Genomic DNA, 71,465 nt, shown 5'->3' with positions numbered 1-71,465 from the left:
CCCCCCGGCCTCCGCGCACACCCGCGCACACCCGCGCATACCCGCGCACCCGCGCCGACACGCACAGCCGCGCCCGCACCTCCCCGGCAGCGCCGCGCCGAAAGTCTCCTTTCCTCCGGCTTCTGCCCTCCGTCTCTGGTTTGGTGGGTTTGTTTTTTTTTTTTCCTCTCCTTCTTCTCTTCTCCTCCTCCTCCTCCTCCTCCCGCCCCGCCACCACTTCGCGCCTTTTTTATTTTTTCTTGCTTGCTTTCCCCGGGTCCTTCCGCGAGCTCTTTGGAAACGCGCCGCAAAAAGCTGCCGAACAAAATAAACGCTGCCCGGTGCCCCTTTTTCTCCCCTCTCTCCACATCAAAACAGAGAGTGAGAAGGAGTGTGGGGGGGGAAGCTCTCAGGTGAATTATGGATGAGAGAGAGGAGAAGAGAGAGGTCACGAAGAAAGAAAACCATTTGACGTCGCCGTGATCGCCGCTGCTGGGTCCCTCTCCCCTTCGAGCCGGAGATCCAGGATGCGCCGAGCGGTGGAGCGCAGAGGTGGTAGCTTACCCCAAAGCTGCCAGATCCCGTGTCTGATATCACTGCCAGGGTGCTGCAGCCTCCACTTCTCTCTCTCTCTCTCTCCCCCCTCCTCTCTGCCACAACCCCCACTAAAGGGCGATGGCAGAACAAACCTGCCCAGCTCTCACCTGGCTGGGCAGCCACGATGCTTCATCGCTGGAGACCCTCCTCTCGGAATTGCCCCCTACGCAGGCACGCACGCTTGGCTTCCCAGGCAACTTTGTAAGCAGCTGCGAAGCCGAAGGGAAAGCGACAAAACATTGCAACGTCCCCTGTTTTGAAAAGGAGGAGGGGGAAAGAACTGCAGCCCGGTTGAAAGGCAGCATCTAAACCCGGGGGAGTCTCCCAAGGCACAGACCTCCTGGGCAGGTATTTGCAGCTCGCATTTGGGCATGACCCCCCGACCCCGCACACGCTGCCGTTGATTCCCCGTTACGCAGCCAGGAGGGAAGCAGCCCTCCTCAAAGCCAGTCGCTCAGACGCTTAGATCACTGATAGGACTTTACTGACTGCTCTTTGAGGATTAATGTTGCCCGGTACCACCTCACGGTGCTGCCAAACGGCAGCTTCTGGTAATGTTTTGATGAGACACCTCCGTCTAGTATTAGTTTCTTTTTTTGATGTGTGTTGAAAGGATTGGAAGACTGAGCAGGTACCTTAGCTTAGTACTCCCACGTATTTCAAGATTATTAACACCGTGACCGGTTTGGTGATGCTGATGGCTTCTAGAGAAGGTCTTTCCTGCATCACCTGATCCCATTTGAAAGAGGCTCATGCTGAAACCTAAACCCTCTTCAGGGACTGGCAGAAGTGACACAGCGCTCCCGGAAGCTCAATTGGCTAAACAGATTTCCATCCGAACCAACAACAAAGTGCCAATAGTTTGTAAGAAACTGAGCATATGATTTTTAGATAGATACCTTTCAATACAACAAATTTTTTTGTGCCCGTAACAGTTTTTGCAACAGCTATGTCCCATGTCAACCATTAACCACCAGCAGCCTTCATTCACTTCTTGCCCGGAGGCATCTCTATCTGCATGTAGCTTTTCTACCTTCCAAACCCAGCTGGGAAAGGTGCTGATCTGGTTTGGGGCTCTGAATGCCAGCACAACTTGCTGCCTCCCATTCTGTAGAGGAAGAGGCTTGGGATACAGACAGCTCACACAGCACCTCGGCTCCATGCGCTAACAAATGCTGACCATAAATCTGGACGCTAACAGACAAAAGAAATTAAAGAAGCGACAGGAAACTAAGAGGAGGAATAAAAAGCACCAAAAGCCACTCTCTACTGAACACCAAGGCTTTCTGCAAGCAAATGTGAGCTGGACTGTTTTTCAGTTGATGCGGAGAACTGAGGGTGAAGCGTTAAGTCTGCAGAACTCGGCAAAGTCTTTGAGAAGCCATAAAGCAGCCAAAAGTCCTCTTAGCTAGCAACAAATACAACACTCTCTAAAATTCAGAAAGCCAGACTCAAACTTTAAGGAATCCCATTGGTCAGACAAGAGGTAAAAAGAAATTTTACTGTTTTCTAGGAATGCATCCTCTTATTCAGTGACACCAACAAAGATGGATAGAAGAGTCAAGCTGAGAAGTACCACTTGCTGTAAACAAGGAAACTAAACAAGAAATAAAGCAAATACTTGCAGCACAACTTTGCCCCTTTTCTAGAAATTGGATCTGCAGATTAAAAGATTTATGCCAATGCATAGGAACACCTGTCTGGAGGACTCTTACAAAACAAAGCTGTATGAAAACAGGAAAAGATTTTGTGCCACAATATTTTGTAAATAAATACAAAAGTATAAATAATTCTACACTGTTTCAACATCTCGTGCTTAAAAACTCTTTTGTATCTCGTGCTGCTCAGTAGCCTTTTAACACTGCACAAATAGCAGCAAATATAACATGTACGTAAATTTAGATTGAGATTTGAAACCACTGACAATTTTGAAAGATCAATCATTTGTCAGAGATTGAAAACTTTACAATAATTTCAAACAAGCTGCTTTAATTTCATTTTGTTGTGGACAATGACATCAACTGTCTCTATACTGGGGAAAAAAATTGAAAAAACCAAGCAAATAGCCAAAACTCAGGGGAAGAAACTGTAAAAAAGGAAAAATAACATCAAAAACCCAACTGATCGGAAAGACCAGGTAGAAGCTGAATCAGATTTTTCAAAAGTTGACTTTCCTATTTCCTTGCCTGCAGGTGCAGGCACCTGCTAAGTCTGGCCTGGCAGCACCATCTTCCCATTCCACTTCTCTCACTTGAATGGCTAAGAAACTGTTTTGCACAGAGCAGATGCAGAAGTGCAGACAAAGTCAAGACGAGAAGCACTTCTCACCCCTGTGCTTTTCTCCCAGAGCTGTGCATACATTTCTGTGCATGCAGGTTATTTTAGCTGCGTGAACAAATTAGTAAGTAAGTACACAGCTAACCAATTACAGCCATTTGTGAACACAGCTACTTAATCTCAGAGCTCAGCTGCGATAAAGTTAAATGCAAGTTAGGAACAAATTTACGCACACATTTTGCATGCAGTTATAGACCTTCTTTTGAGATCACGGTCTGCAAAAGCTAAGTGCTCCTTATCTCATACAATCTATTCTGGAAAAATCAGAAAATATAACAAAAATTCTCTTAAAACTACCTGTCCGCACTATCTGCACAGATAATCTAAGACATACATTAATGATTAACATCATACTTCTCATCACCTACAAAAGGAGACTAAAGTGGACTCTCTCCTGCAGCATGGATTACATTTTCAGAAATGTCAACAATTTCCAAAAATGTTTTGGCAGATGGCATTAAATTTTTACATCAGTGGTATCGTAATCTGAAGGAAGTCCAATTAAAAGAGGCTGCTAATAAAGATAACATGAAGAAGGGAGCAGATTCTGCCCCTGTATTTTGCCCGCATTTATGCTGGGCACATGCTCATAGGTGGTTCTGGTCTGAAACTCGTATTGTATTTGAAAGGCCTTTTGAATTGTGGTGTTGGAGAGAGGAAAACCTCACACACTAGGGCTCCTATTCCTGTCTTGGTGCCTTTGACTTAGGACATTTTTTTCTTATTTACAAAAGGGTATGGCCAAACCCTTTTCATCATCTCATCATTTTCTTTTCCACATCTAAAACGTATTCTGGAGTACTACTGGCTCTGATGTGTTTCTGGCTTGATTACAGCTCAGTAAAATTAGCAGCTTTTCTGGAGTGGAAGGAAGGGGACTGAGCAGAGGCTGTACAGCGGCGCTGGCCCTTGTCTGCAGCAGCTGGTACACAGCGGAGGACGGCGGAGCTCCCTCCCTTGTGGAAACCAGCAGCAGCTCAATCAGAAATTTTACTCCACGCTTGGAACTGGAAGGCACAATGTTTCAGTAAAGTATTCTTTTCCCCAAAGGGTAACCGGGATTGAGATTTCAGATGACATTTATTAACAATATGAATTCAAGAGATTAATAAGACTATTAAAACTTTTCCCGAGCAATAAGCCATTTGCAGGATGAAGAGAAGGCAGCAGAATAACGGGATGAGCAAAATTCGACACAGCGATCGCGGTTTAACAGCCAAGTCCTACAAGCACAGAGGAAATCCTAATAAATTTCCTCTGCTCTGGGAAAAGGAAAGCAAAATAGACACTATCAGGGAACGTGTATTTGGGGGGGAAATTGCTGAACAGAAAATACAAACTGAATTCTTCCTGGAAGTAAAATTAGTATAACCTACAATAAAGTTAGCATTCTCAGACATCCAAAAGTAAAGCATCAAACTCAATGGTGGTGTAAATAAAGTCTCTTTTCACCGCTCAGACATGGCACCAAATCACAATTCAGAGAGTGATGGTGGCAGTTAAAACAAATTCCTGGAGGTGACGGATCAAGCCCTTAAATGGAGACCTGAGCCTGCTATCAATAATTTCCAAGTTGATAACTGGGCTGTCGCAGGAAGGAGTCAGGACCTGGTCTGGGCCAGAGGGAGCCCACACAGGGACCAGCGCGGAGCCGCTGGCACGGCCATGAACTTTGTTCACATGATGCTGCCAGAGAGATTAGATCTATAAACAATATACATAATCCAGCCTCAAATCCACGCCCAAGCGAACAGACTGAAAAGGCCCCATCACCAAAATACCTGAACCGTATCATGAAATACCTCCTCCTTTTTTTCCCACCCACGCAGCAGGAAGAGAGCTTAAAGGTTATTAGTAAGAGTGCTTGTTTGGGTGGTTGGGCTGGGTTTTAATTGCTGAACAAAATGAGGGAAGTTTGCTGCGGATGTTGTGGGAAAGTCGAGTTGAAAAGCGAAGTTTGCATTTAATTCATAAGCAGCAAGGTTAATGATTGTTCTTATTTTATCTGACAAAGAATTTCTTAGTATTGATCCAGTTCCCTCTCACAGGGATTTTTTGTTCCTTCCTTTGAAAGAAAAATGAGTAAAATAAATAGCAACAATGCTCAAGAATGGAAATTCAGTTAGATTAAGCTCACGGTTTCTTTCCCTTTCTGGACACATACTGTGGAAACCTAAAACTGTCACCAGTTGGAAGTATTTTGCCCTTTCACAGGGAACTTTCTGCACCGAGGCAGGCATGCTAGGCATCTTTCTGACAAAGGGAAGAGCCACAGGGAGAATAAGGAGAAACACCATGTTTACATTTACATTTTCTTTTACCTCTGAGCTTGTAAACCTGCATTAAATACAATTTCTGTATCAATATTGCATGATATCTTTCAAATCTCTTTGGAAAAAAATATCTTGATTTGTATAATTAGTCATTTGCCTTACAAAAGGGAGCAATAATCTGCCTCAGACTTCCTCCCCTGCTTCTGAGCTTCTTGCTTGTGTCTAGAGGCCTTATGAATTCTACCAACCCCTCGGTAACGGGAGCCCTCCTTCCTCTCCTCTTCTTTTTTCTTTATCCTAATTATATTTCCCTTCTGTCAAGCTGAGCTTTCTGTTTGCTGAATGTGTAACGCGGTTTTGTAGTGAGCTGGTTGAGCACCCATCAGCCTCCTCCTAGGATTAAACCCCCGGCGCCGGTGCTGCTCTACTTGGCTTTTTGCTGAACTCATCCTAATGAGGACGCGCGAGGTGAACCGGCGCGGGAGCGGCGGGACGAGAGGGGGGCAGAAAGGCTGGATTCAGAGGCAGAATACTGATGACGATTCAAACCTGTGTTTATGGAGCTCAGTGGTCAGACTTTTTACTGTCTTTTGACATTCTTTCAGGCTAAATATTGTATTTCCTGAGTTGGCTGTCGTCTCCATCTGGCTGTTGGCTCCCGTACAGACTAACTTGTCTTTTAGACAGCTGGCCCTGTGGCTCTCAGCTAGTTACACAGTTTGTTGGCTGAATCCAAAACGAATTCACCTGGCTAATGAGCTTAATGGTTGTTAAGAAGATGCCATAAATATTTTATAAAGTAAATTTCACTTCATGTATTTAGGCATAAAATGTAAAGAGATCCTATAGGAATATAATAAAATCTTCAGCCATATATATATATATGCACATGGTTGGAATGACTAAAATGAACAAAGGGTTTGGTATTTAATTTGGACAGATGCAGAATCAAGCCTAGATTTTCCCTGCTTTATTTTAACCTAAGACAACCTTGCTTGGCTTTTTAAGTAGGCTTTTTCTGTATGTTTGCCTATTTTAATGTACCTTTCTTCATTCCATTCCATCTTCAAATATTTTTTTCAAACTTTCTGAAGTAGCAGAACAGAGAAACCAGTCAAACACAATTGTCTGTTGGGCCTCTTTAATTTCCCTGACACTCTGCTACAATAAATTTGTGTTTTGATGGCCATCTTAGGAAATGGAATTTTAAAATTCTGTGTGAATTTTAGAGGTGATTAAGAAAATGAAGTCAGCAGGATGTCTGCTTGTGTGTAAAGGTAAAACTGTTCAGATATGCTGACAGCGTTGGCATTTGAGGTGTTTATTCAGCATTTCTTACGCAGCGAAACCTTCTTTTTGGCCAATACTGCAAACCTGAGCACACTTCAGGCCCAAGCAAAAAGTGCAAATCAGGGTTTGAAATGCTCACGGCCAGATCCTGCGACTCCTTACAGCAGCGTGTTTCTGCAGTTACTCTTTGATGGAAGTCTGGAAATATTCCACAGTTACACTGTTTCACTGAGTCCAATAGACTTAGTCTGGATTTACATCAGTGTGAAACTGAGAGCAAAATTTGACCCTGTAGGTTCTTTTTACTCCTTCCTAGATCCTAGCTAGGAGTCAATTGTTTGCAGCGTGAATAGGCCAGTAAATTTCATCATTAATCTTGGCTGGGCTATCCACAAATAGTTTAATGTTTCTTGTGTTTATATTTATTCAAAATATTTTCAGTAAATCTCTTTCTAATTTACATGTTTAACCCTCTTGTAAGAACAGGCCTTTGGTGGACTATGACCATAAAATCAACTTACATACATTAACTGCCTTTATAGGAGGTACTTGCAGCTATGTAACTTGTTATGAAGTAAAATCTAATTCTTGTTTTACTATTGCATTTCAGTTCATGCCTAGAAAAAGAAAAACAACCGGTTTTCCTGTGTTTTCAACTAATTTACCTGATACATTTGTGCAATTTTATGAAATAAATAGTTTTGCGAAGCGCTGCACTGACCTATGCAATGGTCTTAGATTCTTCAATTGCATTTTAATGAGGCAAGAAGTGTGATTTTTGCCCAAATGGAATAAAATCAGATGATACGGTCAGAAAACCAGAAAAACAGCCTTGCAGGAAAATCTTTCCCTTTTAGCAGGAGGGAAGGGGGAGGAACAGGGTTTGTTACTTGCTCCGAGCTTCAAAGCCTGTTTCACTGAGCAAGGCGGTTACAGTGAACTCAGGATGGAGTTTGCAAAGGCTTCGGCAATCTGCTGGCAGTCAATTTAGCTTAAAGAGGTGAATAAATTTTGTGGATATAGTTTGCTAATTTGGTCTCAAGGAAACCACAGAAAAATTAGATCCTGAAGTGGTATAATTTAGTGCATCTCCTTTGAGATCAGTTGAGGTACACAGATTATCTCCCCTCAGGAGAATTTGTCCCAGATAAATTTCTCACTGAGTGGTTTTCATAGCAAGGGCCAATGAAAAACTAAAAATAACATTGCTGAGGGAATAATTTGCATTAAAAGAAGTGTCTAAGATAGTGAGTTAAGAGACTGTCCATTGGCTGTATTGCTTGTTTGATATTTAAAAGGAGTGCACTGACTGGAAGACTTGTGGTGATATTCAGGAAGGAAGCCACAGGGAATGGCTTCGCATTAGGATTTTTAGTGTCATCTATTGAGATGTGCCAACAGAAGAACAAAACTGATTTTTTATGTATTGTAGGCTTCATTTTTTAAGTTACCAACTTTCACTGCATCCATTTGCTGCTCAGATTGTTTTCCCAAAAGCGCACATCTTTTAAAATCAATGTGTAATTTTCTCAACTTAATATTTTGGTTAATAGATCATTTGGACAGCAAATATTATAATCTCAATGTATATTTTCTTCTACAAATTGTGGGGCTAACTTAGGGAATGCATGTAATTTATATAAGTTATATCTGCAAAATATTTAACATCAAGTGCCTATTCAGTTCTAATATTTGCAGTTCACAACTGGTAGTGAGTTAGAAAATGAGCAAATGAGTCCTTCAATCAGAGAAAGGAAAAAATACTGTGTAACTTACCCAACTATTCAGGCAGTCTTTTACTGTACCTGTGTCTCTTGGTTGCCTGCTTAAGGATTCGGGACCAAATTTCACTTTCTCTTGTATTTGTACCATTACCTAAAGTGGTCTGGAAGTAAAGCTTAATAGACAATTTTAGAAGAAAGGATGCTTGGCTTTGTTTTTTTAATTTCTCTCCGACGTCATTAGTTGGTGTAATAATTTTCAGCTATAAGTTAGCAACATATTTAGAGAGAAACATAAAGTATGAGTAGCCTAACTTTTGTAGCAGGTGGGAATTGATTAATCCGGTTAAATACTGTGATGACTTCTAATCAAAGCAAAACAATGCAAGACTTTCTTGCAGGGTTTACTTGCCTGCAGCAAGCCTAAATAATGCTTCTCCTGCATCTCTCTAAATGGAATGCTAAGAGAAAAGCATTTTTCTCCTTGGTCAGGCATTTAAAACATAGTTTAAATGATTTCACATTTGAGCTTTCTGTTTGTGTGTCCCTATAAATGTTTAAAACCGTTGTTGTCACAGAAATTTTCTGGCAAGAAAAACAGTGGGGATTACAATGTTTTGCTTTGTTCTTTTTGTTTGTTTTGGTTTTTGCAAGAGACAGCCATACATAGGCAGTGTTGATACTAGACTCCTCCAAATACAGCTGTTGAAGTATCATATATGGATAAGGACAAAAAATCCCCAAACCCTGAAGTTTTAATGAAATATTAAGATCGTGTTAGATACATCCTTATTTTCCAGCACTCTCAAGCCTCTGTGAAGCTTGACACCACATTTCCAGTGCTCCTCTGTGCTGTGCATACATCACTGCTGCAGTACAGAAGCATTAAACTAATTTTTCCATCTTCCATCCTTCCATCTTTTCTTAATCTGAAAATTGTGCCAGCAGCATGAAGGGTAAAACACTTTCTCTATGTGTCCTGCAAGACCTGTCCATTAATCTAAAAGGTAAATTCTCACAATTGCTCATGAATAGCACTTTTCCCTATCATTTGTAAGTGTATATGATACTTTACAAACCATGCCCACAAAAAAGTATCCTGGAAACCACACATTTACCATCGAGGGCCAAACAAGACAATACCATTGAAGATGATCAGCCAGTGCATGGAAACACACAGCACTGCAAGAGCTGAGTTAGAAGTCCTCCTTCAGTTCCCCTCTAAACTTTCTAAGGAAAGCAAATTCATCCCAGAGGACCCCAACATTGTGTAATTAACCATATGTAATCTAGAACTCCTTATAGATGAACTGCAGCCACCTCTGGGATGGAAAAAGATCAAGTCTTTTAAAAGCATTTTTCCATTAAGTTTGAATAATTTCCTGGACGTGTCACTGAGTAATTTTTAGTCAGATCTTTCTGATTCTGTCCAAGCAAAGCTGTCAAGAACAATAAATATCTATTATCTATCTTTGTGGTAGTGAATGCTTTAAAAAGATGCAGGGACAAAAACAATACATATATTTCACAGCTAAGGAATCAAGTCCACTGAACCCACCAATTTCTCTTCCTTGGCTGGTAGGTGTCTTTCCCAAGTGATAATCTGTTGTCATTTTTTTAACCCACTTTCATAAGGAAATGAGGCTCCTGAGCTCACATTCTGTCTTTCTTTTGGTCCTCAGCTGAAAACTTCCAGAAATGTTAAACTCACCAACAAATTGTGAAATCTCCATCTTCTCCATCATCAGAGATATTCAAAACCACACTGGACGTGGTCTTGGGCACCCTGCTCTGGACTAAATGGCCTCCAGAGGTGCCTTCCAGCCTCCACCATTCTATGATTCTGCTAAAACTCTTTTTTTTTTTTTTTTCTCTCCAATGAAGCTATCAAAATATGTAAAAGAAATACTAGGCAAAACAGAAGGAAAGTTAAACAAACATCCAAACAGTAAGTACTTCTGAAGAGCTGATAGTATTCAGTAATCACTCTGAGGTCAAAGTACTTGACAAGGGTAGCCTTCTCTGAGACTTCCATTCCAAAAGTCATTTCTTAACGTGCAGTGTCCTGCTTCCCAGCGTTATGCCAATCCAAATCTATGGGATTTTCAGCTTGAAACATTGGCTCTCTTTCAGCAAGTAACAAAATTTCACTGACTGCATTGCACTGAGCTTTCTCTATGGCTGCTCAAAGTTTTTCTGCGGGATGAGTTCATCAAGATGAATGCTAATAAGCAGTTATCTGAGTCTCAAAAGATTCAGATAAAAAAGCTTTAACACAGAAGCTATTTTTTGCATGTATTCCAGCCCTTTGAGGAGGGTGTCAGAACAGCCTTCCTGCTTGCAGAAAGGGAGAGACAAATTGATAGCAAGGATTTACACACCTAAAACACAGGCTTTGCATAACTTTTGTGCATTTGGACCCCAGAACTGGATCCAAAAACCAAGTGTAGTCACCACGTTCATAGAAGTCAGGCTCTAGGGGTTCTAGCTCCTCAGTCTATAGCCCACAGCCTTGTCTTGAAGAGAGGTAGATGGGAGCCCTGGCTTCTGTACCAGTGGTGATTCTTTATCTTAACCAACGGAGCTTCAACATAAAAATATACAAACATTTCTTGAAATAGTGACTGGCACTTAGGTTTCCTCCTTCCAACTGACTGTCCCAATCTCGAGACAGTCATATTCTATGTGCAGCTCAATAACACTTGACAGTTTTTTGCACAGCTGCCAGGGGAAGAGGTGGGAGCGATTGAAATGAATCACAACTGTTTTCTAAATTTCATTCCCTGAAATGTCTATTTTGCACAGCACACCCGCACGGATATGGTACAACCAGTGCCTCTAAATGAGAAGTTGCGAGAGCCGGAGGAGCGCCCGTCAGCTCAGCACACTGCAGGCTGGCTCCGCAGGGCTGTTTCATCAAATGCAGCCAGAGCTGTACTTTAGCTTGGAGAGCAGAGTCATCACAGCCGGGTTGTCCTTTCGCAGGACAAGTTCAGTAAATCCGTAATCAAAAGGATTTTGGTTTTAATTTTCCTAATCAGCTTAATTCCTGACAACAAAGTGAGACATCAGATTGTTTTAAATGGCAGGATTCCAAATAACAAACTTCAATTTAAGCATTAATGACAGCAACTTGGGATATTATCTGGGAATTATTTACTGGCTGAGAAAAGCGTCTGTTTTGAAATTGAGTTCAGCAAATTTCTATTTATAATTACATCATTTCAGGCCAAGTGCTACAGAGCTTGTTCAGGAAAATTTCTAGGAGCTGCAAGAAGAGTTTTGGTACAAATATGCTCATCAGTACTTGATCTTTATGGACAACAACCTTTGGGGTTATTTTATTTTTTTAGTTTAATGCTCGTGAGCAAATGACATCACCATAGATAAATCACCCATTATTTATCCTTGTGCAAGCAAAAGAGTGTCAGTTATTTATGTTTCAAAACACATTGTAGCATTTTTAAATTGCATCCAGACACTTAAAGTCTGCATCTGAAACCTTTTGTTTCAAATGCCTTATTTGTAAAATGAGCTTAAAGCTATATTTACCTACTTTGTAGTTTTCTGTTGTTTAATTACTGCTGACTGTCCTTGACTAAAATATTCTACAAATATGGGCAAAATCCATCCCTGGGTAAACACACAGCAAGCGTAAGGCTTAAGCACATTTAGCAACCCCTGCAATCATTTCAATGTATATCCAAGAAAGCGCAGTCTGCTTCTTGGACCTATCACGTCAGCTGCAGTAATATGCTGTGACGTGAAATACTCAAGTGAAAGCTAAATAAAACCTTATTTGCACAAAGGATTCATACCTGCATGAGTCTGAGTTAGTGTTTTCATTAAAAGACTCTCCCTTTCTTTGTTACTCTGGGAATAAAGTAGACGGTTCAACTTCAGGTACATTCTACTTGGGTAGTGAGCAGCAACAGTGAAAAAATGAATATTTGCATTTAGTTTGGTGAGAAAACTTAATAGTTGAACATTTTGGCAGTCTGCAAATGTCTTTCAAATCAGGGAATAAAATCTTGGTGCTATGAATGTCGACAGCAAAACTTCTGCGAGCAATGCAGGGAAGGATCTCACCAAAAGCTTTTTGAGTCCCTGTTTGAGTCAGAGCACCTCAGCACTTCGTCAAAGCAGCCCCTCAGTTTGAAGTTTTTAATATATTCTTCTTTAAGGCGAGCAGCTTGAAATTTGTTTGTGGTTCTTCTGAGTCGTCATTAGCAGCAACTTCTTAGGCACAGGAGTGAGTATTTTCTAAGAATGCTTTCAGGCTTTAGTTGTTGTACAGTGAGAGCCCAACAGGTTCCCTTTTAGAGACCCCATGTTTTTATTCACTTTGTCTGAGACAATTTTTTTCTCCTACAATTGGTGTTTGTATTTGAAAGGCATTAATTCAAACTGAAAGACCAGCATACATAAGTGACTGCAAAGCTTTTATGCACGGAACACTTTCTAAGGGACCATAATTTTTATTTTTTGCTTTACTGTTCATTTATACAAATTAGCAGGCGCACCCTGCCTGTCACCTGGTCTTCTGCCAATTCAAATAGGAAAGAAATAGGAAAACTGGAAAGCAAAGTTCAACTGTCCTAGGATATAATTGTCCAGTTTGGGAAGTTAAATTTTTTCCTCTGAGTCTAGTGTTGGATGACCTCAGCTTTTTACATCTATTTTTGGTTTGAGGAAATTCTGGGAAATTTCTGCCTCTGGGGCAAGATAATTGTATTTCAAACTGTGAATTCTTGGAAAGCCCTTGTGAGTGCTGGTGCACATGTAACACTGGCCCCACTGGGAGCTCAAGTCAGTCCAGTGACCCATGCCTACATGCGCTCCATTTCTTACAGCATTTCTCAGGGCAGATTTGAATACACTGAGACGCTGGGCAGGCAGATAAAGTCAGGGATTTCTATCAGGAGCTCCAATCCAGGAGTGTGGGGCTTCTCTCAGTCATGTTTTTGCTGAAGACAACTTATATGAGATCCAGAAATTATCTTTCCTATTCTTGCGGAAGTACTGCACATACTACCAGTAGTGTGCATTTTAAGGAAACAAACTATCAAAAGAGATCTCTATTTCCTTCTGGAGCAAGCAGTTCTTATGCAGCTGAGCTGTCATGAAAGAAAAATCAGTACAGCATTTGACCCACAGCCTTACTTCACACAACTGAATATTGAGACAAATTTTACTGAGCAGAACTACTTACATAATATCATCATTAAACTTTCATATTTCATAATATGCCAAGTGTCAGCTCTGTGGGTTTTGTAGGGAAACAAACAACCCAGATGTAAAAATACTACAGTTCTTGCAGGTTGCTACTTGTCGGAGTGCTCCCAGTTATATTAGTTTCCACAAACAGAAGGCTCACCCGACGCTTTGACTTTTATGACTACAGGTTTGCAGGATAAAACTGTCAGCTGCTAAGGAAAGATTCCAAGGACATTATCCACATGGAAACTTAGAGCTTGTCTATATAATTCCAAATAAATGTTGAGGCGTAGCAACTATTATTCTTTATACCATTAAAATTTAGTAATACAGTTGACTCTAAGAGACTTGAAAAAACCCAGTCTTATGCAAAATAACACTTGGGAAGAAAGAATGAGGTAGGGAACAAAGTCTATTTATTTATTTTTACATATAAATCAGGAGGTCACTGAAACTCACAAGCACTGAAGAAATAGCCTGCTTGAGAAAATTGAAACATGTCACCTCGGTAAACTCTGACTCCATAGGAAAGCTTCATGCTCTCTGAAGGGGCTCGAACCTTCATTTGGACATTAATTTTTTAAATTAATGCTCCAGGATATTCACACAAAGACACAGATATCGACTACTGTGTAGAATATATTTTTAATTGGAAGAGGCCATGCCAGCTGAGCTATAAAACAAGTACAAGCTGTTAGATATAACAATAGAGAAAAAGACTAGGAGAAAAAAGTGAGTCATGAAAAAAAAGGGAAAAAATCTATTTAGTTAAAAGAGACTTCCCAGGACTCCTAAGCTAAGGTAATGGTAGAAAAACATGAAACTTATCATGACCATCACGAATGCTGTTCAGGGATGCAGGGATCTTGATACCATGGAAATGGCGCTTGTATTCAGGATTATCTTACATGATTCACATATAAATGAAGATGGTTCAGATTTTGGAGCAGTAACAACACACATCAAAATCTGCAAGTGTTGTTTATGATGCACATACATGCACTGTATAGGGCATTGTGGTATAGAGATGCAAGAAATTAAAAAGGATTTTAATTTTCCTCTTTCCATCAGAAATGAGTGGTGTAAGCTGTAGCTCCTGGTTCATAGATAGATGCCACTGACTTCAGGGTCAACCAGATGTCACTGCTCTGATGCTGACTTGAGGCAAATACAGCCAATATGTTTTCTGTAAAATTAAATGCCTTTATTTGCTTCTGTAAAATAAGTATCAGGGGTACTACTTTTGCTATTTGTTTTCTATTTTATTCCTTTTGCCTCTGAGAAACATGACTGCATGTTCTAACTGGAAGCACAGTCCTGACAAGACTGTTGAGAAGCCAAAATGATGCACTTTGTTAGTGCAGACATGCAAGAGCTTACAGATGGCAGCGACGCTGGCGGTACAAACCTGAGGGGACCCACTGGGTACTTTGCTGCTGCTGCAATGCAGAGCTCTAGTTCAGGCATCCTCTACCTCATGCGAGACAGTTTCTATATATGATAGGTAGGTGCCTGGAACAGGATATTAAGCGTACTAAATACATAGTTTGTGAGGCTCTTCCTCAAAGATCTTTCTAGGCATCCTCTAAGAGGAGGGGTGGATTTAAGGCAGAGAAGTTAAGCAGTGAGGCCCATTGGCATTCACGGCTGGTGCCAGGTTTGCTTCTCACAAAGCTGGAAGAGCAGTTGTTTCTTTGCTCATCGGTGCACTTGCTTAACACCTGATGCCTCCTATTGAAGGCGTTTCCTTGGAGTTATCGCTCACTGGTCAGGAATGAGATGCTGCTCAGCACACCTTTGGGCCAGAGCATTCCTTTAAGAGGAGGATTATAAGGATTTGAATCCTTCAGGAAAGGATCCCACTTCCTTGGGGACTCCTCAAAATAGAGGTGGGAACTACCATTTTAAAAGAGCACTTATGATCCCTGCTTACTTCTTTGAAACAGAAGTTGTGTGCACCTGCCCTGGGGACCAGATTCGGCTTCCAAACAGGAGCAGCCGTAGAGGGCAAGGGTTCAGGTGCATCCCCTTCCCTCAGCAGATTTGGCAAGGTTGATGTGAAATGAAGCACTTGCCTTTGGCGATGGGTGCATTAGCTGCAGGAACGCTTTTCTGCCTTTTCACATAGGGGTGTGCTGCCAGTCATTGCACATCAGAAGCTGTAAGCTCCCAGGAACTGCAGCCTGCGATGCCCTTTAAAGTATTGAGGCCAAGACAAGAAAAAAATCTTGGGCTTCTTTTGTCTCCCCTTTCCAGACAGTGTCCAAGTGTCTCTGTATTCCTAGTGATTGTCCTTTACTGTCTGACATGACCAGCACTAAAAGTCTACATATTGCAGCACCTAGCTGGTGGGTGCCCAGGCTCTTTACTGGACCTTTCTCTAAATACCTACATGTTCAGCAGTGGTCGCATCTAGAACAGCAAATGAAACGCTGGATATAGAGAAATTTTATATACCAGCTGAGAGAAGGTCGTGATAATGTAATTTTTTGATGTAAGTGCATCTAAGCCTTTCAGAGGGGTTAGCCTTAACTCCTTTTAGCACTGAAGTCAGGGAGAGTGTTCAGCATTGCTATCAAAGCCCAAACACTGTGAGACCTGGGCAGTCAGACCTAAAGTAAGTCAGGTAATAAATACACTTTTCCTCAAACAACACTGTTTGCAAAACTCATAGAGAAAATGCCAAATTTTATCAATGACCTTTTAGAACTATTTTCTGCTTTCAATGTTAAACACATCCATTTTGCCTTTGCATTTATAGGCCCCCTTTTCTTCTCGTATATTTGAGCTCCAGATAATTATTCTAATTAAAAATATGTAAAAGCCAACAAATGCAACAGAAGTATTTTCTCTTTTGAAAACGATGGAAAATTACCTCCAGTATCCATTACTTAGATGCCTCATGACACATTTTTATTTTGCTTCTCCGATATTTTTCTCTTCCTGCCAACACAAATCTCACATATTGATTGACTTCTATTTTACCTGAATACATGACATTAGCCATAAAAAGCACTATTTTATTCTAGTACTCTGGGGGAGGAAAAAAAAAAACAACAATCACCCAACCAGACACTTTCTCCATTGCATACTAAGGCTGCAACGCTTTAATAGCAGAAGGACAAACAAGAATTTTTGCTAAATAGTCTCCTCTGTGGGTAACAGCGCCACATTTCATTATAAATCTTGTAAAGTATTATTTAGAAAAGTACAGCAAAAATAATTAAAAATTAGATCACCATACAGGAACTTATTCATTGAAAGTAATAGTTAAAACTCAGTCAGAAGGCTGGGTATCAAAGGAAAAGATTAAAAAGAGAAATTATAAAGTGTCAAAAAAGTGTCTCCTAAATACACAGGCATCTCAAGGTACAAAAGCACGTACATCAGAAAAAATGAGGGAGAGACTTGTAGGTGATCTGTCATCCTACAGGTCAAATACCACTTACAAATCACACATTATAAGTTGAATCTTTCTCAAAATCAAGTCTGCTCTACAGACTATATACTGTCTACGTGCTACTTACTAGTAGAGAAACTTTCAAACCAATTAACTTCAACATTGTTTCCTGGACTTCTCCTTCCCTCACCTCTTTATACGATTTGTGTTGTCCTTATGGCATGACTTCAGCACAGGCCTTCCTAAACTCACTAATGAATGAAGATATCCACCCAAATAGTTCCTGAGAGTCTAGGTCTTGCGGCTCCCCAAATTTCACCTGTAAATTTGAAAGAGAAGAATATTTAACATTAGTATATCCAAGTAATCTAAACCATGTCCAGGATCTTAAAGAAATTAAAAGAGCAAGAGAAAAGTTAAACATCTTCATTATTAATAATGAAGAAGAACAACAACAAGAACAAGAAAAAGAAGAAGAAAACAGAGCTGGTTAAAATCTCCAGCAAGCTGAGATCCAAATCATCCCAAGTAAAAGTGGCCCCAGGAGTTGTCATCGAATTACTTCAGTAACCTGGCTTTCTGTATAACCCAGTCTCTCTGGCTGGACTATAGATCTCCAGCTGAAGAAATCGTGACGCTTCCTGGCTCTGCAGTTTGTTAGATGAACCCATTCATAAAAGAAAATGCATAAATTAGGGATATGGTTTATATTCTATGGTGGGCATGGTAGCAGCATGTTCAAGCCAAAAAGTTTCCCTTTCCTGTCATTTTGCTTTGCAAACAAAGATAATCATAAGGAAGCAGACATTTGGGGGAGAAAAACTAATTTATCAAAGAGCCACCTTTCCCTGTTCTCTTATTTCCTTCACCTGAAAAAGGTGAACAGATGGAATGTTTTTGAAAAAGATGTGAACAATATTGGCATTGTGTCTGCTCTGCTATAAAACAAAAGGTGAAAGGCAGTCATACTACAAAGTTCAGTACTAGGAGAGCAGTTCCTGCATTAACTAAACACTTCCACATACGTTCTCCAGTTCTAGGATAGGAAAGGATTTTTCATATTAAATCTGTTACTAAGCTTTAATTCAAGAGGTTTGTCATCATTTTCAAAGATTCCCTCTTAATGGGATCAATGAGTTAAAGAACATAACTCTGCCTGCAATGGCTTTCTAATTGAGCAGAACTAATCTAGAGAAAGTGCTCCAAAGGCTTCATCAAAAAGTTTTAAAAGGCATCTTGTGTTGCTGCAAGTTCTTATCTTGGCTGTAATTGAGAGCTACTCTGTAATTGGGGGATACGGCTCTCCCCAGGCTGAACAGCAATAAAGTTGTATTTCAGTAGTTCAGATTGCGACTGAAATGCACAGAAAGGTTTGGATAGGTATCTGTCATTATTTAAACGCGTTCACCTGCACATCATCTAACGTTCCTAGGAGCAAACCCTCTGCCTGGAAATCAGAAACACAGTAAAAGAAACCACTCACATATAATCCAGTCACAAAAACTTTAACATTAACCAGTGACACCTGATTAATAGTTTTGCCTGTTGTGTTCCTAATTGCACCTCCTGGGTGCTCCGAGCCCTTGATCTTTGGCACGGCTCGCCACTCACCCATGGTGTACCATCAGTTAAACAGTAATGAGAGAGGTATTTCCTGGAGCTAATGACCATCTGTGAGAAGTTGATAGCCCACAGCTATACCACAGGCAGTTATCCCCAATTTATTGTTCATTCCATAGAAGTGTCACATGCCAAGGTCATTATTGATTTTATAAGCAGAATATAAAATCATAAAGGTAGGCCTGTGGATTTTTGCTTTATGTGCAACATGATTTCCATGGCTACCTACAACACATTTCCAGATCAGATATTCCCCCTGGTAAGCTAGACTATTCCTTTCTAGTGCTGTTGAGATGATAGCCTGGTCTTTGATCACCCATCCTATTTTATATTTGCTTTACATTTTTGCTGCTTTATAAATATGCAAAAAAGATCTGTCTAGCAATAACATTATTCAAAAGAAAAAAAATCCATTCTAAGGGAGAGAAATATATCAAATGCCTAACTTTAGAGAATAACGGGGAAGGGAGGGCAAAAACCAGCTGGGTTAAAACTTGAGGAAACTTCCAGCTACATGGAAAATGAAATCCTCTTCAGATGCAAATAAGAGTCTCAGATGAGAGTTTCCAATACAAGAAAGGAAAGCGAAGAGCCTCACACATGCATCTGTAGCGCAGCATCACACATGTAATGCCTCCTGGCTGAACGTACGCAGCTGGAGAGAAAGGATGTCTGTGCAGAAGGAGTGTGACAGAGCGTGCACGTGCAGGAGGGCACGTTCAGCCCTCACCGGGCATGGCACAGCTCTGCAGGCAGGACCAGCCGCACAACGCTAACTCCTTCTGAAGATGGCTTTTAGGTAAAATGGGTCAGATTCTTCCATACCCCATGCAAGAAGTGTCCCCCCAAAGGTTTTACAGCACAAATCTCCCCACTTTTAAATTTGGTGAATACTCTTCAGCCATTTCCACTCATGTAACTCAAGTGTTAATTCTCTCATTTACGCTATTTTTTCCATGTTTTTTTCTTCTTGCTTTATCCCAGTCCTTCAACCCTTTTTGAAGGCTTGGGACGGAGTTCTTCATCTACATACAAATTTGGCTTGCCTCCCTGTTTGTGGAAGGCTGCAAGAGACACAAAGAAACCCTTGCACATTGTTACAATACTACTTTTAGTAAAACATAACTAATTAAATGTCCTTGCTCAAACAGCTCGCTAATCTTCGAAGTCTGTTCAGATGGGCCCCCAAAGGTCTTCCTGGCTGTATCTTCTGTGTAACATTTGCCTATCATAATCCCTCCCTCTCATTAAAAAAACAAACAAACAAACAAAAAAAACCCACAACCACCCGCAAAACCACCACCACCACTTAAAGCCATGTCCTAATCCCATGACCAGGAAGTTATTCCAGTTTCAGAGACTAGTACTGCATTTCAGCAACTCTGTCCCTTTCCTTAAAACATCCTAGTGTGACTATTCTGCCAGGGAATACCATTACCATAGCAGAGACCTCCTGAATTCCTAACACACTCCAAGAATATTGTACTAAATGAGGAATCTACATGCTATTTTGTTAAAAATTGCAGCGTGGAGCTTTTACCATTCCTTCTGGTGTGACCCTCTGACCCAAAAAAACATTTTCTAGTGTATTGGACCTAGATGGGTTGCTTCTGTTCAGAGGAAAAAAACTATTGAGAAAATTAGGTGCTTCTCCAGTGCAAGTGTGGGTGAATATAATAGGAACAAACAAGAACAGACAGTTTCTATATCAGAAATCTTCTGCCTGTGGAGCTTCCTTTCTGCTCTGCTCATTTTTAGATCTGTGCTACTACTAACATCTCTATCTCAGTCTTCCTCTCACTGGAATAACAGTAGCTAAATCAATGCCCTGAACTATAAGCTTGTCACTAGAAAAAACCCTCAGCTCAAGTAACACAAGATTTGCAGCTGCCTACCAGCCAAAGACACAATTGCTTGTAGGAACCAGAAAACATGCAGTTTTCCGTAACATGTTTTCTGTAACATGTTGAAAACATTCAACAGTTAAACTTATTGAATTTATGAAGTTGCCAAAATCTACTTTTCTTTTTGATATTTGGGCCACAGACACTCTAAAAAGCGAACTGTAAGACTTCAAGAAAAATAAAAGCCAGATTTTCATTCAAAACATTCCACCACTGTTGGATGTGATTTTTTTTTTTTTCAGTTTCTGTGGACAGTATAACTATAAAGCATGTGGAAGTATGGGAACTTCTTGCACTTCCTTCTCATGCCCTCCCCCCCTCCTTTTTTTTTAAAGAAATGTAGATTTATTTTCATTGCATTTTAATATGATAGGTACCAGTATGTTGCTATAAAGCTTCTTCATTTCATCACATCTTTTTGACAGCTGGGATAGATCCCCTTCATATTTCTGAATTAAATCCTGTAATACAATAAAACTTCTTAATTTGGTATAGCAGCATAATATTAAAGCAGGAATTAAACAGCAGTGAAAACAAGATAATTCAAGTCAAAATTTTCATGTCACAAAAATTTCACATTTCAAAAAAGATAAGCATACATCAAGCTCACACATTTCCTTGCAAATATTAAGACATCAAAGACAAAAAAAAAGAAACATCAATGTTAGAGAATTTTTTACTGTATCATCCAATGACACTACCTAAATTTATTAAAATTGGCAGAACTAGATAAGCATCATAAGGTCCTAATTTCCACTCACATTTGACGTATACTAGCCTTTTTGCATGTGAAGCAAACACCCCCAGTTGCTAGTTCTTAAGGAGGCAGAAACAGAGCCTCAGAAACTTAACTTTCGAAATCAAATTTCTTAACCATGGTTCTTTTGACGTATGCATTGAGCAGATGCCAACACCACCCAGTGAAGCACAGCACAAAGATACCCACGACAGCAGAGATGAACACGTCCACACCACAGAGTGGGGAATGCCTTCGCTGGAAGTAGTCCTGTTCGCAACTAGCGCAACAGTGCTCTTGAGAGTTCGTTAACTTCTCTGTACGTGAGCTAATAAGTGCTGTGTTTGGCTCTGCTGACTCCTGGCCAGACCTGGGCTCCCTACAGACCACTTGGACGCCTCTCTGTTGGGTCCCCCAACCCAGCTTGTTCTGCCACTAGCATGGGCAGAATCATCTTAGGTCAACCTATACTTACAATTTAGGCATGCCCTCGGATGATGTTTCTTGGACGGTCTCTTTTCCCAAGTAATAAGCGATAGCACAAGAGGAAATGGCCTCCAGTTGCACCAGCGGAAGTTTAGATTGGATATTAGGAAAAAATTCTTCACTGAAAGGATTATCAGGCATTAGAAGGGGCTGCCCAGGGAAGTGGTTGAGTCACCATCCCTGGAGGTATTTAAAAGACACGTAGACGTGGCACTTAGGGACGTGGTTTAGTGGTGGATTTGGCAGTGTTAGGTTTATGGTTAGACTCGATGATATTAAAGGTCTTTTCCAACCTAAATGATTCTGTGATTCTCTAGGCTATTTTCCCTTCTGTCTGAGGGCAGAGGAAATTAATACAAATTCATATAAGCTCTAAAATTGCTATTATTCCAAAGTGTTTATTGTGGGCAGCCACGGGGCTGACCTGTTCCTCATCCACTCCAGCCCATTTGCCTGTGAAGCAAAAGCAGGAGATGCAGAAACTCTGAAAAGCATTTCTCATTCTGCAGCTTGTAGTATGAGACACTATCAGAGGGGAATAAAAGGCCACTTTCCCTCAAATGCTCCTGACTCCCTTCTCAGGGCAGGTGTCAGCACAAACGAAGCAGATTACTCATCCTTTACCTCCAGCCCACAATAAGGTTGTGGTAAAGTTACCTTTAGTTCTTTGCAGAACTGTGACTCCTGGGGTGTTGCCTTGATTGTCTTGGGTTTAATAAGCCGCCTGCACTGAATAACGTTTTCCAATTCTTTTTTTAAAACTAACAAAAGAGAAAGAAAATGAGAAATTTTACTAGCATGCAGTTGCGTCCAAAGGACCGCAAATGTCTAATTTAGGACACATGGAAAATTTAGGAGAATATGGGTCTATAATACATTCATCTAGGAACATTAACTTTCTGTTTTGAAATAGAAATCCTGAAAGAGGCATGGGTCTTATGGAAAAAAATATTATGTGATCATATCACAGCAACTGCAGAATAAATGAAGAGGTCGATAGTATGGTTATGCAGCAGCCGTAAATCTGACCTTTTCTAGCTTTGAGCATTGGGATTAGCAATGAAAATAACATTCTTCAAACCTACATTTTTGTGTAGAAAGTTCAGGGTTCCTTTAAAGATGAAAGAACAAAAATTCTACTCTATGTAACAGTAAGACATCTTGTCAGTTGACACTAAGCACTACATCATACTGCTACCATGGGAGCTCTCACGGTGTGAAACGTGGGGAAAAGAGGATACAGGCTTGGCTCCAAGAGCTTGGTCCTGAACTGACCCAGGCTGCAGTCTAGTATCTTCCTCCCCCTGTGCTCATGCAATACTTGCACCAGATGAGCCCCAGGATGTGCCTCGAACTATGTGGTGAGAAAGGCTGCTTCAGTGGCATTTGGTCCATTTCTTTTCCTCTCTGCACTGGTGAATGGGACTCAGCAGATAAGAGCCTATGCTGGGCCCATCAGGAATCCATAGAGGGAAGAGGCCAGTCAATCTCCTCCAGTTCCCATGATTCACCTCCTTTGACAGCTCCCAACAGTTTCTGGTACCATGTCCGTTGTACCACTTTACCCATGACTTTCCAAAACTGTCTTTAAAATATTTAGTGATTTTGTACCAACATTGTCCCCAAAGGAACACAAGTGACTGAAGGGAAATAGTGTTATTTTTACTTACTTATGTCTCCTAAAAAGTTGATTGGAATTTCTTGGAACAGAATAAAAACACACTTTAGTAGCCTCAAGCTATGTGCCTGTCTGACTCCCAAAGCCCAGCAGAATAGGCGCAAGGGTTTTTCAAACTGAAAGCTGAGAGCGACTATCATTCAGGTATGTTATCAAAGGCTGAACAAGGATATATTGGTCTGTAGTTACAGTCAACAACCATGCCACATTTTCAAAATATAGATTTTTATAAACTTTCAACATAATACAAGTCTTTTTCATCCACTCATACACCTTCTCTAACAAACAACTCTCAAAGGGCTCAATCTGAAATCCATTGAATTCACCGGTCACCTTATGATACTGTTCAGTGGTAAATTGTAAATGTCTCCCAAAATCTATCTTGCATTCGAACAACCTTATTCTGTTCCCTCCTGTTGACTTCACTAGTGTTGGACTCCCTTCTAGAGAAGACACCAGTTCAGTTCAAAGAAGTTCTTGAACTTCAGGACTGAACTGTAGGAAGTTTTCTCCTGCTGCCTTGCCTGCTCCCAGAGACTCTGCTACAGCGGTAACTTTGACAGAGCACTTGTATCACTTAGCATTTGTAGTTTATGATAAACTCTATCTACCATGGGCAGTATATTTTTTATATTTCTAAGCCACCTGGACATACTTTAATATTTCTTTTTTTTACATTCTTCACAGTAACTTGGCAGGTTAAGTATCACCATGGCAACGCTTTACCTTAATGTTTTGAACCTTTACCTCTCTTTATAAACTAGAGAAGTGCAATGAAAACCTGTTCCAGATGACTGCACAATGTATGAAAATCATTCTCTGAATTTAGAAACCACATTTACATACCATCAACTTCAGCACTGAGGCCCTTCATGGAAGCTGGAAAGGAAGAGAGAGGGGAAAAACATGCTAATAAGTATCATTCATATTGTGAGGATGGGAGTTTCCACAGAAGTTGAAGGACTTCATTTTTTATTTGTTGATTTTTTTTCCCCTCCCTCCTCTTACCATCAGGAACAGCTTCAAATTCTGTCAACTCCTGAGAAAATTTGGCCAGATCAGGCTCATGTAAGAAGATCTGTTCCACAAGGGCATGAAGCAAGGTGAATGTCCTCTCTTTACCCCGCAACAGAGGTAACTGCAAATAGAATAGAGCAATAATTGACAGACTGAGCTATTATACTTAAAAAAAAAAGAAAAAAAAAGAAAAAAAAAGGAACAGCAGGGATGTTGATAGCTTCCAGGTAAATTTGACAAGAATAGAAAACACAATGAAATTAAACTTCTCCTTTTCAATCTGCCATTTCACAGACATTCTTGATTAAGATCAGCTTCACACTTTCATATCCGTTGACCTTCCTTGTTCTTTTGTGTCTCCTTATTCACATGGGTCTCTTTCAACTTAAGCTATCCTAATTGATTGCAACTGATTTTGGACCTCCAAACACAGCCATTATTCCTTTCCACTTAAAAGCAGCGTGCTGTGTTCATGAAGACAGCAAAGTTCCTTAATTGAATCTGGGAAGATGCTCTGTGGCAGAAAATAATTTTGTAGGCATTTTTCATTATGATAGATGTGGTATTATAGCCATTACATATTAAAAAAAAAAAAAAAAAAAGAATGCAAGTTGCATCTCAGAATTGTCACTAGAGTTATAAATCACTCACTCATATATTAAAGTCTCCAGATGGGAAAGATACCTTACAAAAACAAAATAAAAATCCGTCTCTCTTCTATTTACAGATCAGGCATAATCTTACAATGGTGTTAAAGGTACAAGGCAACTTAGGAAATTCGTATCTCTCTCCTACTTTTTAGGATAAAAATATGATGCTCTGTCACTATTGGGTGGAGGAGGGGAAAAAAACCCGGTGCTCAGGAGCAACATTTTCTGATGGAAAATTCTGATGAAGAGGGGAAAGCAGTTTCCTTAAAACCAATGGAAAACCCAGCCTAATGTCATGCAAGTGGTAGGTCAGTGAAGAGACAATTAGAGAACTAAGAGGTAGATGATGCTTCTTGTAGAGCAGATCTCTGCCAGGAAACAGTAAAGATCACAGCTGCCACTTTTGTCCCCTATTCAATCATCCAGTGGAGAAGGGGGAAGGGGGGGGTAAAACCATTGCAGTTAAATTTCGGTCCTTTTCAATTTATTAATTCATTTATATTCTACTTTTGAATGTTTACCTTAAAATGACATTGTACCACTTAAAAGACCTTTGCATTGCAGTAAAATGAAGCACTAAGAAATTACTCCAGTGTCATAAAAGTGCAGCTACCACGGAAGAAATGCTGTAGTTACAGCCTCTGGCCACAGTGAAATGAAGAGGTCCATACAACAGTGGTCTGCACAAAACTGCAAAATACGATTTGTCTAAACTTGCATCTAACCAGGGACCTGCAGCTCAGATGCCTCTTCTAGCCAGGGGATCTTAACATCAGGGCAGTCAGCATTTTGATGTTCTACCTCATTAGAAACACAGTGTGTTCAACACCACAATGCCCCCATCTAGCCAGTGCTGCTGTCTGAAATGGGGAAATGCATCTTGTTATAACACACATTAAAGAACACATTGTTAAACAGGATTTTGTTTCTAGTGTAACCAAGAGCAGATGTTAAAATGTTAGCTACTCATTAAAAATGATTGCCTTTCCCCACATTCAGGGCAAAACTGAGTTAATATTAATGGCTAACATACCTTATAATATGATGATTTTAATGGCAAGAAGAATATTTACTCACTTTGGTCAAAGACGACAATCGAAATCCTTTAGCCTTCTCTTTTCCAGCGTTTTCATTTAAATGGTTCCCAATGGCTAAAATGTACTCCAAGACAGCGACAAATTTCTGGCTGGATTGCAGCTGCTTACTCGCTTGGATTTTCTGGTTTATTAGCTGAAACACACAAATCTTCCTTCAGTTCAAATTGAAAATGTGAGTAAATCAATGGCGCCTATATCTTCCAAAAGCCTCATTGTCCCCACCTGAAGCAAGCCACACTTTAGCTGAGGGATACCTTCCTATTCAACTTCCCTGGGGGAACAGGCCAGAGTTTTTCAGGAAGGACCAGTTAAAAGTCTCCCACCAAGACAAAGCTAGCGTTGGCACAGTTACCCTGTCCCCAGTGGAGGTCACATCCTTTCTGGCTGCCAAACTGGCCCTGCCAAAACAACTTCAACCTCATCTCTTAAAAATGCTTCTGGAGAAAAAGTATTTTGCTGTTTGAATGCACCAGATTGCACCAAATGTCAGGCATCAGGGGAAGCAGATAGCCTGAAGCGCAGTATAAGGTTCTCCATCCTTCACCTCCCTCCCTTCTGTTTATACCAGCTGAAGACTCTTATCTTATCAAAATTCTTAGCACAGTTTCCCCACAAGGAAGAAGAATAATTTCCTGTAATCAAACTCAGTATCAATTTCTGTTTTCCCGGGAAGCCACCTCCCTTCTAGGGCTATAGATACAAGAGGTGGTTTTATTTTAAATTAGGAAATATATATTTTTTTAGCACCACACCTCTCTTCATCAGTCACCAACACACAAATTTAAAAACAGAGAAAGGATGAAACACACAGGAGAGCTGAAAGCCATTGTTAAAACATTTATAGCACACCACAGGGCCAGAGGGTGCTGAAAGCCAATATTAAGATTGTTCCATAGAATTTTAGGTGTATAATCTATGGTTTACAAACGTGTTAGCGTACATAAGAAAGAAAATACTTGGACAACTAATCAGCTCCTCAATGAACATTAAATATCCTTCAAAGCTAACAGTATATATAATAGCTTCCAAATATTCAAATATTTGGTTTCAGTGGAGGACAGCAAAGGTGAAACATTGTACCAGGCAGGGTCAGAAATCTCTGCATCTCCCCAGTGTGTTCCATCTGTTCCTCTTCTGAGTTTCGTTCGCTGTTACTATGGTTTTAATCACAGCCAAAGGATAACAACTCAGACTTGCAGAACTTTCAAATTTTGTTTTCATTCCCATGCATAATGAAAGCAAAACCTTTGAAACTTTTTCATAGAAACAGAATCATGTTGAAATACTTTGTTTTGAATCAAAGCATATACAAACCCTGGCAGGTAAGGCAGCAGTTTGGAACAGGAAGATGCAACATTTCAATTCAGTGCTATAATACTTAGGGTGAAGAGCTTCCTTCAGTCTTCTGAAAATAGTACATGTTTATGAGATGCTGGTCAAATAAACTTGCTCTAAGTATCTATGACTTTAGATCGATTCTTTCAGCTTGTGGGGCAAGAACCTCCCCACAAAAGGAATTGGATTTTAATGGTGAAATTTGCTTCTGTCTTATCACTGGCCAAAGAAGAAAGTTTAACAATGCCAAATAAAAATTTGAAAATCCTTTCCTGTTCTTTTCTTCCTCCTTTGTGGATGTCTATTCCACTGCCAGGCCCATTAGCAACTGCTTCATGAACCTTAGTGGGATAAGGATGATATTAATGATATTAAATGTACATACAGGTATATACATGCATATCATAGCCCTCATTTTTCTCTTTTTTTTTTTTTTTTTTTACTGTGTTTTGTTTTGAACCAGTACTGTGGAATACTTGGATTAACAAAACATTCCAAGTGCATTCCAAGTGCACCAGCTGATAGTGCCACTGTATTTCAAATTTAGCCTGTCTCTAATAGTTTCACATCATTTACAATTCCTTGGCTATCAATGTCATGACCCATAGAGATTTTTTTAAATTTTCCTAACCTTTTTGCTTGTTACTTTTGAACAGTGCCATGAAATGTTTCTTTATACACTAGGCTGCCTGGATTATTACACTATGAATTGCTCACATTATGGACTGTGAGATATTTTGCTATAGGGGAAAAAAAAAAAAAAAGGAAAAAAAACAGAACAAAACCTCCATAACTACAGCACTTTGAAATGCATTGAGGTCACTTGGCCCTCTACTATCTAACTGGTAGATTTTGACTGCAAATGCACTACGAAGGAGTCATGTTACTTACAGGCTCCAAATCTCTCATGCTCACAGGGAGCTCACGTATGGTAAGCAGGAGGTCCAGCCTCTGGCCTAGGTGGGGGATTTTACACATCTGCATAGAATTGAACAGAATAGGAATCAAACCCCATGCACATATATCTTTCATAATTTATTGAGTAATTCAGCTGCATGACAGTTTTCCTAATTTCTGTGCTCATTTATTAATTTTATTCTAGGCCTTAAGTCTGTAGATATACTATGGCAAATAGAAAAATCACATACCTGAACATGCGTCATTTGCATATGCAAATTCAAGAAAACACTATGCTAGTAGGACCACACACTATTAAAATCAGTGACATTCATTTCTTGTGAACGAGCATAGTTAAATGCATATAATTTTAGGCTTAAAGATTGTGGAAATCTAACTCAGAATAAATCAGCTCCTACTTTGGAGGAAGGGGAGGCTGTGTGACATGGAGAAGCAAAGGGATCCATATGGTTCTCTTCAAAATATCTACCTGTCTCAACTCTTTATCAGATAAATTGTCTTACACTGATCCTGGCTGAGATTGTAATATAAGTTTCAAACAACAGCTTCTTGTAGTGGTTTTATCTAGAAGCGAGTGTGGTAGAAATAGCATATGGTGTCTTTTAATACCTTCTTACCTCTAACATAAATTGATCAACCACATGCAGGTCTGAAGGAGACCCCTTGAATGACTGGTACCTTTCTGCATCTTTTGGTGTTGGCATGTATCTGCAAAACAGCAAATGAAAATTAGATGTCCTTTTTCCTCTTCATTCTATATTGTTGTAACATAAAACAATCCCTCCATTGCATGCATCAGAATTTCTTACTGTTTAGTGTGGTTTCTGTAAACCACATATTTACTCTTTAACAACTGGAACTTTATAGACATTCGAGGCAACTACGCGATGGAAGGCAAAAATGATCTGCAGATACATTGGATGAACATTCCAAAAGCACCTAGAAACAATATACACTTTTTGAGCAGTTATGGCCATGCTGGCTCAGCTTGTCTCCAGCAATATCTTCTTCAAAAAATGAGCACAAAAGCAGAGCAGATTCATGCTATGGTGTGATTAACCTGTGGGCCCTATGGTCTGACTGACTCCTACCTCTAAAGCTTTTTTAATTGCTGATGAAACAGAAGTGGGCAATGGTGTTTCTGTCTCTCTAAGCACTGCATCACATGCAAGATCCATTTCTCATTTTTGTTTGGATAGCACATAACACAGACCTGCAACTTTTATCCTTCTGCGTAAGGCAACAGAATGTTCTCCCACAGTACTCCAGAGCTGCAGATTTTTAGAAAACTGACATCTTTAAACATGCCTCCACTTGGAAAAATAAACTCACACCACCACAGTTCCCCTCCTTTGGAGATCTTCCTGCCTGTCTGACTGATACACTATGGGAATTCGTAGCATATCTTAAAGAAGAAAAATGAAATCGATGTTATAGCTAACATATGAGAAGGAGTGTTAAGAATCTTAAATAAGTATTCAGGTCTACTATCTTCTCTTCTTTCTTTGCAAACAACCTACTAAATTTGTAGCAAGTATGATTAAACATTCATGGGGATAAATATAAGTTTTCATTAAAAGTAAGGAAATTTATTCAAAGACGGAAAAAATAAAGCAAAGATTTTACCACGTTAAATAGAGGACATACAATAAGATTTTTTTTTACTGTTGTCAATAATTTAATATGACACTTCAATTGAATAATTGCCGTGTTTTGAATTATTTAATCTATATTAAAGGAGATTACAAAATATTCCATTCATCACACTTCATCATCAAGAAAAAAATGAATTCTCATTTAAAAATAACAGTTATCTTGGCAAATGAAAGCTTTTTTATTTATCATTAAAAATAGTTTAACTTTTTAAGCAAATTCAAAGAACATTTTTGTTAAAGCTGACAGCAAATATCTTCATTTAATCAGAAGTCTGATATTCCATGTATTATATATATATATGAAATGAAACTAACAGATTATCTAGAAGGTTTAACACTTAAAGCACTAAACAATGGAAGCCATGGAAAAGGAAGCACAAGAATATGTGAATGCATTCCATAAATATCTTTTTATGTGAATGCAACTCTAAAGGATTTTGTGCAATGAAAATTCTCACACTGTTATGAAACATTAAGTTTATAGAGACAAAGAGTGCTTCGCTATTGATTTTAAGATGTCAGGATATAGAATCATTCAGAGAACTATGGAAAGGTTTCCGTATCAAAATAAGCCCTGAAGTTTCTAACAACATTCCACCACCTCCACTAACCTTCACTGGATACATGAGCAGAACATTTTACTCACTGGTCACCATCTTGAAAATGTAGCCTTGGTTTTGGCTTTAAATATTTTTCATTTTACAGTAGTAGAATTTAGACCTCCTGCTCAAGCTTAGACAATATGACAGGTATAATTTGCACAGAGATTAGTTTTCCAGTCCCTGACTATCCTGTTTAAACTCCTGTCATAACCACAGGTTCTCAATTAACTGGAGGCCACAGCTTTCAATGGTAAAATTTTCCACCACAGCACCTAAATCAAGTGAAAGGTCTTCAAAAGTGCTAAGTGTCCTGCTACTTGTATCATGCCAACTCCACTACAGTCCATTGTACAAGAGAAACTTCTGAGTGCCAATGTTTCAATATAAGCGTCTGCCCCTTCAATGAGGTGTGTGAATGGGAGCTGTAAAACACTGAACTGCCTTGGAAATCCAACCCTCAATTCTGCAAAGCATCTCATCTATTTCAGTAACATTTTTAAAATTGTTGGGGTGGGAAAAATAAGCTTCCTTTTACTACAAGATTTGTACATGCATTCCTAGATTTTGGCAATAAATAAAAATCCAAGGAACAGAATCCTTGATCCTATATAGCACATAGCAATGCAGCATCCAATCTCTCTTACACATTCCATTACTAGAAAAATTTCCTCAGCATTACTGCTATCAAAGGAAGACTCTGAAATCTTCAAGGAAAAAAATAAAACCTTTCAAGCTTCATTGCCATCATTATTATTACTATTATTGTCTGATGGCAAAGAGCCCAGATGCTATAAATCAGTGATCTCAGTGATGTTACACTAATTTCAACAGCATGGGGATCCTGGACTGAGTCTGCTGTGCTGTATTAGAGCTTGAACAACAGAGCGTGTTCAGTGTTTTCCTTCAAACAGAGATGTGAGCAAAGGCTGCCTTCGTAAATGGGGATGGCCAGACCCCAAGCATTCTGCTGTGCTGCAGGACTGGAGACATTTCCTCACTTCTGCCAGCTCCAACCATTAGTTTCCCCAGAGACGGCCACGTGTGTAGCTGGAGAGTACTCTCAATGTCCAAGATATTTCACTGCAACTATCTCCTGACCAATTCCACCACTGCAATTAGAAACTGCAGTACTGTAGTAAGATCTTTCTTTTTTGAATGAAGCCTTTAAGGTCAGCTTTTGAAAGGCAACGGAGCTCCATTACCTTCACCAGCTCATAAGCTGCTGTGCACCAGTGTGGGGTATAACTGGTAAAGCACTGGGGCAGCACAGACACTTCCTCGAGAACACTGGTACATTTAGTCCAGCTCTGGAGTCCTCAGCATGGGAAAGACACGGACCTGTTGCAGTGGGTCCAGAGGAGGGCTGCAAAAATGATCAGAGGGCTGGAGCACCTCTCCTATGAGGAAAGGCTGAGAGAGTTGGGGTTGTTCAGCCTGGAGAAGAGAAGGCTCCAGGGAGACCTTCTAGCAGCCTTCCAGTGCCTAAAGGAGGCTTATAAGATGGGGACACGCTTTTTAGTAGGGCACGTTGCGATAGGACAAGGGGTAATGGTTTTAAATTAAAAGAGGGTAGATTCAGGCTAGATCTAAGGAAGAAATTTTTTATGATGAGGGTGGTGACACAGTGGTACAGGTTTCCCAGAGAGGTGGTAGATGCCCCATCCCTGGAAACACTCAGGGTCAGGTTGGACGGGGCTCTGAGCAACCTGATCTAGTGGAAGATGTCCCTGCACATTGCAGGGGGTTGGAACTAGAGGACCTTTGGAGGTCCCTTCCAACCCAAACCATTCTATGATTCTACAACTCTAAAACATTTAAATATTCAGTCTCTTCTCCATATCCCTTCGTACCTCAGGCAAGCTTTGTACAAGCAATCTCACATAATGACAACAATTCCATACGTTACCTGTCTGTTCTTCCTGTTCACATCACTTTCTAAGTACAGGCATGATTCTGCAGAATTTAAAATAACTGTTGAGGTACTGATTAGGATCAGGATTTTCAGGCCAGAGTTAAACTCATTCTACAAGAAGTACACACATTGGCAGCAAAATCGATTATTTACTTCCTCACTTCCTTTGCCAGCATCATCTTTTTCCAACCTCACTCTAGCAAAAAACTCAAATGTTTTCTCATTTTGAAGCAAGAAACAATTTCACATCAAATTTTCATACGAATGTGTGTAATGAAATGGCACAGTTATCACGTGGGGATTGGGAATTATAACAGACACTGCTTTAGGATCTCACTGCTTTCCTTTCTTGCTATGTCTTAAACGATTCAAAGAGATACAATCCAGTTCCTACAAATTTCACATGCCAATAGTTTGCTTACACTCCTGAAATCTATTTCTCTCCATATAGCAATTCAATTTCTTTAAAGATACCAAAATCTGCATTCTGCTGTAAACCCACAAATCTCTGCCATTCAGAAATACTGATAATATCCCATCATCCCATGAAGGTCCTTTAACACTTGTCTGGCTTCCTCCTCTCCAAACCAATTTTAAATAGGGAACAGGATTCCTTTTGTTTCTTTCATTTCTGATCCCACAATAGACAGTAAGGCTGTAGTAAGAGATGTTGTAAAGTTTTCTCATCAAGTTACTTCTGCTCACTGCCATAACTTATTCTTTTACTAACTCTGCTCCTTGTAACCAGTTCACAAAATGTCAGATTTGCTGTCGCTTCTTGCAATCCTCTTTCCTACACAACACGGGGAAAAATGATATTTTGGGGACGTACTCTAAAATTTCAGTTGCAAGGACTGGGATATCTATGTGCAACCCTAATATTCTATTCACAGTCAGGGTAGATCGAATGTCTCAGTAGCATCTTTCCTGAATTTCGCATTCTTTACAGAAGATTATGCCTTCTCCAAAAGGTAGCATATATTATAAACAAATAATTGAACCCCAAAGATTACCTTCTTAGTGCTGTAATCTGTTCATCTGTAAGTCCACCACTCTCTTCATGTATAATATACAGTTTTTCTTTCAGGTCGCTTGGTTTTATACGGAAACTTTTAAGAAAAATATCTGGAGGAAAATTATTCTTAGATTACTTGGAAGAAAATGCTTAAGGGAAAGAAAATCACCAAAACATTTCATATTTACTTTCCAGATTTAAAAAAAAAAAAGGAAAAAAAAGGAAGGAAAAAAAAAAAAGAAAAAACAAAAATACTTAGTAGCTGCTAATGCTAAGGCAAAAACTCAGTCTTTGTATTTTCTTTAAATATACATAGCAGTAGTCAAGCAAAAGTATATTTCTGTCAGAACGCAGTCAATGCTTAAGAGAGAACTATCAAGATACTGCTATCAGAAGGTACTCGAGTAATTGCTCATATATATTGCTCTTGTACTCAGCTCAACAGTCAAAATGTTTTTTTCCAAATAACAGTACAATGTATTGGCATATTATAATATTTTGAAGGTTAAAGAAATTAAATTTTCCATTTGTTTTGATTTTGTTTACTTGTTTTGTTTAATTTCCAGGGTTCGAAAGAAGGTAGTTAGTGTCTATGCAAGAAAAAATTACTCCCAAAATGAAGGCAACCTGGGAAACAGAAGTGCTTACTTCTTCCACACTGCCTGATCTTCTAAAATCTGATTAAGAGTTTTTGTAACGTCTAAGACTTCAGTGCTGACATGGGGCAGACTTATAATACGTGTTATGGTAGGAAAATGGAAATAAGACATCTCTTCCCCAAACAGGTGAAGAACTATTTGTAAGGTTGTTGCTCCCAAAAAGACTAATTTGTCTTGCCGGTTATTCTTTAGTTACTGCCTGTCTCCATCATTGTTACCAAAGGATGAAGGTAAAAAAAGAAGCACAAGGAAGCGAACAGAGGGCAAAAAGGTTTAAATGATTCTCAGTATTGGCATGAAACTTGTCCTAGAGTCTCTGCTATGACAGAACTCCTCTGAGCAGCACAAGGGGATTGGGAAGAATTCAGAAAGGATGTGTATGATTTACCTTTTTTTCTCTCTCCAATTCTAAAAAGGAACAGAGTTTTTCAGGTTATAGGAACTTGCTGTGGCCCAAATCAGCTATTAATGGTTCTCAGGGGACTGTTGGCCAATGGAGCATATACCATTTATTCTTCCTCTGACACACTTTCCACGCTTTTAATTTTGTTATAAGATCTAGCTTTAGTGTTAAGCCTGGCAGAATCTTCCCTTTTCCTTCTTACGCTTTTTATGCCTTATATCTTTTGCTTCCCTATGCCTTTTAAACCATGTATCTCTTAAGGTGGGGTGATGTCTACAGACTGTAACAGAGTGAACAACTCATAGTAAAATGTTGATTTTAAAATTTTCACAACTTGTCTACAAAACATTTAATATTTTCTTGAACATTTTCAGTAGCTGAAATTAGCCTCTGAATGAATTCTAGTCATCAGACTTTGCCAAAGTATTTTCCTAGGCAAAATAAGGACTGTATATATGGGAAACTGGTCTCATACAGAGAAACAGAAACCAGTTAAGTTACAGAAGCTGGTACTTTGACTCTTAAGTCAGTTTTTCACCTACTAGATCCCATATTCCTGGATTAACATACACATTATTTTAGTGTCTCCCAAAACTTTTTCATTGGAAATCTGAGGATATTTTTCTTGTCTCTCTGATACCTGTTCTCTGTATAGCAGAAATTTGTTTTGCCTACAAGAAGCCACTAGATAACTTGGCTTTTATTTGCATTTTCTCATATATTGGGCTTGAATTTAGTGTGTAGATCTTCTCTCAGATCTCTCATTTTTCTCTTGTGTTCAGAAACCCGCTCAAATTCTTAAGAAATTTTAACCTACTGGTGTTTTGGAGCTTCATCTTTTTATTCATTAATTTAAGAACTGTGGTTTGCAGCACTTGCAGGAAGATTAATCAGAATTCTCAGGATCAAATTAACTTTTGATCTAAGTAATGTCTGTTATAATAAGTATATGCCAAAAATCTCACTGAGGGGACTTTAAGGATAAGATTAAGAAATGGATGTAGAATGTCTCAATGAAAAAAGTTGTAAGAGGAGTAAGATCAAAAGGAAGAATGGTGCTATTTGCAAACCAAAAAACCCCAAATTTTCTCAAAGAAACTGCAATAATTTAGTTGATAAAAGTGCTGTTACAGGATTCTTTTTATCTGCAACAGCACTCTTGTGTCACTCACTTCCTTTTAACCCTTCAAATTGTTAGTCAATGGATGCAATAATTCCAACAAGTTATCTCCATTTACAGTTCCCAATTAAAACTTTACACAATCTCCAAAGTATATTCTTTCTTATCAATATACATAAAGATGAAATCATTAAAACTTCAGAATTAACCACCCCAAATTCTTTACACATGTAACATTTCTTAAAACACTGCTAGGTTATAGAACTTTTTTGGAAAGCCATTTCTGTAATAGAAATCAGAGTAGTCTTTGAAGAACAATTACTCTTGCTCCTTTAATATCTACCTCTTCTTGTCAAAGTAATTGAAAGACTTTTACATTATTTTATTAGTAAGACCCGAACTATGTGTTGAACTGCTTCATTATCTGTGAAAGACTGCTCTAGGTCAGGCCTTTGGCAGAATCGTACCTGGGATATGAGAGGGAAGCATCCTGTTCATGATAATTCAAGACAGCTCTTCACAGTCTAAGCTATTGGCCAGAGAAAGGCCAAAAGAGTTCCTGTGACCTGGCTTGTAGCTATCTCAAAGGCTTCTTACACCAACCCATCTACACCTACCTGAATATTCTTGAACTCAATGTAGGAGAGAGACTGAGCACAGTACTCAGAGTGCTAGCTACCAAGCTGTTTCTGTTGATTTCTTTTACCTGGCCAGCCCACAAAATTTGAAAAGTCTTTGAAGTTGGAGTTTTAACATTGATTTCACAGGCATCATACATGATTCTACATGTCTGCCCTAAGACAACAGCAACACAGCTCGATGGCACATCCACGTGTTTTGTACAAGAGGAGGAGAAGCTTGGTGCTTCTACTCTACATCATTAACGACCACATTTAGAGCAACTGAGTCATCTGGTATTTTTTTATAAATGAGTAGAGGGGCACTGAATTAAAAGTTGATTTAGACACAAGCTTGTCTCCGCCTATTGAATGGCAGAAAGTACAAGTAGAAAATGCATGCAGTGCTCACCCCAGGCTTCTGGATAGGAGTACACAGTTCTTATTAATACACTTACTGAAGTTATGTGCAACTTTTCGATCTAACATGATGTGTTGATTCACTGAAGCTTCATTGCCTGAAAATACTGCCATGTCCTGGATCTGGAACTGATCACAGAGTCTGGATACATCTATTTTTTTCTTGCATGGGTCACATGATCCCCAGACAGATTTTGGAATCTAAAAAATAAAGGAGCGACAGGGTAAACAAAAAGCCAAAAGAACAGAGCCACTTTAATGCATCTAAACATACAGAAGGGCATCCAGGTTGTTTTGTGGCCCAGCTGTACTTTCATGATAACTAAACATGTAATACAGGCTACAATATTTTTTTTCCTTTAACAGCTACCATCACTTTCATCCTCACCTTATCGCAAGGAACAACATCCCAGTGAAAGGCTTTGGTTCTCTTTGTCAATGAAGGGAGGCTGCAGGGCTGCGGGACCGCAGGTGGGGCTGGTGGTACCTCTGCCTTACTTATGGGAAGCGGAAGAGATGGTGATGCTGGAGCTGCTTCCCCCTCTGCAGGCTTTGTCTGGGGGCTTGAAGACTTGTTCAGACTGGTTGCTGCAGAACTCCCACCAAAGTGGAGGGCCTTCTCTTTCTGTTCATTCAGAGGTACAGTAAAATCCTCATAATCCCCTTCGGAGGAGATGCATCCTTGAGATCCCTCCTGAGGCAGTGAGGCATCCTTGCAGAGTGGACAGTACCTTTCTATGAGAGACACCCATTCATTCTGGAGCTTGCTAACATCCTCTGTCCTGTTATTTTGGACAGTAAAGGGTATTCGAAACCTGAAATTTAAGAATGTCATATATAAACGCAAGGAAGTGTAAATAACATGCTGACTAATACAGCCACAGATATTTCTTATTTGAGCAGAATGATGTTCAGCAGCTTTACTTGTCAAAGGAGCCCAGTGCTGCTGACTCTGACCTTTTCAGACAGTTAATTGCTTACATGTCTAAGGTTAGAGAGCTGAAGGTTTGCCATATATTGACTTTGTGGAGCAGTTACCTCGTAATTCCTCTTCTCCACCTTGGGGGAAGGTGAACAACGTGCTACATCTTACCGTGCTTGTTGCAGAAGCTAGTCAGAACCTGTTCACACATCTGTCCTATCAAGCTGAATGATACATCTTTTCCCTGGCTCCTGACATGACAACTAGACGAGTCTTTGTGGGCAGTATTTCAATGTATCTTCTCAATTCCACAATGTGGTACTTTTGATTCCTCCTTAAAATACTCATCAAATTCCTGCATAGCAACAGGAGGGGTTATCTGTATAATTCTGACAGCCTCATTTCTCCACAGTTGTATTTTGTTGCAAGACATTGAGATTCTCTGTTGCTTGACCTTGTTTTCAGTTGTTCTGCTTTAACAAATTATTAATTACCAACTATACTTACAAATAATTGTGTTCTTTGGTCTGGACTGAAAAGGTACTGCATCCATTCTCCTTGCTGACACTCACATTACCGCTTGACAAATTAATTGTATTTGTTATAGGGTCTGCATTCTTGTTCTGTCCTCCCAGACCTATGCAATATAAAGCCAATTCTCCTTCACGTAGTTGTACCAAGTACCTGAAGGACAAGGAATGGAGATAGAGTTCATTCTTCACTGACTGCTTATTTACACAAGCTTTGCCTTTGTTAAAGCATTTTCTAACGTCAATAAGTCTCCACATTTTTATAGCATCTTCCATGGGACAGTCCAAAAGTATCAATACTAAAGCATAAAACCTTTTAGAGAAGGGCTTCTTATTCTCATCTGACAAGTAAGTAAACTGTGACATAAAATATAAACTTCCAGGCTGTCATGCCTAATGAGAGAGCTAAAACTAAGAAGATCTGACTATCGACTAAAAATCACCCAAGTCCTGTTAATTTGTTAGCCATACTCTGTCCTTCCCACTCCATTTATTGCTCTCATTTGTTTGGGATGGTGGGTCTTTTGGACTATGAGCTTTCAAAGGAATTCACTATGTGACTGAGCAGCACATAATTTGACAAGGCCTCAGAGTTTCTGCGTTTCCCAGGTTTCACTGCCACCAAGTTATAAACAAGTCACCATAATATAAGTTAGTGCCCAACCTTATAGTCCAATAACTCTCCCTCTTGGAAATGCCTCTGCGCATGCTTTTACTCCATGTGGACTGATCCTGGTCCCCCCTCATTCCCACAAGTCACTTGGCAGGAAAACGTCAAAGTATTCTGCTTTCAAGGGCTTCCATCAGAAGTGACTGTGCCAAATTTGGGGTACTACCTATTTAAACGATAAATTAATCCTGGCAGAATTTGCCTGACCATATGCAGCTTCTATTACAGCAGAATCTTCTGCTTCAGTCCCTCCTTTAGGATTCTGCTCTGCTGCTTATAACAAAGGTTCCACATTCAACAACAAGTGGGGTTTTACTGTATGTGGGTTTTATTCTTATTTAAGCATTTGCATTCTCATTTTTCTTGAGGGTTACTACATTTCTTTATCATTCTGACAGTTCTATCAGACCTTTCTCTTCCTCCACTCTCTCCTCAAGTTGTGGCTAGTTGATTAAGGTGTTCTATGAGGAATATAAATAAGTTTAGCTGCTCCAGAAGAATTAAACATGAAATATAAATTGCATCTATTCCCACATAAACAGTCAAAGTGATAAGAATTGTTTAATGGAGCTGGCAGTTATATTGATCTCTCCTTTCTTTAAAGCAGGTACTTACAGTTTAATCGGATCTCCAGATGTTTCCACCATTATTTACTTTGCCAAAAAAACGAGAGGATTAATATCAAGAAGAAAGCAACAAGGGCTTTGCTTCACAAGATAAATAAAAATCAATTTTTGTTTGTTAACAAACTTGTTAAATGTTGCAAGGTAACAAATCCTGGGACACACTTGAGGATAGTGTTTACAAGACATACAGTGGTAGCCTTTTAAAAACAATTAAAATCATTTTCTGTGAACTGTGAAGTCTTTTGAGATAATTGCCCTGTGCAGATAATTACAATGTTAAATTTTTTTTCATTAGTTTTTCCTAGACAGACTTTTTTTTTCTCTCTCCTTTGATAATATAAGCAATTTCCAGCTATTTCAGTAGCTGGCTCAGGGGAAGGGTGGGTTGTCTGTAGGATGGGTAGGAAACTATGTAAAATCATTATGGCTGGTTCACTAGGTCAGTAATAGAATAAGCAGAAGCAGAAGTCATGCTTATCTGTGATGGTTTAGGGGCTGAATGAAGTGGTGATGACAGTCCGTTTCCTACTGAATGATGATTCCTGTCTCTGAAACCACCACCCCATTAGGCCACCATGGTTGGTCACCCCTACAGGAGGGAAGTTAAGAACATTACAAGAATGAATTACGAATTTTGGGGCAGCCATTTGGCCAGTGTGAGTCAATGTTCTCTAGAAGGACTCCTATACTCCTTATCTGCTTTACCAGTCCTTTTCTCCTTTCCCTTATGACTGAAAATAGAGTAAAAAGTAGAGGTAAACATAAAGAAGTCCCACCATTAAAATCACTCTGAGCACCATGACCATTATATATTTGTGTTAGTAATGCACACAGCAGTCTCTAGCGCACACCAGAACTTCATTTTGCTGGGTACCACTATTGCACTAACTGTCAATTTCAATGTTTTCATCTCATGCAGAATGAGCATCTAAGTTTTAACTTTAAAAAACAATTAAATAATTAACTTATTAACAGCAAAATAAAATCTTAAAGTATTTATCAGAAATCTTAAGAAAATCCAGAACCCAGAGGTCTACAAAAGTGCAGTTCGTACTTCACCCATTCAGTGGATGTAAAAGTCTTTTGCTGCAAATCCAGCAGTCCTTCATGTATCACGTCATATTCTGCGGGTCTTCCAGAGCAGGACTCTGCTGGTCTCTTGTACAAATTGCTCTGTATAACTCTGCTCAGAAGGTATGTTATCTATGTAATAAGTGGCAGCAGAGAGAATATATTTTCCATGTTAATTCCCTTGAATAAGACGTTAATAGGTGGATTTTTCAAGTATAAAAATGATAGACAACACTATAAGCAGCAGCCAAATAGGTAAAATAAATTAACATAAAATAAATAGGGTCCTTCTATGATGCTAAACTACTTAACTGCAATTTGGTTTTATGCCCACAGTTCTAAACTTGTCAGTGTAAGAAGAATATAATTTTATACTGGAGAGGTTATTGTAAAACATAATTTTACTTTTTTAATTCATATACAAAGCAATCCAGGACAAAGGTTTTGTTCAGCACAGTTCAAGCCCAAGTAGTACTTGATTGATTTAGCTTGAAATCTCAGTCAAACCCAGCAGAAAAATGAAGACTTGCCTACAGTTGAAAATAGCATGGATTAAGATAGGTGTAAATTTAAAGCACTCTTTTTGTTATACAGGGCCATATTTGAGTGTTCTTATTACAGAATACATGTACCTTTTTGATGTCTTCTGCTATATGTAATCTATTTTGAAAATTAAGCTAATCAACCATGAGGTACTGTTCATCTGGAATAAAAGTTTCTGCATGTGGAGTGAAACATTAATTTTTACGAGGGATGAATCCATCTGCAAAAAGCCCCTTAAAAATGCATCACAGCAGAAGTTTGGAAGCAAAGTCTTCCACGCTTTTTGAGAGTTTGTATCTCAACCTAAACTGTGCAGCTGGCTTCAGCATCTCAGCAGTGGGATGACACAAACTCCAAGATTTGATCACCCCTGAACACACAGGATTTCTGCATTCAGGTGAAAAGCTAGTGCTAATGTCACAACTCGAGTTTCTCAAGTTTCAGTGTAGACTCTAACTACACTAACTACTTGGAATATTTAACTGAACCTACAACTCAAAAGGAGCTGAGACCTCAAAATGAAACAGCTTATACAAAATCTTGCAACACTGAATCATTTAATTAAACAAATATCTGGTTGTACCTAGGCTGTCTTCCTCTGATAATTTTATAATTTCAGTGTATTTTGATGGTAAAAGATGAACTACTAGGTCTTTTTCTTTTCACAGCTTCAGGATGGCCTCATTCATTCTTCTTAAAAGCACGCATTTTAATAAATATCTTATATATAGAAAAAAAAACCTGGTTAGAAAATTTCAATTGATTCAACTGTGCATGTCGTTGGTTTTGTTTGCTTGTTTTAGTACAATCTCAGACTGGTTACATTCAAGGTGTAGTTGAAGAAGTGTATCCACTTTCATATCACGTCTTGAGCTGGCTTTACATCTTCAGTCCTAGTGAACTGTGGCAAAATCCTAAGGCCAAACTTTACCCTGAAGTCATATTCCCTTTGTTCTATGTACAACCATACACAGAATAGACATACCTACTTCTTTGCTTGCACAATGCACAGCATAACAATTCCCATTTATGATTGGGACCTGCTGGGTACTACCATAACATTAGCTGTTATTTATAGCAATCTGTCTATAACATTGTAAAAACTTACCTTCCTTTTATCATCAAGAGACACTGCTTCCAGCTCATAATCTTGTCGCCCATGAAACACAATGCTGAAGCGCCTCCTTTCAGTATCTTCACAGGCTTTGACTTGTGAGAAAGGGAACTGTTTCTTAATAATTCCTTTTTCAATGTTAAAAATGGTCTTTGTGTTGAAATCAATCTGGAATAGAAAGTTCTTCATTACTTGACTCCATCGCTTCTCTTCATTGAAAGACAGCATCCCCAATATTACCATGCAAGGGCATTTAGATAAAGGACCAGCTTAGAATATGTATCTATCTTGCCGATGAATAGAATAAAAAATGACATTTCATCATCAAGATACTGTACTATATTTGTTTTAGTTACAAAACAAACAGATATTCATTGTAACTGCGTTTCCCTATCTCCCTTGATGAATATGCATCAATTTATCACTCTGAAATATTATTTCTTTTTAAATTCTCCTTGTCTCATACAACCCAGTGCAAAAAGTTCCCATTCAGCAGTAGCAGTAGCACAAACTAATGGCATGACCATCTCAGCAGAGATTCAATTACTAACTGGTTCAACCTATGCCCCAGTACTAAAATGAAGTGAAGGTAGTTATTTTTATAACAGCCGCTTCTGTGTCAGGAAAAGAGAATACTATTCAGAGATTACTTTCTGATATAAATGTTACTGTGTTTTGGTTTAGATCTTATCTAACACTGATTTTTTTGTCTCTCTCTATATATGCACACATATATGTGTACATATAGGTGAAGAGAGTGATAATAATAGCCAATAAAGTTATTTTATTGCCATTTCACAGCTATAACAATTTAAAATTGTTTGCTTCAAAATAAGATTATTCTTCTTCCACTGCACAATCTATATTTGCAGTGTTAAAAACTGGTACAGACAGATTCCGGCATCTGTTTGATGTGTCAGTCCCTGCTGAGCAGAAACAGCTTTGTTGATACAACAAGATGTGAATATTATCTGACCACCCAGCTCCAGTGAACATGGCCCACAGAGAAGACAAACTCAGAATAGTCTCAGATCTTGCCTGAGTTAGATATTTACTTTTGGTCATAAATGATTCCTGGCACCTTTCATGCCTATAGTGCAGACCACCCCAACCAAATTCTAACCCCATGGTCTTTCCCTCTGTTCTGTTTAGAGCAGGAAACCTCCAAAGCAGAATCATTCTCATTGTTATCTCTGACTTTTGAAGGCTGCTGGTAACTAGAGAACTGGAATTAAAGTACTTCAGATTCCCAGACTGATAACTTCCACATCTAATATAGCTTTCTCCACTTTTCCATTAGCTTTATGTCTAAACAAATAATCTTTTAATCCCAAAAATGGGTGGATATTGAGGGAAATAAGGAGATTATACTGTCTACAGTTAAGGTGTGGTAAACAAAAAAACAACCTCTAGCATGTATGACTTGGACTTGCTCATTATCAAATGTTGTCCAAACCGCAGGAAAAATTCAGTGAAATCCAGGTTCCTGGAAACAACATGGAACCTTTGTCACTGACTTCATGGGATCAGGAAATGACCATCAGGTGTTATCGACAGAAGTTTGCTTTAATATTGTGCAAGTCAATAAAGCCTTAAGGCTTCATAGTGTCAAAAAAAGAATTCACAGTATAGGTAATCAGATGGAATGCATAGTCTGCCAAATGAACCTTCTGAGTATCCCCAGGAACATTTCTTCCCAAGGTTTTAGAGAATGCAGTTGAAGTGACGTCCTGTCAAAAGGGACAGATATTTAAGTATGTCTACATCACTTGTATGCCTTTACTGTTGCTGACTAATAAGAACCCCTAGGCAGAACCTATTATAATCAATGATTTTTGTGACAAATCATGTTTTTTAGAGGTGAAATAACCTCTTAGATCATCAAGTCCATTCTACAGCCTTCCCAGAGAGTCAGTAGAGGGAGTTTCAGATATTACTGCCAGAATACTTTTGGTGTAATGGGTAGGAAGTTTGTTCAATATCTGATACCTCTCTGATAGCTTAAAAAATATTGTCATTCAGCAACCTATCTCATAACATTTACCAAGCAACCTAAGCATCCTATATTTTTTATATATTGCTTCAAAAGTGAGAATTTTTAAAGTTACCTGCAAAATTCGTTTCTGCCACCGATAGTGTTTGTATTTGTAGATAATGAAGTTAAATTGTGAACTGGTTAGCAAATCCTGTGAATCCTGAAAAACAGAACAGAAATCAGCAATATGCCCAACACAGTGCAAATCCAACCATGTTCTCAGCTGAAATCTCTCTCAGGGAACAGTGTTCAAACAGGGCTGGAGGCTTTGCAGAAGTACTCCGCATGCAGATACATAGAATCATCCTCCTGACCTGATTTTCACAAGCACAAAATATCCACAAGTCCTGCTGAACTAATGAAGGGATCACAGATTGGGGTGGAAGGTGAAAGGGAGAGCAGAAAGCAGGAAGACAGGAAGGAGAAGAGCAGAACCCATGGAACTGTACTAAAAACATTTCAAAACACATGAGAGTACAAGCAGTCTATTAAATGGGCTAAGTGGCAAACAAGAACAATATGTGACTTTAAAGAAAAATATTTACAGACCCTTGAATGCAGTGCAGTAAAATGGAAGATCTTTGTTCCTTGGTATTATATGAGGGTATACAATTTGTTATCTGGTCCCTTACAGTAGCTGTACTGTGTGCATGGAAAATGACTAATTTTATAATCTTCAGGAAAATGCAGGGAAGGGAAGGTCATGATCCAGCTATATTAAATTTCATTTAGTCCTAATAATTAGCTATCACAACAACTTTAATGTGGCAGAAGTAGAAAAGGGATCCTTTCTCTTCTTACTCTGAGAATATATTTCCATGTAGTCTTACACTGCTGAATTTAACATTCTTGTTGACTGCAGCCCTTCTGCAAAACTTGCACTGCTTTTTGTTAGTATTTATTTTTGCTTCTCCTTCTAATTCGGTCCAGCTAAGAAGTTAATAAGCAGTTCAGAAAGTTATTTTTAGAAATTCCAAAAAGCACCAGGTTTATCTCAAAATCACTATCAGCTCCTGTGATGCAAAAAAAATTTCAGATTTTGTCATTAGCACATCATAGGATTTCACTGTTTCCTGGAGATGCTCCCATAGGAAGGCTGGTTCAAAAATCCAGAGCAGAAGGGGAAACAGTGAAAATTTCTCCAAAGAATTCTCTGCTGCCACTTATGTGGTGATGATGGACAGAGATTGCAATGAGAGACATACTGGACAGGGATTACGGAGAGGAGTACAAGACTGATGTACTAATGTACACAATTAACATACTGCTCATTCTCAAACCATTTTCACTCACCATTATCAGCTTCTACCTTTCTCAGGAAAGAACTTCCATGCTCTCTATAAAATGGAAAGATGCTAATGATCCACTTCTAATTGTCAGTGAAGAGATGAGTTTTAACAGCAGAAATATGAAATTTTTGTATCTCAATCTTATCCTGAAGAAATCTCTGGACTAGACCTCTTGGTCTCATTTTCCTATGCTCAGCAAAGCTATGTTGTTGTAGAACCCAAAAACAGTTTTAAGCCACCTTTACACTGATTCTACTTTTGCCTGATGGAAGGTCAGAACCAACCATAGGCAATGTCAGAACTGAAGTCACACTAGCCAAGACTTTGTACTTTGTAGCCAGCCATTCTTGGGGCCATGCCTAACACTGAGTTGCCAGACCCTCTTACGGTGACCAGTCATGCCCCAAGGACAATCCAACACTAGAAGACCCCTCAGAGATTAGATCCATCATTTTCCTGAGGTGCTTCATGGTATCAGATGAAGGATTTTGCCCAACATTTTTATTGTTACAGTACTTGATGCTGCAGTCAGAATAACAAAACTCATATGGCTACATCTGATCTAGATTTCAACTACTTAATCCAGGTAATGACATCAGTGCAGCTGCAGCATCTACATGGGGTATCCATTACATCGGATACAGGTAGCATTAGCCATTAGTACCTGACGTGTTTGATTATAAACTGGAATGTATGTGTTTGCACAAGTTGGGACTGCATCTCTGAAAGCAATACAGACATGCTTCTAATGCTCAACCAGGCTTTCCAGAACATGCTCATACATTTGAATGTCTTGCAAAATAGATCAAAGGAGTGACCTTACCTTTTCAGCATACACCTCTTTCTGTGCCAAATGCAAAGCTCCTTCAATGCTCACTTCTTTATTTTTCACCATGTTCATAATTTTGAGGATTTTTTCCTGGCTTAACTGGAAAAAAGTCAATCAACTGTTTTTTCATCTGGCCATTGAGGATACACAGTGCTTGTGACAGTTACAGCTATGGTATCTGCCATTAAATTACAATTTCATTCATATTTTATGTTCTATCGACAACCTGCCCAGCAAATATAATCTCCCTTTGAAACCTGGTGAGAGCCCACAAGATATCAAATATACAGGGGGTTTACAATTTTAGAAGATGGGGTGGTAATATCTGGAGATAGAACTGCCAGGAGGAAATCTTTTTTAGTTAGAAAATCTGGCAAGAAGTGAAAACATCAATTTTGCATGCTTGCCTGTGTCTTACCCTTAGTGTAAAGTACTGCATACAAACAACATGAAAGCAAAATCAGGACCATTTGAAATTTTCAGGGTGAAGGGGGGGAAAATTGATGTTGGTACTAGTAGGTATAGCTGTCACGTGAACTTATTGAAACACGTTAACAAGCCAGCATTACACTTCCCCTTTCTTTTACCAGAAAAGGAAGCTGCACTGTCAATAAGCTCACCCACAAATTTATGTCGCTCTTAAGTGAACCAGGTAGGGATTGCAAAGCCAGAGAGGAGTCAAGCGAAGAAAAAAGGCAAGTGGAATAACCAGGGACCCAGAACTACAGCTGCTTACACTGTTGGTAAAGCTCTTTCACAGACTTCGTAGAAGGAATTAACAACCTCCCTTTGAGACAGACCAAAGAATTCCCTTTTGTGATATTCATTCCTCAACAGCAGCAGAATTGGGATTTTGGAAAGAGTGTGTAGGTTTTACCACCAGAGCTCAGGAACTTGTGATTATTTTTTATCCAGTAGCTTAGCTACAATATTCAATTAGCTACAATATACAACGTTTCTCACCCCCCTGGAGAATGACTTCACTGCCAGGAGGTAAGTTAACCACAGTAAAACCTTTCTTTCAAATCATCCTTTCAAACTCTTCCATGTGGACACCCAGGCAAAGAGCCCACCCCAGGAGTGTTGCCCAGGCTGTGCAGGAGCAAGGGGAAGGGGCCCGAGGAATGGGAAAGGCATCTCCCCTGCATCCCTATCGCTGGAGCTGCCGGGAGACTTCAGAGCAAGGCAGCTCAAAACATCTCAGCATTGCAAGCAAACCTGATTTTGGCTACCCCAAGGACAAGGCACTGACAGCTGGAGTGGGTTTTGCTGTTCCTGCCATAGGAAAAAGAAGGTGAAGAACTAAAGGCAGGTATCCCTAGAGAGCTAGCTCTGCTGCCTAGGACGGGGAGGGTGGGTAGAAATTGGGGATCTTGAGAGCTGCCAGTTTTGCCGCCTGAGACTCGTGATTGCTACCCCCAGCAGCAGCCACCAAGCTGCTTCCCAGACTTCTGAAGCAGGCAGAGCAGGCAGGGCAGGCAGGGCAGGCAGAGCAGGGCTGCAGCTGCTTTGCCACCCCCAGCACCTTCCTCTCTTAACCAGCCGCTTGCTTTACCTACGCCTACAGCTCTCCCCAGATAGAGCCGCTTCTCTGCTAAAAACCCCAACAACGCAGCCTTGCAGCAGAACAAGGTCCTCTCCACCTGTCCGAGCACCCGAGTCACCTGGCACAAGGCTGGTGGGCAACACAAAAATAACCAGTCACACCACAGAGGTCAGGGACCAGTAAACCCACCGGTTCTCTCTTTTTCTGAGTCACCCTCCACCGAACACACTTTAGCTTACCAAATTTCTAACATCTCAACCAGCTTCTGATCAACAGACACACTGTATGTTTTTACAGCCTACAAATAAAACTGGGAGTAAAAGAAGAAATATTTTGTTTTTAATGCCTTGGAAATTTCAATGCTAATATAAAGGTAACTTATGGCATAGCTCCCAGCTGCGAATAGTAATGTGAACAGTGAGGAAAGAATGAAAGCAGTCTGATAATTCATTCACACTTGCTGAGGCGCAGAAGGTTCCTACAATGACCTCCACATTCTGTATTTGAATTTTAAATGGCCATATATTTACACCACACATACACTGTATACGATTAGATCTTAACAAGATAATTCCCCACTGAACAGGCTGTGTATAAGCAAACAAGAATATGGATATATTTGAATTCAAAAATATAGTTTCCTTAAGGCTGAGCTCTGCCAGCTTTAAAGTGCTAGATCCTATTTATACAGGATAGCAATTCTTGATAGGGAGTCGGGTAGTATTTTTTTAACTGTCAGGCTCTTTTGTACGGAGAAGGGTTCAAAGGTTTTGCAGCAGGATGACAGTGAAAACATAAAGATAACATCATAACCTTATGTCAAAGGCACAGTCTGATTAACATAAACAAGAGAAGTACTTATTTCCTTCACTTTGGTACACAAATAATTCAATGAACAAGCTCAGTTCTCATTTGAACCTCATGGTGTTGTCCAGCCACACAATATATCATGCACATCTGCAGGGATGCTTCCTAAGAGTGGCCAAGAAAACAAGAGTTTCAACTTGAAAAATATGAGGCTTTGAATTTTTTTGCTAGGATATAGGTGATTTGGGTCATCATCCCTGCTCTCATGCAAGCAGGCTCCATACTCTGCAGTACCCCGAGCACTGGGTATTTTAAGGTCTGTCTTTCTGGCCAAATATTCTATCCAGGACCAAGAAACCTTGCCACAACATCTCTACCAAAACCAAGACATTTTCTTGCAATTCACTATGTTTCTCTTTTGCATTGTTGAAGATTTTCAAAAGTTCTTTTTTTTTTTTAATTTTTACCAAAAAAAACGCAGAAGGGAATGCATTTTTGGCTCTGTGAAGTATTCAATTCTTCATTCGGCTTACCTTCACCAAAGTCTCCTTTAGACTAGAATGAAATTCTGCCCAAGACATGAAAACAACAGGCAACATTTCTTAATTTGCTTAATAATATATGAAGAAACATGTTTGCAAAAGAGAAGCAAATCATTTTGTATAATACAAATTCAGGAAGGTTAGTTAGTAAGTTAGACTACTGACAGCTAATGCATTCCCCAGAGAGCACACAAAAGACAGTGCTTGGTACAGGTTATTTTTAACAGCACCCTGTTGTTTTAATGTCTCGGTTAACTCTCTCTCTGCGCATCTGTAAGCAGGAGGGAAACATTTCAAAAGACAAGAGAGGCAAAAAAGGCACTTTTCAGCTTATGAGAACTGTCAAAATTATTTGTCAGAAGTCTGTCTGGCTTGCTTAGGTTTTTGACAGCCACATGTTAGCATGGTATTTTTACTTGCAAACAAGACTTGAGTAACAGATCCTGACCTTTACATTTTGTATCTGTGGGGCTTTTCTCTCAGCATGCCATAATTTTTGTAATGCTCATTCTTGTGTTTGTTTTGGTTATTTTTTTTTCTTAAAAAGAAACAATTTTTGTCATAATATCCACCGAAATGCCACTAAGTCAGATCGTGTTATATTGTCTAATAGAATGTGACTGGTGCAACCAAACAGAATGTTTTTATACAAGACTGGATAAAAAAAACCAGAAAAAAATTAAATGCTCCTATTATAAAGCACGCACATTAAGGAAATACACGAGATTGCGTTAATAATGCATTCATTTACCTGCCAGGTTAAAGAAGCTTGTTTAATACAGATTAAATTTTCATCACCCACCCAAAATTCAGTATAGCCACGTAAGAGATTTGAAAGAAAAATCAACGCTCACAATTGAAGGAAGAGCACAGGGCTCCAGGCATTCTCTGTATATCCATTACTCTGCAGGGTGAGGTTTTTATATTTTTGGCCTAGACATGGTATAAAATGTGTTTAGTGGTGAGATATGAGGTTTCTGGCTTATTCTTGGGCAGCTGCCAACGCAGTACTCTACATGACCCCTTCCAGGGCTTCCTGCCACTCTCCGTTTACCCAGCACAGTCTCACAGGAGGCCCTGAGAGGTATGGAAGGTTTTGCATGTAGTCTCCACGCTGTGGAAATATTACTCTAATGACTCCAGAAAGGTCCTCAGACCTTCTGAGCATCAACCATGAAAGAGGGGTTAGAGCCACGTCATCTGAGTCTTTTACAGTTGATTGAGCAAAGCAGTGGAAGGCATGCAGAACATGGGTAACCGTTCAAGGAGAAGACAGGCTAACGTCTGCCTGTGTCTCTCCTTTCTGACTCTCATCCTTTAATACACGCTGGTTCACATTCCCCAGTTGACCACAGGATTGCTGTGACTCCTATGCGGTCAATGGAGATACCTGGGCTTCTCTAGGTGGCAATTCACCCCATGTAAGACCTGTCTCATGATCTGGCAACTCTTTCTCTCCATTACCTACAGAGGAATTTGAGCTATGCGGCTTTTGCTCAGCTTATTCTTATTCTGTGGACCATCCTACCTGAATCATAGTAATATGACAGCAATCTAATGCAAAAAGACTCCTGAAATGTGTGCACGTACACCCATGGAGATGTAGAGCAAGAAATCTGCCTGTCAGTCAGCTATACATATGATCTCAATTATTACAAATATTGGCACGATTCAGTGAGACATTATTTTAGGTTTACTTAGGTGAAGATCATAGCTAATATGCACCGAGCTCTATCATTTCCTGTGACAACAAAACCAAGTCATGCAGAAATCCTGCTCCCCGTACAAATGAGGAGAAATTTTTATTCAAGTCTAGTCAAGCTTTTCACTGTTAAGCATTCCTTACACTTGTCCTTATTAAACATTAACAGTGTTAAACATTCTCATCTGCTTGCTACAAGGAGTAAGAGACAAACGAGCTCCTGGCTGCCGCAGGACCCAGAAGGGAAGGCTGGACCAAGAGGGCTTCCTCCTCATCCTCTGCACTCCGCAGGATCAACGCTCCAAGGGACAAGGGGGCTCAATCCAAGAGGAAAGAGCCAAGTAGTGGCGACATATTGCTTTACAGAGATCTCATGAATTTCTGGGCATAAATCTGACTGAATGCTAGTGTTGTCCACACAGAAAGAAATATCCTGTTTTAACATACATGCCCAACATTTTTGGTACAGCATAGGGTCATATTTTCATTCATTTTGGAGTCCATTTTTTTTAATACAGCTTTTAATAATAGAAGATTTTGTTTTCTATCCAGAACAGCAGGATAAAGCAACTTTGAGGTAAAGCCTTCTGGGGATTTTCTGTTGACTCAGTGCCTTCCAGCTACAGTGCACAACACTTTCTGCAAAGCAAGTACAGTGTAGAAGCTTAAAAATAATTGCCAGGATATAATGCAGTGATTGACCTGCGATGAAATTTCAAGTAGCACCTTCCTTTTCCAAGCTGTGTTTTTAAAGAAAACATTTTTTGTTTTGGGGTTGTTTTTTTTTTTTTAATCTAAGGCACTGGCTTAGTTTGCTATGGATATTTGTCTTCCTCACAATATTATGCTGAACTGCACTCTGCCTGCATGTTGAACATGTTATTTAAGTGATTTTAAAGACAGTGGACACAATGTGGGTTGCCTTAAAAGTTCCAGTCTGGTGTTATCAACTTTCATCTAATGTATTCACTTCTACCAGGTTTGAACTTGGCCCAAAGTGTACTGAGTGCTCCCATATATTTACAGGGGAGTGACTGTCTTCTATGATTGGGGTATCTGAAAAGCCTTCACTTGTAATTTACATGAAATATCAATACAGATGACGGATGTGATATTTTTATGTGGCAATACCACCTTTTGTAGCCAGTCATAGAGATAGACTAATATTATTTGTCAAACAGAGCTGCTATTCATCAAATAAATTATCCATCTGTAATAATGTTTTGCATTATTTGTTCAGATCTATATCTGGCTGAATAATATCTGTCAACATTTATTCAAAGAAGAAGGTATTCATCAAACAGTAGCTTGATTTCCTTGAAAACACTGGAAATTCTGCCACTTTCAGTAGAAGCTGGAGAAGCCCAAAGGCATTTTATTATAATTTATTTTTTTATTGGTATAAAGGTATATAGTGATTAAGTACAACAACGAAAAAAATCTCAAAGAGCTAGTCTCAAAAATATTTAGGAACCTAAAATATAAACTGGTGCCCAGTGACATGTGTGTAGTACAGCATACAATACAAACTAGTCTACCTATTTCCAGTTTTGAAAATATCACCGCATTGAGGAATCTCAATGCCTAAACATTTCTTAAAGTTCCCTCTGAAAAACTGACAATTTATAGGTCTCACATGAAGCAAATACTTGAGAGTTTCCCCTCAATCACCACTTAACAGACCAGCATGGACCCTCCTGCTCTAACAGCACTTGGAACTTGTCAGGAAACGACACTCAGAAGGTAATTACCAGAGTTTCACTGTGAAAACTCAAAGGCTAAATTGAGTAGCGTTGCACAGGAGACTGACTTCATTTTGTACTGTTCAGTGTTTTCATTAATGATCTGGTGATGGACTAGAGATTTTGTTTATTAAATTTGTAGACTTTGACACGAAGGCGGAAAGAACTGCAAGCAGGTTGCAAGGGAGATTCAAGTTCAAAACAAGCTTGACAAATGAGAGAAGCAAAAATATACAATTCAACGAGTGGGAAAAAAAAGAAAAAAATCTTTTAAAAGTTCAGCGGGAACTACCAGCTTCACAAGGACTGGCTGAGGAACACATTTTCTTCAGAAAAAGACCCAGAAGTTATAGCAGCTTACAAACCGACACAGGTTAACAACGTCATGCTGTTGCAATAAAAGTGAATATCCCACTGGGAGGTTACAGACAGCAGCATAGTCTGCAAAACACAAGTAATCTTTCCAGTACTCAGCACTGATAAAGGCTTCTGCTGGAATAGTGCATGAAGTTTTACATGTCTCCAGAAAAGTGTTGGACATGTTGGAGGTGTCCAGATCAGGACAATGAGAATAATCAGAGCTTTGGAAAAACACAACTTAACAAGGAAAGAGAGGAAGGACTGGGATTTCACAACCTAGAGAAGGCTGGGAGAGTCACAGTCTTCAAGTACATAAACAGCTGCTGCAAAAAGGAAAGGAGCAGGTTGCTCCCTGTGTGGTAGGATAAGAAGAAATACAATTTCAATTACAACAAAAGAGGTTCAGCTTAGATGTTTGGAAAACAGTAAGGATAACACTAACCACTGAGCTGTCTAGGGAAGATTATGGAATCTCCCATTACTAAGCATCTTTGAGAAGAATTAAACAAAAAGCTTCATGGACACTGTGGGATGCAAAACTCTTGGATGGTGCTTTGATAGACGCTTTACTAGGTTTGTGCCATACCTAACCTCCTTCTTATTTGACCCACATTTTGCACACTTGTTTTGCATTTTAATTAAGTCCAAGCCTGAGTGCAAAGAACAGATGGTTTCACTGCTTTTCAAAGCATCACTTTCAGGGAAAGTGGCAGTCAGAGATTTAAAAGATTTTAGTAAACTTCACCCAGCCTATGAGAGTTTACTTCCAATGCAGAGATGTTTCCCGAAACCCCCTCTTTTCATAAGACCATGTGCTACTTTATCAGAACCGACAGTGCATGGTTGGGTATTACGCAGCCTCAGCATCACCATTGTGATGAAGTACCAAAGAGCAAGACCTACAGAGAAAGGTCTGCAGCAAGCCTCACCTCATAAGAAACACAATGATGTTTTCCAAATCCTAACTCGCGCATCTTAGGTCCTGCTTCAGCCAGGCTTGTATTTAAGGGCCTGGGCAATCTAAGGCAGGAAAGGAGTTGCCCTCGGCTGTGCAGAGCCAAGCCTACAGCGCATCAGTTTTTCAATACTGATGGAGATCAAATACGATCAGCACATTAATGGTCATTCTTATTTCCACCCCACATCCATTTGGTGCCAATTGTCTATTCAGTTAATTTAGTACTGACAACTTAAGCGAAGGTGGATGTTTCCAAGAGGTGAGCTTGGAGTATAAAGATAGTTGTACATTTCTACATCTTCAAATAAAAATTCACAGCAGTCTCTGAATAGTATTTTTATGAGTTTCCCACTCACACTTCTTTTATATCCCAGTCCAGTTGCTTGCAAATATAAGTGAGAACTTTGGCTATCTAAAAGCATGATGTATTGCTAAAATTCATAGATTCTATGATTTTCCTGCTTCACTTACTTCATGTTAAGCAGGTGCATTATTAAATTAAGTAATCTTAATATGGTATTTGAATTACCTGCTAGTGATTTTCTTCAAATACCTACCAAAATATCTTTGCAGGTAGTACTCAAACCAGAAACTAAGATTGCAGAAGTTTTAGGTATGGTAGTAAGTCCTCCATGCCTGAAAAGTGCACAGTTGAAGTGCTGGTGTGGCTACAGTCATACACTGACATACCATGAGATTCCTGTATATGTATGTACGTATGTATGTACAGAGAGAGACCTCAGTGTACACACCACACAATGAACAGTGAAACCTTTCCATTTCTCCTATAGATTGCAATGATTAAAATGTCAGCTGCCCCATTCATTCTAGAATTACACCTGATCAGAATGCTACAGTGAATGGGGAGGGAAAACATATACAGAAAGCTTTACATTACAATTGGTATCACGAAGGCTGGAGGCAGGCACCTCACTAAAAATGCAGGAGTTCCCAGTGTGAACTAGCTTCCAGCTTGTACTAATGGTTTGCATAATGACCAACCTGTTCAGTTTTCATTTTTTTGTGTCGTGCTTAAGCCGTTACTAAATCAGGTTTACACCCTCTTCCACTGTCACTTTGTTTTCCTCCAAACATTGGCCTCCACAAAGACAAATTACATTTAAAAATGTAAATAAAGTTAATCCTTTTTTTCAAAATTGTAACATTTTTATGTGATAAGAGACTGACTTGCTGAACATTGCTGTCAGTTGAAATTAATTAAGTGGGTGTGATCTGAATTACCTAAATAGAAGCAGTTTACCTTTGAAGTAGCTACTATGGAAAGATTTTCAAAAGCATTCAGGGATAGTTTTACACTAGGCACATGCAGTACAAGAGTAAAACTCTCATTGATTTCAGTGCCCTGCCACCACAGAAACACACAGTATATGTCCTGAATATATTAAATGATACTTGATTTCAAAACAATAGTTAAGTGTGAATTTACCTAGTAATTTCTTGGTGTATTGAGGTATAACTTAAATGCTATACTACAAAATGGACTGAAATAGAATAAAGAAGGTGGTTCATATAGAAGTATTTCAGTTTGTTACTAAAATAGTAATGTTCTATGCTTTAGTTACAGTAATTAAAATAATGCATAGTGATAAGAACTATCGAGGATTATTAATGTGATAGTACAATTAATCTTGTGAAGAAACAAAGATTACCAGACTATTTAACAGTGACATCTAATTATTTTGGAAAAAAGCATGCATCTTTCTGTCCACAAGCTTACAATCTCATCTTGTGCCCTAACGTCTTGTAAAAGAAAGATACGTATCAAGCAAGAATTGGGCTGTTAAATTATTAAATGCTGAAGAACAAGACTCATTTCATTATACTTGAGGTTTATTAGATCATATTAGTTAACACTTGCTAAGCAAAAAGTATGAAGTGCAATATAGAGAACACAACACTGATTTCATGCATGTATAACTGGGAATCCAGGGTCTCCTTGAATTTTACATTAATTAGCTGGAACATTTAATGAACAAACTCTTCATTATGTTCTAATCAAAACAAGGTCTGACAGCTTAAGGAAAAACCCCAATGAGCATCCATCTGCTGACGTATTATTTCTGACCTAACTTTTTTCTTCCCTGGGATTCTGGTTTGTTAATAAATCATCCTAGCAAAATACTTAGGTAAAAAGGGGCTATTTCTCCTTGTCATTCTCCTCCTAAACTCTGACAGATTTAGCAGAATATAATCCTTGCCTGTATAAATGTTTTTGCTATGTTCTTAATACTTCCCTGCAAAAGTACGCTACATTTTCCAAACAAGCTCAACTTCATCAGGATGGGTTAGTTGGACATCTATTTATGCTGGGTCTTTAAGTCCTCTCATAAACTGAGGAAATAATTTACCTTCAAAAAGAGGCTTGGCAATATTCATTGTGCTCCCAGTTTCAGGAACTTGGACAATATTGAGAATGAAACAAGGCAGATGGAGCTCCAAATGGCTCAGCAGCAGGAAACTTAACTGAGGGATTTCACCTTTGTATGGTTGATGAGGAAGACATACCTCAGGATATACTTCATCCCTGTCCCACAGGCATTTCTCATCCTTTTGTTTAATGGGCTACTTCCCACTAAGTAGCAAACATATGAAAATTCAGTGCAGCCTCCCTGGGTCTTTCAATCTTGTCTTATACAAGAAACACATTCCCAAGCTTTGAGGTGTTTTTAGATGGATCAAGGAAAGGTGAGCTCTTATTCCCACACAGACTGTTTCCATATTGACACTTTAGTCTGCCTGCGAGTGATTCTGGCTTTAAGTATAGGCGCAGTCTCAAAGTAATATGCACTGATAAAGCGTATCTCATCCAGCAGTTCTGCAGAACCACAAACACCCAGGTTCAAAACACCAGCAGGACCAAGGAAGCTGAACTGTCTCACAAGTCCTCTGCATTGGCTGACATTTGATGTTAGCTGCAAGGAGCAGATTGTTCTGAATCCACATCTGTGTGGGACTGACCACCCAATATGTACAGTCAAGTCATTAGATGCCCCAGTAGATCAGCAGAATTCTGATTTGTAATCTAACAACAATAGTGCATCTCAGAGGCTACATGAGCTGCTCCTGAGGCTAGGTACATGCTCATGAATATACATATCAGAAGATATGGAATGATTTGGCCTTATTTAAATGGAATGGCTCCCTTGGTAAATATACACTGAAAATCTGCTTTAAGCTACCTTGGAAAAGACTGGGGGCAGGGAGGGGTGGGGAGGAGGCACAAAAAAAAAAAAAAAAATCAGTCACTTAAGAGAGGTGGCCTTTAACAAAAAGTCTAATGAAAATTGTATGGGAAAGCCATGGGGATAAAGTACTTTAAAGTCGTTGATTAAAGTAAAGCAGGGTGGAAAAACAAAAGGTCTGACAACCGTTCCACCTTGCACCGTGATCTTATCAGCTCTCAGAAGACTTAGATGAAAAGCCTCAGGAAGACATATAGCCAAGTTTTAAAAAGAATTCACAAAAAGTTTAAAACACATTTTTCTCAGGTGCAGTTTAGCTTTGCAAATATTTTGGTGATCATACAACCTGAGCTTTGCACATATGCTTTATTGCAGGCCTTGGGGAGTGAAAGAAAGGGAAAAGTGGCACCATCTGGTTATGGTTTCCTGTTTTCTGATTCTCATTCATGTAAGCCCTTTCTGGTAGCAAACATTTGGTTATTTCTACATCTGTGCTGCCCCTGACCTCCCCTGCGGTACCTGAAGTAAGAAATAAGAGCAATGATTCATAAGCTGCAACTCAGGCCTGTGCGTCAGTGCCAAGCAATAAACACACGAGCTGTAGACAGCAGAGAAAGGGAAAACACTTCCAGACTGGATCTGTGCCTTTTCAACACCACTGTCATCAACAGCTTCTCCAAACAGAACCCAGCACCTCAGCATGTCGTTATACTGAATAGTGCCAGATGGGACCTGCAGTTTTATTACACTTCAGGTGCTATTACTTCAAGTGAAGTAATTAATATCTGTCAAGCTAAATGACTCAGTCTTTGGATCACCTGTCACACTGCCCTCCACAAAATTCTTCAAAGGCCAAGGAGGTTGATACTGTATGGAGCTAACCAAAGGCAGCAATTTGTCCTGTGCCCTTTTTCCTCTTTGACAAACCAAAGAGCAATAAAGTGGTTTCACCCAAGTTTATGCAATTGCTCTGGGTTTGTCTTGAGCCTTGCCTAGCAAATCTTTCCAATGAACATCTTGTACTTCTTGGTGAAAAAGGGGACTCATGCAAACGGGGCTGGATTCTCCCCAGCCCTCATGCTTTGCTAGCCAAGCCACCCTTGGTAGCTGCCTGGGACTAACTCAGACCACTCCATCACACCTCCTCAGCCTACATGTAACACCATCATTCTTTCTCCTAATTGCTCTTTACCCCAGGTCACACACCAGGGAACCACTGCCAATACATGCCATCAGCTAACCTAGTTAAAAAGGAGTTTTCCACTGCTTAATTCTCAGGATAACAGACTTCCAAACATGCAAGTATTCAAAGAAGCAGAATGCTACAATGCTATATATCTGGCAGGCACTCTTAGATGAATTCAATAGTGCTGCAAGCTGATGTATATTCAATTCTGGAATATCAATCACTTCAAATTCCAGTATGATTATCAAAAGACTGCATTTGCCTATAATATAAACCACATTTTTTCCCCTCCAATTACCTTATGGAAATTTTTAGCGCAGATAATATATAGTATTAATAAATCCTCTCTAGCATGGCAATAGAAAGACTGATTTTCTCTCTTGGTCCCTTTCTTTGTATCAGGAAAACCTCGCACATTTCAACTTTCTTAAGAATAAAGCACAGAAAAATATTGTTTCATACACATCTTCTGCAAGCACTTTCTGACATATTAGACCAGTCTGAGCTCACATCACATAATAATCAATTACATTAAACAATCTACTGCAAATTCCTTGCCAATAAAACACAAAGTCATTTTCAGTTTCTGATATGCCGTCTCTTCAGTTACGCACAACAAATAGCACTTTTACGCAAGCCATAACAGTTTCTGCCTTTACCTGTGAAAAAGCGTCTGGTGTTCTTGTATTATCCATGTCTGTGAAAATTCTATTTGTTTCATCAGTATCCCATAAGGTTGCAAACTATAGTTTATTCATGAATCAAACCTGCTTTTCCACAGCACAGTTCTCGTTCTTTCTCTCTGCTTCTCTCTCTCTTATGAAATCTTGCAGCCAATGGCTTTTATTAAGTGTTACTTCCTTTTATGCTGAGAACTGAAAGAAACAATAATGATGCTTTGCTTCCTCATGGCAGCTCTGTGAAAAGAGAAAAAAAAAGTAGAAGTTCTTTGTTTGCTTTTCCTAAGCTGATATTCATGTTCTAGTGACTTCCTGAAATCATCTAGCCATGAATGCTGAAATTATGATTTATTAGCGTACATTGTATCTATCTGAACACCCAACATGTTAGTTACCAAAACAAATTTCATACTAAATGTAACAAAGTTTGCCTGAGGAATTGCAAATACAGTGCTCAATTTCCACAGCAATGTTTTTATGCACAGCAGCAATCTTTAACATATGTCTTTAAACTCCAGCATGAATATGTGCATATTGGATGAAAGCACAAAGGCACCTGCAGGTTAATGTACAAGATTCCTGTAAAGATAAACAGCATTTTAAACTTTGCCTTTGCTATCTGTACTGGAGGAGAGAGTCTAGTGACTAGAAGAGGGAATTAACAGTAAGACATTCCTGAAATCTAACCCCAGGTCCAACAAAAATTGTTCTGCAGCTACAGGGAAAATATACCTCGGTTTCCCCAACTAAATATGGTGACTTCTATTATAACACAAAAAGATATCAAAATTAATTTGAACATTAAAAGTTCTGAATAGACATGGCTGGAAGGTGGACTATTCATATTTTGAAATTTCTTCTCCTCCAAATAGAGGCAAAAGGGAAAATCAAAAGCCATTAAGTATCTCCTGCAAAGTAAATTATTTTAAAAGTGACAGGACTTGAAACATTTTGTTTTGATGATGGGTCTCCTTCCTCTACTAGCCTAGAAGCAATTTTTTAACAGAACCAATGGAGGGTGAGGAAGTTGAAAAGTTCGGTGCAGAAGATGTGTCAATGGACCACTCTGGGAGCAGGGTGAGGTCTCCCTGGCCCAGCCCCACATACCCATGCGTATAAATCCCACCTGCTCTTTCAGCTGATGTAGTTACGGACCTTTTGCTGAGGAGCTTGGCTGATTTATCTGCCAGAACCCAGCCAAAAGACAGCACTGCAAATGTAAGAGGCAAGTGCAGCAGCCTGAATTGAGGCTGGAAGCCAGAGACAAGCTGTGGAGTGACATGGTGCAGAGCTGGCCAACCCATTCACCTTGTAGGCAGGTTTTCAACATGCCAGAAACAGATCTGAACCTTGTGCCTAAGAGCAGGCTCTGACAGCCATACAGGATTCACCAGCTTCACAGTCAAGAGCCTTTAAGCTCACACTTGCTAAACACAGTAGATGGACCCAAGAGAGACCATACCAGCAAATGTGTGGGAAGGAAAGGATTAGGAATGAATTCTCCCAAGATTACTTAAGGCAATACAAATGAAAAGGAAGGTCAGTATATGCTAATATAAACAGTTTTTAATCATTTGAATTGCTTAAAAATAAGTCCTATTCTTTGATAGAATGTTAGCTTAACAAAGTCCAATAATGTAACAGGGCCTGACTAAGTCCAGATCTTCTAAAGAGATATTTAATAAAAGATTGTCTTTCTTTCAATGCTCTCAATTCTGACTGTTCTATGTCTGTCTCCTTGTTTCAGCTGGGATAGAGTTAATTGTCTTCCTAGTAGCTGGTATAGTGTTATGTTTTGGATTTAGTATAAGAATGTTGATAACACACTGATGGTTTCAGTTGTTGCCAAGTAGTGTTTAGACTAAGTCAAGGATTTTTCAGCTTCTCATGCCCAGCCAGCGAGAAAGCTGGAGGGGCACAAGGAGTTGGGAGGGGACACAGTCAGGGCAGCTGACCCAAACTGGCCAAAGGTATACTCCATACCATGGGATGTCATGCCCAGTATATAAACCGGGGAGAGTTGGCCTGGGGGAATCGCTGCTCAGGAACTAACTGAGCATTGGTCAGCGAGAAATTGCATTGCGCATCACTTATATATTCCAATCCTTTTATTATTATTATTGTCATTTTAATATTGTTGTTATTATTATCATTATTAGTTTCTTCCTTTCAGTTCTATTAAACTGTTCTTATCTCAACCCATGAGTTTCACTTCCCCCCCCCCTCCCCCCCCAGTTCTCTCCCCCATCCCACTGGGGGAAGGGAGTGAGTGAGCAGCTGCATGGTGCTTAGTTACCGGCTGGGGTTAAACCACAGCAGTCCAGCATGACAGGATGGAAATTTTTTTCACTAAACTGGAAAAAGAAATTATGGGAAACATGGTTTTTTGACAGCTATCTGAAGTCATTTGGTTAAAATAAAATAGCAACTAACTCTCTCAGAATCAAATTTCTAGTATTGGCCTATTCCCCCTTAGAGTCCTCAGCCCTTGAGGAACTATGATTTTCTTTTTAAATTAAAGAATCCCAAGGAACTTCTTTTTATAATGTGATTATAGCACCACAGAACATTTTAGAATGGAAAAATGACAGCTTTCTCTTGTAAAGGTTCTGCAGAGATATTAGATGGTCTTTTCCCCTCCACTGCCTGCTGAACTGCGCATTCTGCAAGGTTACAAAGTCTGTGAGAAAGCAGTTAATCAGAATGGAGCTCAATTGCTACTTTTAGAGCAAACATTTTCAATTAATCTGAAGTCATTAATTACACCTTCCCTTAATAAAGGCTTTGGTGTAATTTTCTTTTTTTCTTCTCAGGTAATCGATTGAAACATATGCCAGAATCATGTGCTGCAGCAAACACATGGGAAAATTCGGTACTTAAATAAACTACTCTCTAGTGAAGATGAAAGGAATGGGGAAAAGGGTTTTGAACCAACATGGAAGAACACAAACACTTTGTGCTTTATCCAACTGATCCACAAGGTAAATGTGTTGTACCAGCAACGTATATTTTACTTCAGAACAACATGAACAACTCCGACAATAGGGAAAAAAAGCTAGTGTCAAAGATGACTTTGGAACCACTTTTCCCTCTTCTTTAGTACTTGCACTAGGTGTGTTTGCTGCCAAGCAGGGGGGCTTTTTTGCCTGGAGAAGCACTGTGCCCTGTCTTGCCACGACCTCTCTGAAAGCGCTGCTGCCCAACTCACTTGCCGGCCACGATCCCCAAGGCTGGTCCCACTCCCACCAGTACATATCTGCCATGCTTTCCTTATGGTTTTTTAGGCTAAAAAGGCAATCCAGGTATCTCAGATTTACTAACAGAGAATCTGAACAGCTTTTTCCAAACCTCCTTTGCTTCTGTATCCAACCACAAGGTGTGAACCTCCTTGTCAGCCTCCTGGTTTGCGTTCTCTCGCTTCTCTTATTCACCAGGGCCCTCAGAGCCCTGGGAGTGAGATTTCCCTACCTGCTTTTTAAAGTGCTAAATCCCTAGGAGTTTTCCAATAACATATTGTGGATAACCCTGTGTGAACTCATTATTTCGTGCTTTTTGTGGAAGTTAAAAAAAAAAAATCCTATGACAAGGTATGTTTTTAATCAACCTGAAATATTTAATAAGCAAAAGTCAAAAAAATGTTTCTGTGTCCCTGTTTTGTTTCATTAAAGAATTTTCTTAAACATTTTCATACCCAAGAAAAGGACATCATGAAATAAGTCATTTCAGGTAAAATGAGAGTTCGAATGAAATTTTTTTTTTTTTTTTTAAAAGAAGCATTAACTTCATAGAAATATTTTTGCCTCTCATTCAAGCACGAATGCTTCAGCAATGCTAGAATGCTCTCACAAAATATTTTAGAGTTGAAAAACAAAACCTTTCACTGGAAACTTGTTTCACCTCAAAATTACTGCCTAAACCTGTTTTATAAATGGGGTCTTTCTTTTTTCTGTGGAACAGTGCTGAAAAAGAGAGGAAGCCAGAGCTCCTAATGACTCCATCATGTAATGTGGGGTTTTGACCTAGCATGACAGCAAGCATACCAAGGGCGTTAATCAGCAGGAAGTGATGCAGGGAGACAGTTGATGGTAAATCAAGAAAAAAGAATTGCGGGGGGGAAGAGAGAGCAGTTCATTTTTCTAATGGAAAGGGGAAGAAAAGGCTGAAAGGACCAGAAGGGGCAGAGTATCAACTCCAAAGGAAGCATACTGCAATTGGAAGTGTAATTTCTTAGACTAGGCTAATGGGTACATCAAGAAACTAACTGAGATACTGGTGAAAAAACACCCTGACATTAAGGGTTGGTATTATAAAGGGCTTACATGTACTGCTCAGTGACCAAGCGAGAGACCGTGCCTTGAACTACAAAACCAAAAGAGAAAAATGGTACCTTCCACACAGCCTGGATCTCCACAGTGAGAAGAGACAGCAGGTTGAGAGACACTCCTAGGTGCAAAGGAGACCAGCAGAAAGATAATTAACCTGTAAGATGCTGGGCTTGCACTTTACATTAAATGTTTAAGGTCATTAGCCAAGTAAGCACTGGCATTCAGCCATCCATCTGTCTGTCCAGCCATCCATTCATCCATCAATTCTTCCTCCCATGCACTCACTCCTCCTGCCATGGAAATTTCCTGGTTTGGGAGCTTTCCGTAATTTTGTTTTAGTTGCTATTTTAAAGCTACTTGTTTGGCAACCCTGGGAGACTGACACCTTCCATTTATTACATGAGCTGCCCTGCCAGGGTGCTCCAGCCCACAGCTGAGACACCCTCAGCCACATCCTCCGTGCCTCCTTTTAAGTCAGTGATCCCAACAAGCAGACCTGGCAATCACTGATGGGACAGGGAATAAGGGAGGAGTGGTCAGCCTGGTCCTTCTCACACCTGAAAGTGATAATTGTCTTACATGCACCTTTATTTTTAAAGAGACAGAGAACATTTGGGGCTATATTGCAGAGATTATTTAGATTTTCAGGATGAGTACAGCCCCTTCAACATTCTTTGAACTCATTGAGGAAATTTGGCACAACGAAGAAGCCAAGAAGCATCAAAATAGAAACCCTTAGCAATTCAAAAGAGAACATCATTAAATTAAATCACATAAATCACCTAAATATCACCTCTGCTTTTGAACATAAGCAAAAATCCAGTATTTTGAAGCAAAGGAGATTTTGGGGGCTGAAATGGGCACCATCCTCTTCATTTCACTTGGTGGATAGTGTGACTGTGCCAACAAGTTCTGAACAAAACTGCAAAATCAACCAAACATGTTAGAAGGAAGACCTGTTTCAGGGGGTTTTGCCTTTTCTATTTCCCTAGTGAATATCTAGCACAGAAATTGATGGTATTGCAAATCTGAGGTATTTCTATTTGACCTAATTTTGATCCTGGTTTTAAGCAAGAAAAATATTTATGCACAACATATTATGCTACACTGAACTGGAAGATCCCCTGTGCATTAAAGGCAAGGGAAAAAAAGGGGGGGGGATGGTGAATAGAAGACAAATAATTTAAGATTAAAACTTCTGACAAGCAATTGAGTCTGTGAAACTAAATTCTGGTCGAGAGTGACATCTAGTGATGCTCATTACACCATCCTCACACAAATTCTGCCAATTTTTGCAGTATTCTCACCCATAAATCCTTCCCAAGGTACAGATCTTCATACATCTTAGCCTCTTCTATATCTCTGTAAATTTCTTCTTAAACTGTAAGCAGAAATAATATATTTCAATATAAAAAATGAACAGTTTATGTTCAACTATACCTGTTGAAATCAGACCCCTATATCCAAAACCCAGCCTTTCCTGGCAGGGTCGAGAGATCACTCCAGATCTGAGAGAGCCAGAATGTATCAATTTCATCTTATTTTTATTATTTAGTTTATAGCTGTAAGTTTGAAATAAATCCCAAGAGAAAGAGGAGAGAGCTGGGTGGGATGAGGTGGCTTAGACAGGACTGTCAGTGTGGCAGTATGTCCAACCCAACACGACACTCGGATGCCTGGGGACCATCAACATGCAAGGAGGCACCAGAGTTGTGCAGTGGAAGCCCATGCCAGCCAGGCACACAGGACATCTGGCAAATTTAAATGTTTTCCATGTATTTATAGATACCAGAAATACAGTAAAAGAAATATATTCCTGTGAAATGTGGGTTTTAAATTTTTTCAGGTAATTTGAGTTAATTTTGTAATTAATTCAATGTGCACATTTTGAATGAATAGTGGGAGAATCCAAAAAAAAAAAATTTAAAAAGCTAGGAACTAGAAGATAGAGATAATACATCTATTCATTACAATGAAGTAGGTACATGGTGCCTAATTGAGGGAGGTGTCAGGTTTTGGCTTCTTTTATAAAAGAAAATACTCTTTTCTCATTCTTCTTTTTTTTGTACAATACATTTTGCAAAGCATAGTTGCAGTTTGATACATAAATAAAGAAAATCAGTAATTAGCAACGGAGCTATTAGTTGTTCCTTTGTGAATTGGTAATGCACAAACTACTTAGTTGCTGAATTTTGAACAACAAAGTGTTTCCAGCAGTCTTCTGCCTTTGATAGTGGTTCATTGTCACCATCAAGAAAAGAAAAGAAACAACCCACACGTTTCTAAAAATAACGATTCTTCATCTACTTGAGCAATTTCCTTCAAGCTTCCCACTGTGTGCAACAAACGTTACTAAACGAAATGTCAGAGCAGTGCTCCCACTGCATCCCTGCAGTGCCCTGGTCCTTCTGGAGGCTCTGCTCGGTGGGGAGGAGGGGACATGCCATGCCAGCTGGCTGCTCAGCTCCATGGGACGATGACACCGACCCCAAACCCCACACCTGAGGAGAGGGGAGGAGAGGAGAGAGCCACAGCTGCCCATCCCAGCAGCAGACACGGCGTCCGCCGTCCCCTCTGCCTCCTGCAGCCCGCAGGGGCCATGGGGGATGGAGGCAAAATTTCTTGCCTGAAAGGGGCGAGCTAACCCTGACAAGGACAACTTTGTAAAATTGTGATGAAGTAACAAAAAACCCAGCGGTGCTTGCCGTGAGAAGTTCCTTTCAAGTGTAGTTGAAGCTCGATGGCCTTTAGCTAGCACTGCTCACACCTGCTTGCCCCACAGCCTGCACTTTAGAGTCAAGAAAGCTTTGCTGAAGTAGGTGACACTACACTGATTCATATTTTAAGTCATTTTTCAACTGCTTACAACATATTCCATGCAAAATTCAAGTCCTCTGAATGTCACTGGTGATCTCGCCTTGTTAATACTGATGCTGCACCCAGTGATGTACCCTAAAGCTAAGCAAGTTAAAAAACCACATTATTCCAAGTTAAAAAATGACAGTTCTATATATTTACTCCTCTGTGACAGAAGATGGCACCAGACACTACCTTAATCTCAGGCTATCAAAAAAGTGGACCATCAAAGCAGTTTAAAATTGAAGAGTTTGAGTTTAAATGGGATGAGTCAGAATACGATGGACTCTCCAGTGACTGTGCCCAGGGCGTCCAGCAGCTCATGGGAATGGCTGGGGCACAGCAGGGGCAAGCAGTAAATGCTGAAGGGTTTGAAATAGCAAGAAATTGGCTGTGGAATCAGAGAGAGCTAAAGCAATCCTGGCTCTTGAAAGCCTCCAAGGGCAACAGTCGGATCACCCTTCTGAAGGCTGTGAAACACAGCTGCACCAGCCCTTTAATGAAGTGCAGAGGCAGTAGAGGAGTCAAGGTCCTCCATGCTCCAGGATGGCGTTTTCATCCTGGAAAGAGCTCTATGACAAAAGGATGCCTCTTCTGCAATCTTTTTGAGACTTTGGTCCTTTCATCAATCAAAATTTTGTCTTTGACAAAAGCAAATGTTAAAAAAAGATGACAGGAGATTGCAGCTGCCTCCTCACCTTCCCCCCATTTCATTCTGGCCACTGCCCCATGTACTGGGACAGCTCTAATACAGTCACCTCCTCTGTTTTCAGTCTTGGTCAGCAAATGACAGGGTAAGAATAAAGCAAAAGGCTTCCACATGCAACTGCTATGTCTCAGGTAAGTGATATTGCTGGCTGAAGCTACACATGCAGTTTTCCATCTGTGCTGTACACACATTTAATCCCATTGCAGGCTTTAGACAGGAGTGTTGCAAACATAATGACCAAGTGTTCACTAAAATCCTCACCCTTCTTTATACACACAGTGGTATAAATTTAAGCTCAAGCAAAGCAGTGAATCACCAAAATTTTAGCAAGCACATTTGCAAGCCCAGCTTTTCTGAAGAGGGGGCTATTACACGTCACTAAACTCAGCAAACACAAGCCAGGTTCCTAGACGCTGGCTTTAAAAAATGATTGACAAAATTGGTGTTCAAATGAGGAATTTCATTGAAACAAAACTTGCCTTTAAGCAGCCTCTTTTGGCACAGCCTCTGAAAGAGCATCCCCAAGAAAAGAGGCCTGCAGGCACAGTCCTGGGTGGCAGCAGCAACAGAAAACTGAAGTGGGTAAATCGAGACCTTGCCCTGCCAATTTTCCCTCCAGGAAGTATTCATCATTATCCTCTATTTTACAATGTAGGGAGCACTCAGCTGCACTCTATTCTGTATTTTTAGCCATAGCTGTTATTTAGAAACCTTAGCCACCAATGTTTGCCAGTGGCAGGCTATTACTAAGAGCTTTTTGAAATTCCAACCTCAGTGTCACAGAGTTATTCATCATCAGGCTATTTGCTGGGCAATGGAAAGAACAAGGGGAAATCTGCAGAGCTTGGCCGTATTCGGTCATCGCTTCTCACTTAATACGGAAAATGAAGGAAGAGATTTCAAGAAAAATACCTGCCCAGCTATAGAGGAGAAAACACGAAGCTCGGACTCACAGACTGAATGACCTTACTTCTCTGCTTTACATAGGGTGAGAGGGAAAGGAGAACTACATTTGGAAAAAAAGTATCTTGTGGTTAAGATACAGGAATGAGGTACCCTGGCATTGAATCTCATATCTCCACTGCAAAACGGTAAAAGCAGTATTTTATTCCCCTTCCTGCTCTGACATTTAATTAGCCAGTGAAGGAACAATAACCCACTAGGCAGGGCTATGTATTTATAGCAGTGACAGATCTCTGGACACCCTGTTAGCACATAGTCTCTCCAGACAGTCCACACAAACCTTTCAAGCTGGCATTGCTTGGAGGAGGAAAGGCAGCACTGGCTCGCATAAAAAAAATCTTTAGTAGTATTATGCCTACATATTGTTAATATATTGTGTTTAGACACATTTATTATGTATCTACATAAAAATTAATTAATAACAACCAGTCCAGAAGACAAAGGGAATAATAGAGCACAGACTGGAAGTGACTGGAGTCAGGGGAAGCAGGAGGGGTTTGAAGGTTCACTCTGCCCCTCTGCAAACATTTTTTGGGCAGTGACACAATAATCTTCAGATAACTATGAATGAGGGAGCTCCTGAGGTCAGACTTCATTGGTTTAGGTTTCTGGCACCAGCATCCTCTGAGGCACTGGCCTAGAAGACCAAGGTTACAAAACATCTTGAAAAGTTTCTAAGCAGTTAAAGTGCCCTTGGTAATTCAGCTGAAATTTAATTATTTCTGCCATCAGAAGTTGTGTAAGATGATCAATAGATGTAACCTTTCCATGCCAACACCTTTTCTTGTCAAGACAATATTCAGGACAAATAAAAACTTAAAACATCAGCTTGTTTTCTTGTGTTAAATGGGAAAATGTGCTATTCAGAAACACCTAACCATATGTTATTTTAAATACAAAGATATGTAAATAACCTTGTGCACTTGAACTCAGAAAAAAAAAAAAAGGAAGGAACAAGAAATGGTATGAGACTAACTACTTGTCACTTCTGTTTTCCATAATAAAGGATACAAGGTTTCATGAACCATATTTGCTTTCCAAATATATTTTGCTTTCAAAATGAAGAAGATTCTGTTTCTAACAGAAAATAGTCCATATTCACACTCTGTAGTTTGACATTACTCAAAAAAACTGGCTCATATTGCAAATTTCAGAATCTAGAAAAGGGACTCTCTCTAACCCTGAAGAGCATTTAAGTCCCATTTTACTGTTGAAGGACAACATCTCCAAGGGCAGCAGTATGATTGTGCACATGCGGTTGGTTTAACAGATGGACACGGGCCTTTGCTACTCCTAGTTAGCCCTAAAGCCTAAGAAATAAGTAAGGATTGCCTCACTTTGTTCGAGAAGTTATTTGCAAAAAGCAATGCAGATAAAAGCATTGAAGCTGAATTTTTTACAACCATAGGACAGTATCTTCCAAACACAAGAAGCAGAACAGGAAATCCTTGGACCAAATTAACAAGGCAAAAGTTAGACCTAACTGGTAATTAAAATTAAAGGATAGGTTCAGACAGCTCTTATCACTGTCTTTGAGAGAGAAGCAGTCTTATGGGAGCCCTCTTCTGCAGCTAGAAAGAGGAAAGCACCCACACCATGGCCTTTCCGACTGATTTCAGGAAAATCCCGTAGGCTGAAATGTAAACTGACAACCAAGTAAACACTTGTGGGACTTTCTTCCCCACTTTCTTTTTCCTCCTTCTTTTTTTTCCCCCCCCTAAGATGGCTTAGTCAGCCAAGGATGTTTCCTTTGCAATCTTCACATGCGGCTACACACAAATAGGCAGACTTGCAAGTAGACATCATTTTAAACAGCCTGAAACTGGTACTTCTGCAGATCTAGGAGTGGCTGGTGACAGGCACAGCATTTCTAGCATGTAAGGAGGGGGAACATCAGGAAAAAAGGTTCAATTTTCTGGTTGGGGTGGGGGGTTGGGTCTGTCCTTGTATGAGTATTTTGCCTGCAAGGAAGCAACACTGGACTCCCAAGTACAGCAAGAAATTGAAGTGCACTAAGCACCAGCAGAAAAGTTTCTCCCAATATCCATCCACCCACAGCATCTGACAGCTCAGTAAAATCATCTTTAAAGCTTGCCAGTCTCCAAAGTCTTACAGGAATCTATAGTGCCAGGAATTAGGTCAGTCAGCAGCATTAGGTTATTAGGCTTTAAAAGGCCAAATGCACCCACTGCTCAGCCCCAGCACCACAGGGCAATGAGATTTATGAAGACAAGGGAGATGAGGAAGATATTCCAGGGATTGTTGGCACTGGTGAAGCTGAATAGCAGAATGCAGCTGGCTCAATCATGTCTGCTTGTCTTTCACCCTGTAAATGAGAGGACAAAACTGATACTGATTATCATTAGTCTAAAGCACTTAAAATCTCTTGAATATGACAACATACCTGCAGGTGCTGGTAAGTGTTTTGCAATCAGGTCTGCTTTGTCTCCTTTTTACCCTTGGGTGAGAAGGGAAATTGTATATAATGTCCAAAAGTTGAGTCCATTTAAATTAACATGTTAACTGGCTGAAATTATAGAAACACTCATTTGAAAGCCACCTCATTGCAACCACTATTACATATTCCTTTTCCTCACTCAGCACAAAGGTTGGCAGGCCACCTCTTCATCTGCAGTACTGGTGCTTTTTACTCCAGCCAGGGTTGAAAGAAAATTCAGTGGGTCAGATCCTAAATGATGCAAACTGCTAGTGCTCTGCTTCAACAGGGTTTCAGTTGGTTGTATCAAGTGAGGACCTACTCTTCCAACATGAAAATCTCTTCCAGTGTTGTGAGAGTATGTTTATTTGACGCCCAGGGAGCGGTGTCATCTTTCTGCTGTGTTCTTGTTTATTCCCTGGACTCAAAAAACAAACTCACTGTTGAAATTATTGACATTGTTTTTTAATCTTGTGGTGTACTAAATGAGACAAGTCCTTGGTTTCTGTCCCTGTAGTTGCTATGCAACTGTCATCTATTCTCTGTAGTTCCTGATGCCATGTTTAAGTCAGCAGCAGCTGGGGCCATGGGTCAGAGAATAGGTGCATGGGAAGGGAAGAACATCTCTTGCAGCATTAAGTTCAGTCCCTTGCTGTGTCAGCGATCATTGATAATTAAATTGCTGCCTTCTCATATTTTATTCTTTCAGCTTCCAGCCCCACATCCCTGAACTGTACTGTTCCTTGTAGATGGAGAGGAATCTGTGTGTTTCACCAATTGGCAGGACTTTGCTTCAGTTAGACTATCATATTTGTAATCAAATAGGTGGTAAAAATCTCTGGGTTTGGCCTCCAGAATTGCCCTTCTCTTTTTCTGATTTTTTGTTAGTATATTTCTTATGATGCGTCTTCACACACCCAAAAGTTTATAGAGGCAAGGGCTGATTTTTATGCTTGTTTTACTTTGTGTTTTACTATGAGAACTTAACCTCCTATACTCTGATTCTGAGCACAGCAGTGCTTTTCAGCCTCCAGAGTGATTTACTGGAGGTGGATTGCGGAGATGGTCTTCAGCGTCTCGCTTAGCTGAGCAATAGAAATCTTTCAAAATGCACCTGGAGTTCAAAGCTTGTATTGGTTCTGTGCACAAATACCAGCACTTG

The 71,465-nt window shown here is 39.7% G+C and overlaps 1 protein-coding gene across 1 annotated transcript; it reads right to left on the bottom strand.

Annotated features, from left to right (window-relative positions):
* Positions 1–17,028: 17,028 nt before the first annotated feature.
* On the bottom strand, positions 17,029–48,442 carry LOC104833205 (delphilin-like). Its single transcript, XM_010569781.1, has 17 exons — positions 48,073–48,442; positions 46,282–46,386; positions 44,243–44,329; positions 42,129–42,302; positions 40,461–40,609; positions 38,088–38,264; positions 37,047–37,473; positions 36,697–36,859; positions 33,438–33,549; positions 28,873–28,963; positions 28,229–28,315; positions 25,983–26,135; positions 24,247–24,376; positions 24,085–24,117; positions 22,218–22,321; positions 20,716–20,799; positions 17,029–17,133 (listed from the first exon to the last, which is right to left on the bottom strand). The coding sequence occupies exons 2-17, from the start codon at positions 46,357–46,359 to the stop codon at positions 17,029–17,031; spliced, it is 2,154 nt and encodes a 717-aa protein (XP_010568083.1). The 5' UTR covers positions 46,360–46,386; positions 48,073–48,442.
* Positions 48,443–71,465: the final 23,023 nt, after the last annotated feature.

The sequence above is a fragment of the Haliaeetus leucocephalus genome, unplaced genomic scaffold, assembly GCF_000737465.1.
Source record: "Haliaeetus leucocephalus isolate CR32 unplaced genomic scaffold, Haliaeetus_leucocephalus-4.0 Scaffold273, whole genome shotgun sequence".
NCBI lineage: Eukaryota > Metazoa > Chordata > Aves > Accipitriformes > Accipitridae > Haliaeetus > Haliaeetus leucocephalus.
Note: the sequence above shows the minus strand (reverse complement) of the source record. Positions and strands in the feature narration are given on the sequence as shown.

Excerpts from the sequence above, each read along its gene's own strand:
- LOC104833205 (XM_010569781.1), bottom strand. The coding sequence starts at position 46,359 with ATGAACATGGTGAAAAATAAAGAAGTGAGCATTGAAGGAGCTTTGCAT. Across the intron at positions 28,964-33,437 it reads CAGATTACAGCACTAAGAAG|ATACATGCCAACACCAAAAG; the intron begins GTAATCTTTGGG and ends GCTGTTTTGCAG. Across the intron at positions 28,316-28,872 it reads TTGATCAATTTATGTTAGAG|ATGTGTAAAATCCCCCACCT; the intron begins GTAAGAAGGTAT and ends AATTCTATGCAG.